The sequence below is a fragment of the Schistocerca gregaria genome, chromosome 10 (assembly GCF_023897955.1).
Source record: "Schistocerca gregaria isolate iqSchGreg1 chromosome 10, iqSchGreg1.2, whole genome shotgun sequence".
In the NCBI taxonomy this organism is placed as follows: domain Eukaryota; kingdom Metazoa; phylum Arthropoda; class Insecta; order Orthoptera; family Acrididae; genus Schistocerca; species Schistocerca gregaria.
The window spans coordinates 168,845,250-168,917,338 of record NC_064929.1 but is presented as its reverse complement, the minus strand read 5'-3'; the positions used below and the strand labels follow the sequence as shown (position 1 = coordinate 168,917,338).

The following is a 72,089-nucleotide window of genomic DNA, read 5'->3' as shown; positions in this document are numbered from 1 at the left end:
AAATGCGCTTCAGATCTAATGCGCAATTGTAAATATGTAAATATTACGTTGTTTAAGTCTTGAGTTGTAGTAGCTAGTAGTTGTAGTTACCTCAGTATGGTGGTGGGGGGGATAAAAGAGTAGCACAATGGAGTGGTTTCTTCTAGTAGTAGCGGCCCGCCTCCACGCGGCTAGTCACGGGCAACTCTCTGGCAAGATACCAGAGAGGCTAAGAGGCCGACTTTTCATAAAGTGTACAAAGTAGCGGAATAAACATACTGTTTGCATGCATTTATAAACCACTTCTGTAGCACTAATAGCAGAGATAGTTAGTCTTAATACACCCACTCAAAACTGTCAGAAAGTGGGTTACGTATGTTTCAAAAATTCTGGGAAAAAAAATTCTGTGCCTCGGGCGATGTTTAACAGTCAGGTAGCTACGAAATGCGCTTATGGTGAAAGTAGGAAGTGAACTAGTGAGGAATGTACACAGTCCGAGATCGTTCAGTTTTCATGGAAGGAACTGTCTGCGTACCACCCGTGATGTTAAGAAAACCACGTGGCAAGTAGCGAGATTGTTGTCCACTTTCAAGGTGAGCAATTAACTTTGATCAGAAGTCTGGACCATAGACCATTTCATTTGAAACTTCCTGTAGAGTTCACCTCTGAACAATTAATAGTGCTGTTTCCGACAGGACCACACGTAATAGCATTACGAATATTATTATATTTAGTGCATGTGAACTTTTCCTAGATACAGGATGTTTCAAAATGAATTTACGGGCTTCAAGGTTTGTGGCATTTATTACGTTCAACTTAAAATTGTAAATGATCACAAATTATAGTAACAACTCAAACAGTTTTGTTTGTGTACTCGTGCGCAAAAGGAAAAGTATGAAACGACCAAGAGTGACTGACGAACGTGTTGAAAGAGTGAGAGTCTTTCACGCGTAGCCCCAAGAAATCATTTCGGAAGTATAGTCGTGAACTATCCCCATTACGGTCAGAGGAAGGCAATGGCAAACCACTTCCGCTAGGACCTTGCCTATCCAGCGGTGCGGGTCTCCCCCATCGTCCCCTACGCTCCTCGTAGTATGGGACCTCATCATCATCGTCAGTCGTGAATTGACAGCTTCAGTGGAGTCTGTATGGAGACATTGAAGGAGACGCTTAAAACTACGTTCTTCCCGTTCGCAGTTGTTACAGGTTCTAATACCTACAAACAACGGTTTGCCTATCAACTTAGCAAAGGAAATGTTGCTGCATGACAACCAAGATTTTCTGGGTCGTGCGGTCTTCAGTGATGAATCGACGTTTCACGTTAGTGGAAGTGTCAACACACCGAATGTGGGCATCTGGTGATCTCATAATGCCCAGGAGATGATACAGTTGCAGATTGAATGTACTTTGTGCTGTATCATTGCGGAAAGTTTATGGGCCTTCCTTTTTCGCTGAAGTAACTGTAACAGGTATTTATTACCTTGATGTGCTACTACTATGACCCGTGTCTCAGTTGGAATGAGTTGAACAAAACAACTTTGACAGCAAAATGGTGCGCCGCCTCTCTGGTATAGCTCAGTACGCGACTGGTTAAATGACTTTTTACCCGATCGCATGGATTGGCCGCAATGGGCAAGATGACAGAGCATTTTATGCATGACCTCCACGTTCACCCACGAACTGACGCGATTGTGTGTGTCTCCGATACCAACTGATCTATCCGACTCTAGAAACAGTGTTACTGCAACAGTTACTCCTGACAATTGATCAAGGTGTAAGTGGGCTGCTTCTGTGTTGGCAGCGCTGTTTATCGCTTTGCATTGGATCTCTGACTGCGCTTTCTTTGCAAGAGACTCTGTGGCTGGTTGGAATCGTTATTGGAAATTAATCGCCAGTAGTGTTGGGCAGTTGGAAGTTAGTCGCCAGCAGTGATCGAAGTATTGTTGGGCAGTTGGAGGTGAACAGCCAGAAGTGATGGATGTTAGATGTGAGAAGTTAGCATTGATGGAGGGTAGAGGTTTGGAGAGTTAGCGAGGGCTAACGATCTGGAAGTATCTGACTTGGAGATTGAAAATTATTCATCATTAAAAATCTTTGTACAGGATGCCAATGACTATTTATATTCGTGTTTGAACTGTGTAAGGTGTCAGGCAAATCCAACACCTTCCATGAAAACCCTGACATGATAAGCAAATCCAGTAGTATGTCACATAGCTCCGAATAAATCGTGACATTAAATTAACCAAAGTATTACGAGTAACGAGTGAGCAAATGGAAGACCACAGACTAACACAAGAATGCCTAAATCATGTCATACCTTCCCACCGTAAGACAGACGCAGTTCCGAGGGGAGAAACGATAACAGAAGCCAAGAGCAGAACCGTGTTAAGCTGGAAGGCCCTACGATAAGGGATGGACACCCACGTCGCCAGCTAACCGCTAGGTGCACCCCCCAGCCCATGTTAAAAGCTAGAGCCCTCCAGAAGAACAGTATAGATATTACGATAACGCTAAAAGGACCACACCAGCTCCAAGTTTTAGTGTGAGACTTTCTTGTGTCTCTGTTACGTTGCAAACTTGAAAAAAAATTGCCCCACCACGAAAAGTATAACGTTTCTCACTGGATAGACAGAATTTTTGTGGGCGGAGCTTAAGGTTCACATTGAGACCCTGATTGGTCAGATGAAAACACAGCCACATAGTTTTTTTTAAACCAACTTTGGTAAATTGTAGTAAGGAGAAGTTAGGGGAGAGTTGCTTCCGAGACAGCGAGGTGAGCGGAGCTGTGCTGCCCGCCGCCCCCTGACGAACACCGACAAGGTAATGAATGCACGCGATGCCGCATAACAGCGCATTAAGCTTCACTCAGAACTGCAGAAGTCTCATATGTTACACCCTCTTTTTGCGTAATACTAGTGTCGATCGTCAATTAAAGCTCATGGTGTTCACATTTGCCACTTGAAGTAAAAATTCTGAAACGCTATGATTTTTCTGTTATATAGTTATTGAGAAGCCACATCAGCCACTGTAATTTACGACAAGTTAGATAAGTAATTAAAGATAATTGAGGGTCACTGTAGACCATTTTGATAGTTTTCTCTTTTGTGAAACTTAATTTAAACCTATGTTATAGATGTGATATGGCATAGGACATCCTTCAATCGATTTAGAACTTGGAAACCCATTCAGGGAATATTCGTTCACATTTTTGTTGCAGGCAGTGGTTTTTGCTATCCTGTATTAAAACATTTCCTTTTATCAATAGTGCAATTTATAAACAATGTTTTGTGAGTAGAATAAAATTTCCAATGGTAAACTTAACTGCTTTTTCGACGTTATTTTACCACCTAACTAAAAATAGGAAAGCCTTGAACCCTTTCCACTAAATTGAGTTAGTATTAAGATTCTTTTACAGGGAATGCAGTGGAGCTGACGCTGAGATCATTTAGTATTTGGTTATATCATCGCTAGTCTCACTGAAGTCTTCTGAATTCTACATGTCATGTGTGGCCTGGCGTCTCCTTACCAGCAACAGGTTCCAGGTTCAAACTAGTCAATTCCCTAAAAAACACGCTCAAAGCGTCGTTGTGCGAAAGTGGTAGGGAGACACGATATAGAACAAACAGACACCACGCAGAATGTTAGAACTGAACGCCAAATTGTTAAGATAAAAAATAGTTATTTTGTTTGCAACAAATACTTTCCTTTGCTAGACACATAACTGTCAGTGGTTAGTGCCCTTAATAGTTAGAATCTTTTATTTAGCTGGCAGTACTGACGCTCGCTGTATTGTAGTAGTTGGCGTAATGAATATTTTTGTGAGGTAAGCGCTTAACGAAATGTATGGGTTATTGTTAAGATTTTGTTTTAGTCAGGGTCATTCTTTTGAATTAAGTACTTGAAGTCAGGTTATAATATTTTTGAGCAGTCATATTGCGTTGCGCTAGAATATTGTGGATCAGTGGTGACATGATAAGAAAAAGCAAAGAGAGAGGAGGCTCAGTACGTTGAGTTTTACTCAGCTGTTTCAGAATCAAATGACGTAGAACTTCCATCTTGTGAGTCATTCTGCAATTTAAGTACACACACACTCATTTAAATAAAAAAGTTTCAAAGCTTTCGGAGCAACTCGCCTATCGACTCCATGTGTGTTCGGTATTGACACTGAATAATTGTAAGAAAAACGGTTTGTGTTTATCTTTCATTAGGTGTATTACTTACAAATATACTCATTTTGAAACACTCAGTATATTAATTAGTTACAACTAAATACTTTAATTTGTTGTCATTGTTCATGATCGCGATGAGTAAACAGCAAGTAGGAACATTTTCTTTCAGTGACTACGAAGAGTAATGTGGGCTTGCAGAATGGAAATTATGGTTAGTGTATTCTCCATCGTTTAGTTTTCAGGCTCATGTAATTGGCGAAGATCAGGTATTTTACCCTCTACCCCAAAAGATCTACGTTGCTTTTCCTGGGTGTCCGTAAGCCGACAGTTTTTATGAGAAAACAATTCATCTTCAGTCTGGCCAAAATAATTAAGTGATGCTGAAAATTTCCATGTTGTTGACAAGTGTGAAATACGAAACCAAGTTGTACGTAATGTGACTGCTTTGTCATTTAAATGTGACACACTCGCAGTTCCCCCTCTCCGTCTTTCTTGTTCACAGACGGCACTGAGTGGCGGTGGGGAAACTGTGCCAGACAGGCTTACCGCTATGGCACTCGTGCCGAGGCATGTCTCACGAGGGTAATTCTTGGCCTCCTCTGTGTTACCGCTACTGGCCAAATTACCGGCTATGACAATTAGGGGTGCTCGTGTTCTGTACCCGGAGGTACTGCTTAGCAAAACCGCCGATTGTAGGGCCCATATGACTAGCGCGAATGCAATGTGGCAACGCGTGTTCTTCTGAAAGGCTCCACATATTGTAAGTCACGGGTGCGCCAGTGTCACCAAGCCTCTCTTTGCTGCCGCCCCAAGAGCAGCCACAACAATAATAGCTGTGCTGAAATGCTTCAGATGTCATCGTACAGTCTCTATACTACTAATACATCTGTCCTCTCTCGTGCTAGTAGCTTAGGGCTCATACCTATTAGGTATATATTTTAGAGCCCCTGTTTACTAGACTTCATTTGTTGATTTTGTGTAAGGAATCTGTCGAAACGTTTGTAAAAGCGCACACACACACATACACACACATACACACACATACACACACATACACACACATACACACACACACACACACACACACACACACACACACACACACACACACACACACACACACAGACTCTCTCTCTCTCTCTCTCTCTCTCTCTCTCTCTCTCTCTCTCTCTCTGAAGCGCCAAAGCAACTGCTAAGGCATGGGCATTCAAATACAGATATATGTAAACAGGCACAATAAGGCACTGCGGTCGGCAACATCTGTATAATACAACAAGTGTGTGGCGCAGTTGTTAAACCGGTTTCTGCTGTTACATAAGCAGGTTATCATTGTTTATGTGAGTTTGACGTGGTGTTATTGTCGGCGCACGAGCGATGGGACACAGTATCTCCGAGGTAGCGATGAAGTGGGGATTTTTCCCCTATGATTATTTCACGAGGGTACCTTGAATATCACAACTTCGGTGAAGCATCAGATCTCCGACGTCGCTGTGGCCAGAAAAAAAAATCTAGCAAGAACGGGAGCAACGACGACTGAAGAGAATCGTTCAACGTGAGAAGAGCGCAACCCTTCCGCAAATTGCTGCAGATTTCAGTGCTGGGGAATCAAAAAGTGTCAGTATGCGTACCGTTCAATGAAACAACATCGATATGGGCTTTCGGAGCCGAAGGCCGCCTGGTGTACCCTTGATGACTGCACAACACGAAGCCATACGCCTCGTCTGGGCCCGTCAACACCAACATAGGATGACTGGAAACGTTGCCTGGTCGAAGGAGTCTTGTTTTAAATGGTATCGATTGGATGGACGTCTACGGTATGGAGACAACCTCAGGAATCCATAGACCGTGCATGTCAGCAGGGGACTGTTCAAGCTGGTGTACGCTCTGTAGTGGTGTGAGGCGTGTGCAGTTGGAGTTATAGAGGACTCATGGTACGTGTAGATACGACTGTGATAGGTGACACGTATGTAAGCATCCTGTCTGATCACCTGCATATATTAATGTCCATTATGTATTCCGACGGACTTCGGCAAATACAGCGGGACAATGCGGCACCCCAAAAGTCCAAAATTGCTACAGAGTGGCTCCAGGAACTCTCCTCCCAGTTTAAGCACTTCCGCTGGCCATCAAACTCCCGAAGACATGAACATTATTGAGAATTTGTGGGATGTCTTGCAACGTGAGGGTTCAGAAGATATGTCTTACTGATTTATGAACAGCCCTGGCGTCATTTCCTCCAGCACTACTTCAGACATTGAGTGAGTCCGTGCGACGTCATGTTGCGGCACTTCTGCGTGCTCGCGGGGGCCCTACACGATATTGGATATGTGTACCGGTATACGTATAGGGTGAATCTTATTAATGTTTAAAAGAAACCCTGAAGCTACTTACATGACACTGAGACAGATAACTTATTAACACAAGACGCATAGGGCCGCAAATTTCGGGAAACGTCGCAAAACTGGATGACAAATGTTGAAAATGTGACGTTACCAGAGGACGTATCTCGTCACACGTGCAGCGGTCGATGCTACCGGTCTGTCGAACTTGATCATTCCTGTACAAGTAAAGGATTCACGTCGGTGTGGCTCTGGGTCCACGAGGGCGACTTCGGGTCTTGGGGCGCAGGGTTTGAGTCTTAATTCTCGCTGGCAGTATCTGTCATTCAGTGAGACAATTATGTGTTAACACTGAGATAATATGTATTATTTTAGTTACCGATCCCATGGTCTCTGCTGATTTATTGCAGAGCACAGTACAACAAAAACTTCCCATTTTGCGTCAGAAGTGAATGAGTATACGAGTAATAATAATGATAATGGTGTATGCCGAGGGCCTCCCGTCGGGTAGACCGTTCGCCTGGTGCAAGTCTTTCGATTTGACGCCACTTCGGCGACCTGCGCGCCGATGGGGATGAAATGATGATGATTAGGACAACACAATACTCAGTCCCTGAGCGGAGAAAATCTCCGACCCAGCAGGGAATCGAACCCAGGCCCTTAGGATAGACAGTCTGTCGCGCTGACCACTCAGCTACCGGGGTCGGACAGTATACGAGTAAGTTTCTGAATAGCGCCGCTACCAATAAACAATCTAAGTTTTCTTTAGTAAATGAAGTCTGTAACCAAAAAAAAGAAGAGTCAAAAGGAAAGAAATGAAAAGCAAAGCTTATGGTTGGTTAGAGTAAGGACAATAATTTTGTAACTTTGAAGTTCACAATATATCACGTTGGCAAAAGTTGTACAAAAAATAATAAGTGGGTGGAGCGAAGTGCGGCACTGCCTTCTACCAGCGAGGATAGGATCGACAAGCCGAATTGCTGCACATGCGGCGACGTACGTCATCTGTGACGTCACAAGTACAGCTTTTCTCATCCACGTTTTAGTTATCTCTCCACATTTTCGGCCTTTTGTGTCTTTCATCAAATTACTTATCTTACTGACATGTACATTCGTTCGGGGTTGTTTTAAACGTTAATAAGAAATACCCTGTATATACAGGGAGATCGTTTTTACTGGAGGCAACTGAATATCACGAAAAGGACGAACAGTGCGAATAAAGTGTTGTAGGTAAATGATTATATGTTCGTCAGAGGGACATCTGTCGGTGCTACGTCTACCCACATCCTAAGCGCCCCCTCCTGCATAGTCTGTGTCAACATTATATTTTCTATTGGGAACTATCTATTGTAATTGTACATTCGGATTCTTCGCCAAAAAAAATCGTACGGTTCATTCAAAATATTGTTTGCCATAGTGGAAGATGGCGCTCTATGCAAAAAGTATCAAGTGTGTCTGCCTTTGCTATTAAGAACCGACGCTTTCGATTGTACATTTCGTTTACGGTGTAAATGTAAGCACTTGTATTCTAACGATTAACATTTATGTTCGAAATTTACTTTAGTGTTACATATTGGATTGTGCAGTACAATACTGTTAGCCATTTCAATGTCTGGTTAGAAGCTACGTTTAGAGTGATCCTGGAACAACTCCGTGGATGTAATGGTTACTTGATCCAGTCAGCATGCTTGATACCGGTGACTCCCCTTGTCTCTCCTCATTCGAGATATTGATGATGGCGAGTCCACTTGTCTCTCACTATAAACTGTAATTCACAATAAATTCTGATACTAACGGCGTTCCATCCCGATACACTTACTAACGCAAGTACACAGCTAAAAATCGTGGGATGTTTGAGCAAGCCTTTCTGATATGTTCTTTCGCGTTCGTTCGGGTACTTGTTAATTGCTCACACTTTTTCCCTGACGTAACTCCACAGGAAAAAAAATCCGGTGACGTAAAAACGTGTGATCTGGGACGTCACTTTACCGGACTACCTCTACCGATCTCGCGACCATTGAAACCGCGTTCCTGTGCTTCTCTGGCTCTTTTGGAGTAATTGTGCTGTATACACATATATTCGGATGGACATGGGCTACTTTGTTACGAGACAACAATGCATTTGTTTTCTGTTAAAGGCAGCTGGGGGGATGACGAACGCTGTTCTCTGTTGTGCTGTGTAGACGTCCGTTTTCGTTTGCTCTCTCGCGTTCACTTTTATCTACGATAGCAAGGAATTTTAAATCATTAGATAAGTATATATGTTCTTTCTTCTTACGGATATTTTTAAACCTTAATTGTAGACACAACTATGTGCTTTATTTTTCTTCCTCACAGTCGATTTTAAGACAAAAATGAAATTTGTACTTCGGGCTTATCGGCTTACGATTTTAACGCCACTACGGAATCTGGATCTTCCAAAACTTTCTAATCCCACTGCTTTTCGGTTTAAAACAATGCAAAATACAGTCATTGACTCTTCTATCCTTATAGGTTAGGGTGACCAAACGTCCCGGAAAACCGGGGTTGTCTCAGTTTTCATCCCTGTGTTCCATTGTCCCGAAAATTTGTGAAACTTTCTCAAATTTTTGGGATTTCGCTATATTAAAGAAAATACAACACAATAAATTAATATATTTTAGCTTATTTGTCTAAAACCTCCATTGTCCCATACTAGTAATCACAGTATCAGTATTGATACACTCAGGCAATAATTTACTTTGAGCGGTACTTTGGCCAACAAGTAGTTAAGTTGTATTATTTTAACAGAGCTATGAAACGTCCGATTGTCGCGCCGCTTACTCAGTTTATGTTAAATCTGACCTTAAAAGAGCAGAAATATCAGAAGAAGCGGAAAGGAGTTTTAGAGAAGAAATTTACACGTTTTATGACACTTGCGTAGAATATCTCAGCAAGTGGAGCGCCTCATATATTCCCTCATCGCTGGGGTTTGATTGGATGTAACTGAAGAGAGTGCCAAAATGGGAAAGTGTGAAAGAGACAGTTTCTTATTTGAAGAGTAAAGAGAATGTAATCGATGATTCCATTCTCTTTGATCAGTTCGGCATACTGACAAATTTTGTTGAAGAAAGTCTTCACAAGTGGAATGATGAAAAAAAAAAAAAAAAACACCATTCGAATGTCATAAGAAGTTGGTGAGTTTTTTTAAAAGATGTGACTGCCTTCAGCATTACTCTGAATTGGTAATAAATGCAAGGTACTTATTTGCAATCCCAGCCCATAATGCCAATGTGGAAAGAATATTTTCGTTCATAAATATCCAGTGGACTGATGAAAGAAACAGAATGGAGGTGGACTCTCTTGAAGCAATCCTGCAGATCCTGTACAAGTACAAAATGCCGAGTCTTATCACTGTGTCTCAAAGAACAAAGACATGGTTAAGAAGGCTGGAGGCAGTGAAAAATACCCATTTCTCCAAGGACAGTCAATTCCATCTACAAGTGCTCAGTAATATTAAAGCCGATGTTAATATTAATTGATTAAAAGTTGACTGGCTGTAAAATTTTGTAAAATCGTAATACATTTCTTTATTACTATATACGTTTATTAAACGTCATTAATTATGCAGATAATCTAGATTATTTCAATTTTATCAACAAAACATTAATATTTAAAATTAAGAAACCTGGGTACATGTGGAATGAGGTGTCGATTGGCACCGGGTGAATGTGTACCGGTTTTCACCGAAAATAATTTGGTCACCCTATTATCAGCAGTTGCTGAGGTCTCTCTTATACACCATATAACAATGATCCCAACCGAGTTAACCAATCATATTAAGTGACTGCAAATCCCAATAGAAGTTCCGGCTGCAACAATAATAAACAATGCTGAAGGACAGGGAGAAGGATAAGAAGTCAGAGAAGGTGAAGAAGATCTATAGAGAGAGGCAGGAGGAGGAGGCGGAGAGAAATGGAAGAGGGGGAGGAGAAGATGAACAAGGAAGAGGAGGCGGAGGAGGAGGAGGAGCAGGAGGAGGACGAGAAGGAGATGGGGGGCAAGGGACGAGGGCAGGGGAGAAAGTCTTCTATAATCAATATCTATCCTTATTTTACAACTGCATAGCGTTGCCGGGATCGCTGAAGCACCCAAAGACATAGTCGGATTACAATGTATTTGTAGCTTCGTACAAGTACACACTATCGGGGTATATGTAATCAATTACAGTTGCGATTCTATCTGACAGGTACAACAGCCAACAGAGTGCATTAGGGTTGTTAGAGATTAATACTGCCACCACTTGGGTGAGCGCTCTTAGGCCCTACAGTCTGGAACTGCGTGACTGCTACGGTCGCAGGTTCGAATCCTGCCTCGGGCATGGATGTGTGTGATGTCCTTAGGTTACTTAGGCTTAGATAGTTCTATGGGACTGATGACCTCAGATGTTAATTTGAATTTTTTTGTCACCGCTTCTGATAAGGTATAAGTCCTGGTGGGGTACAGGACTTGTGAACAACGTTAGATGTCGAGTGATCACTATGGACACGGAGATATCACATACGCATGAGAGACAGAGTTATCAGCACCAGATACTTTCAAAGAGGCCTCATTTTGGGTCTTCATTTGGCTGGCTGGTCGAATTACGCTGAATTCGGATTTGGAGAGCGTTCGGATGTGATACATGCTCGATTTTAGACTCCTGGCAATGTAGAGTGCAGACGTATTCGTCATTATTATTGCAAGCGATCACGTCTGTCCACCACGAGGGAGGCTTGTCGAATTCCGCACCGGGCACATCGACACGCCTTCATATCTGCACCTGACATCCAAGAACAAGTAATGGACTGCCTACAACTTTGTGTCATCCCGAACCATTGGCCAGCACTAGCTCCAGCAAGACTAAGGAATTACCTACCGTCCCTTGTAAAGGCTATCGTCCATAGGACAGCACACACAGCTGCCTTCCGGCTGGTGCCGTGAGCGGGAAGCGGGGACTGTTGATGAATGGATTCGCTTTGTATTCAGCGATGCATCACGGAGATTCAGTACCGCAAGTGACTATCGCCAGCGTGTATGATGGAGATGGCCGGAGTGGCCCAGCGGTTCTAGGTGATTCAGTCCGGAACCGCGCTGCTGCTACTGTCGCAGGTTCGAATCCTGCCTCGGACATGGATGTGTGTGATGTCCTTAGGTTAGTTAGGTTTAAGTAGTTCTAAGTCTAGGGGACTGATGACCTCAGAAGTTAAGTCCCATAGCGCTCAGACCCATCTGAACCATTTTTGAGTATGGTGGAGATCTCGGGAGTGGTCCCATTCTTCGAATGTTTCGAAGAGGCACAGCGGTGTTACTTCGAGAGACATGGTGCGGGCAGCTATTGTTATGACTTTAGATCACAGCTGGTAGCGAGTGAGGGAACTCTCCCGGCACGACGATAAGTTACAGACATCTTGCGTTCTCTCGTGAAAGTATCGTGATGCCATTTTTCAGCACGACAATACCTGACCACAAAAGGCACATGTCTCTATCAACTGCCTGCATTGTATTGAGTTGCTTCCGTGCCCAACAGTATCTACTGACCTGTCTCCGATAGGACACGTGTGGGACCAGATCAGATGTCAATTCCATCCCATCCAGGATATTAAGGGGTAGCTGCAGCAGTTGTGGGCCAGCTTGTCTCAGAATAACGTAGGACGGCTTCATGACAACCATCACAACAGGATCACTGCTTGCATGAATGGCATAGGGGGTGCAGCGTCCCACTGTTGACGGGGCTCATTGTGCAAAGCTGTCTGTAAATTTGACTCGATTTTGAGGTGCGTGAACATCTAATCGGAATGTCTTACAATGCTGAGTATTGCTATCCAGCCAGACGGAGATCCACGGTGAGGCCTCATCCAAACTGTCAGGTGCTGATACCGGTGTCTAGCACAATTACGCGGCATCTGTAGGCCTTGCACAGTGGTAACATCTGCTGCTGTTCTGTCCACGCTCTTTATATACCCTTCATGGTTTGGTGAAACCACTGAACACGAAAAATGCTAATGCAATATATTGGCTGGTCTACTTGCCACAGATAATGTCAACTGTAATTATTTACATACCCGCCAGTGTGGTGCACTTTTACGAAGTTACACTGATATCTGGGCATGTCATGTGCTTCTCTTTTTTACTGGTGGTGAACTTGCGAAGTATGTGGCAAGTCGCTTAGTGCCCTCATTCTGATTCGCACGCTTTGAGTTAAGACACACACACTCACTCTCACTCACTCTCACTCTCACACACACACACACACACACACACACACACACACACACACTCACTCACTCACTCACTCACTCACTCACTCACTCACTCAATCACACACACACACACACACACACACACACACACACACACACACACACACACATACTCAATCACACACACTTACTCAATCAATCACAATCACAAACACTCAATCAATCACAGCTTCTAATTGTAATATCTGTATCGTTGCTTTAATTCTCTAATTAAGGATAGTACTTTTTAATGAGGAAACAATGACAGCACTTCAAATTTTTAAAATTGGTCGATAATTATATGAATTACTGATAACCCTTTTTTTGCCTCCAGAGCTATCATATAGGGAACCCTCAAGTAGGAAGAGATGACTGTGTGACCTATTTGGGAATGTAGTAGTGTTATTTCTTTATTCAGTGTGACATTAGATGAGATTGGATTCAGTTTTCGTTCCATAGACCCAAAAAATGAGATGATTCTTGTGCGTGTGAAACATGTCAGAAAGTATGACATAAAAACATGCAATATTTGAATATAATACTTACTACCCGTATCATTTGTCAATAAGTTAATGCAAAGCAGTAAACCGCGGACAGGTAATATTTAAAGAATGAACACACTCTCAGAAGGAAACACTGTTATCCATTATTAATAAATTTATCATATGCAAAATACCTAATCTTAACTGTTGTGGCCAAGTGTTGTCAAAACTGAAATGTAACAGATATTTTTACTTAAGATGACTTAACAGTCTCTGTTAAGATACTCATCTATGGAGTAGAAATCCTAGATGAATATAACCTGGGTAACTCACACGCCGTGAGTTACGAGGCTCTAAGACACACACACACACACACACACACACACACACACACACACACACACACAGCGCTTCTAATTGTAATACCTGCCTCGTGCATGAGAAAAATGCTCTACAACATGCGATCAGAGTTGTCACAGGCAAGACATCGTTCATCACAAAGAACCTAATTAAAATCCAAAGAAACAAGACAGCATGGTTCACAGCATACTCTAGCATCGAAATAACGCAGAAAAATAGAATATTATGTGAAATTTCCCAGTAGATGTCACGAGAGAAAGACCCGCCAGTATAAAAGAAGGCGGGGAGCATTGTACTGTAAGTAGAAAAGCAATAACGGAACCATGGCCGCTTACCAGAGCTCAGTGATTAATATTTACTGAATAGAACGTTACTAATAAATATATTAGGGACATTCCAACCCACCTAAAGCCACCCCAGGACACTGATATGATTTTCAAGAAAAATTCAGAGGGACAACCGTAGCTAAACAGAGACCAGACAGACCTTACGTACTTACTGACAGGGATCATGGATCCAGAATGAGATTGTCAGTCTGCAGAAAAGTGTGCGCTAATATGAAACTTCCTGGCAGATTAAAACTGTGTTCCGGACCGATACTCGAACTCGGGACCTTTGCCTTACCCCGGTAAGTACACTACGATCTGAGCTGCTCAAGCTTGACTCACGACCCGTCCTCACAGCTTCAATTTTGCCAGTACCTCGTCTCCTACAGAAGAGTTTCTGTTAAGTCTGGAAGGTAGGAGACGAGGTACCGGCAGAATGGAAGCTGTGAGGACGGGTCGTGAGTCGTGCTTGGGTAGGTCAGATGGTACAGCACTTGCCCGCGAAAGGCGAAGGTCCCGAGTTCGAGTCTCGGTCCGGATCACAGTTTTAACCTGCCAGGAAGTTTCAGGGATCATGGAGTATTACGGAGAGTGGCTGTAAAGTGCGCACGCCATTAGCGAAAGCAGGAACTCGTGAGATCTGAAGTGCTGTCAATCCATGTAGTACAAGGACTGTGGATAATGGATGTAATGGTGGAGCAGCTCCCCATAGCCCACCCATTTCTGTGGTTAGTGCTGAACGACGCTTGGGGTGGTTTAAAGAAGACGCCAGCGGACATCAGATGACCGTAAACGAGTGATGAGTGACGAATCACTCTACACGCAGCGGCAATGCGACAGAAGTCTCTGGGGAAAGTCACCGGCCATCAGGTGTAGAGGCAAAAGCGAAATTGTGAAACTATGTTATAACCCAGGGGGAGGGGGGGGGGGGGGGGTAGTGATTCGGGTATGATCCCTTGATGTTCTAAAGGAAACGGTGAATATAGAAGTATATCAAACAATTTTGCGGCGTTGTGAACTGCGCAGTGTTGAGGATGAGTGACAATGCACCTCCACCAGTACTGAAAACGACTGCTCTGCCTAGACTCTAGACCTGATCCCAATTCAAAACATTTAGGAAGAGTTAGAACAAACGACTGGCTCCAGACCCCGGCGTCCTACATCGCCACCTTCTCTGGTTTCCAAGGAAAAATGGTCCACCTTTCCTCCAGACAGACGGACACCTCACTGAAAGATACCCAGTTGAGTTCAAGCCATCATTAAGTCGAAGTGTGTACGCACGCTATATTGTTGTTGTTGCTGTTATTATTGTCTTCAATCCTGCGACTGGTTTGATGCAGCTCTCCATGCTGCGCTATCCTGTGCAAGCTTCTTCGTCTCCCAGTACTTACTGTAACCTACATCTTTGTGAATCTGCTTAGTGTATTCATCTCTTGGTCTCCCTCTACGATTTCTACCCTCCACGCTGCCCTCCAATACTAAATTGGTGATCCCTTGATACCTCAGAATATGTCCTACCAACCGGTCCCTTCTTCTTGTCAAGTTGTGCCACAAACTCCTCTTCTCCCCAATCCTATTCAATACTTCCTCATTAGTTACGTGATCTACTCATCTAATTTTCAGCATTCTTCTGTAGCACCACATTTCGAAAGCTTCTATTCTCTTCTTGTCCAAACTATTAATCGTACATGTTTCACTTCCATACAAATACCTTCAGAAACGACTTCCTGACACTTAAATCTATACTCGATGTTAACAAATTTCTCTTCTTCAGAAACTCTTTCCTTGCCATTTCCAGTCTACATTTTATGTCCTCTCTACTTCGATCATCATCAGTTATTTTGCTCTCCAAATGGCAAAACTCCTTTACTACTTTAAGTGTCACAATTCCTAATCTAATTCCCTCAACATCACTCGACTCAATTTGACTACATTCCATTATCCTCGTTTTGCTATTGTTGATGTTCATCTTATATCCTCCTTTCAAGACACTGTCCATTCCGTTCAACTGCTCTTCCAGGTGCTTTGCTGTCTCTGACAGAATTACAAAGTCATCGGCGAACCTAAATGCTTTTATTTCTTCTCCATGGACTTAAATACCTACTCCGAATTTTTCTTTTGTTTCCTTTACTGCTTTCTCAATATACAGATTAAATAACATCAGGGACAGGCTACAACTCTGTCTCACTCCCTTCCCAACCGCTGCTTCCCTTCCATGCCCCTCGACTCTTATAACTACCATCTGGTTTCTGTACAGATTGTAAATAGCCTTTCGCTCCCTGTATTTTACCCGTGCCACCTTTACAATTTGAAAGAGAGTATTCCAGTCAACATTGTCAAAAGCTTTCTCTAAATCTACAAATGCTAGAAACGTAGCTTTGCCTTTCCTTAATCTATTTTCTAAGATAAGTCGCAGGGTCAGTATTGCCTCACGTGTTCCAAAATTTCTGCGGAATCCAAACTGATCTTCGCCGAGGTCGGCTTCTACTAGTTTTTCCATTCGTCTGTAAAGAATACGCGTTAGTATTTTGCAGCTGTGACTTATTAACCTGATAGTTCGGTAATTTTCACATCTGTCAACACCTGCTTTCTTTGGAATGGGAAGTACTTCTTGAAGTCAGAGGGTATTTCGCCTGTCTCATACATCTTGCTCACCAGATGGTAGAGTTTTGTCATGACTGGCTCTCCCATGGCCGTCAGTAGTTCCAGTGGAACGTTTTCTATTCCCGGGGCCTTGTTTCGAATCTGGTCTTTCAGTGCTCTGTCAAACTCTTCACGCAGTATCATATCTCCCATTTCATCTCCATCTACATCCTCCTCTATTTCCATAAGATTGTCCTCAAGTACATCGCCCTTGTATAGACCCTCTATATACTCCTTCCACCTTTCTGCTTTCCCTTCTTTGCTTAGAACTGGATTTCCATCTGAGCTCTTGGTATTCATACAAGTGGTTCTCTTTTCTCCAAAGGTCTCTTTAATTTTCCTGTAGGCAGTATCTGTCTTACCCCTATTGAGATAAGCCTCTGCAACCTTACATTTGTCCCCTAGCCATCGCTGCTTAGCCATTTAGCACTTCCTGTCGATCTCATTTTTGAGACGTCTGTATACCTTTTTGCCTGCTTCATTTACTGCATTTTTATATTTTCTCCTTTCATCAATTAAATTCAGTATTTCTTCAGTTACCCAAGGATTTCTACTAGCCCTCATCTTTTTACCTACTTAATCCTCTGCTGCCTTCACTACTTCATCCCTCAAAGCTACCCATTCTTAGTCTGTTGACTTCTGTCAATTGTTCCCTTATGCTCTCCCTGAAACTCTGTACAACCTCGGGTTCTTTCAGTTTATCCAGGTCCCATCTCCTTAAATTCCCACCTTTTTGCAGTTTCTTCAGTTTTAATCTACAGTTCATAACCAATAGATTGTGGTCAGAGTCCACATCTGCCCCTGGAAATGTCTTACAATTTAAAACCTGGTTCCTAAATCTCTGTCTTATCATTATATAATCTATCTGATACCTTTTAGTATCTCCAGGATTCTTCCATGTACACAACCTTCTTTCATGATTCTTCAACCAAGTGTTAGCCATGATTAAGTTATGCTCTGTGCAAAATTCTACCAGACGGCTTCCTCTTTCATTTCTCTCCTCCAATCCATATTCACCTACTATGTTTCCTTCTCTCTCTTTTGCTACTCTCGAATGCCAGTCACGCATGACTATTAAATTTTCGTCTCCCTTCACCACCTGATTAATTTCTTCCATCTCATCGTACATATAATCAATTTCTTCATCATCTGCAGAGCTAGTTGGCATATAAACTTGTACTACTGTAGTAGGCATGGACTTCTTGTCTATCTCGGCCACAATAATGCGTTCACTATGCTGGTTGTAGTAGCTTACCCTCACTCCTATTTTTTTATTCATTATTAAACCTACTCCTGCATTACCCCTATTTGATTTTGTATTTATAACCCTGTATTCACCTGACTAGAAGTCTTGTTCCTCCTACCACCGAACTTCACTAATTCCCACTATATCTAGCTGTAACCTATCCATTTCCCTTTTTAAAATTTCTAACCTACCTGCCCGATTAAGTGATCTGACATTCCACGCTCCGATCCGTAGAACGCCAGTTTTCTTTCTCTTGATAACGACGTCCTCCTGAGTAGCCCCCGCTCGGAGATCCGAATGAGGGACTATTTTACCTGCGGAATATTTTACCCAAGAGGACGCCATCATCATTTAACCATACAGTAAAGCTGCATGTCCTCGGAAAAAATTACGGCTTTAGTTTCCCCTTGCTTTTAGCTGTTCGCAGTACCAGCACAGCAAGGCTGTTTTGGTTAGTGTTGCAAGGCCAGATCAGTCAATCATCAACGGCTAGGTGCATGGTTCATGGGAGTAGGCACGCTACATTAATGTCCATTAATAGGAGTCTAGATGCCTTCGATGGAGGTGTATGGGCTCCTTCTACCATCTAAATCTCTCATTAAGGTTATGGTGATAAAATCAGAGAATTTGGGGTTCACGCGGAGACTTATTAGCGATCGTTCGACTCTCGGAACACTTCCGACTGGAACACGAAAAGGCGTATGTGGCAGTGGTACACAACGTACCCTCCTCCACACACCGTAAGCTGGCTTGCAGTGTATAGCTGTAGCTGTAAGAGCTCGGACTGAGTGAGGTGTAGGACTGGAATCAAAGGAACCATTCAGCCATTTGCCTTAAACGACTGAGAGGAATTACAGAAAAGCAAAATCTGGATTGCTGGACGGAGTTCTGAACTGCTTTCTATCTTGTTGTGAATCCTATGTCCTACCACTACAACACCTCATACAATAAAGAGATTGTATACAAAACACCTTTATCCAAATACTGCTAAAGTGTATGGGATACACATCAGGTCAGACCAACAGGGGACATAAAATACAAAGAAGGAATCTCGTCATAGGCTTGTTGGACTTGGAAGAGCCTTCCACCATCAGGTGGACTGGCAGCAACTCGCCATGCGTCCCTTGGCAACCAGGATTGTTATTGCCCACATAACATCGCCTAGCTGATGTTGCTTTATAACAGGGACATTCTCATCCTGATACAACCAGTCATTCTGAACGCAGAAGAAAACGCTGTAAAATGTGTTTATATCGTTCCGCTTATAGCCTTTTGTTAAGCCCATTAAGGGGAGTACACCCTAACCACCAAAACATCATCATGCTGTAGCAACACCAGTTCACTGTCGGTGCTACATAAGATGGCAGGTAATATTGTCCAGGTATTCATTAAACCCAAACCCTTTCATGGGATTTACCACAAGATCCAGCGCGATTGTTTTCTCCAGATCACTCGTTTCCAGTCTTCGCTGCCCAGTACCGTCTGTCCACACACCGCCTCCAGCGCCGCTTGGTATTAACTACAGATACGTATAGTTTGAGGAGCCCCTCGACCAGTGTACCCCATACTTTTAACTCCGTACGCTCAGTCCTTTTGCTAGCTACAGGGCTGTCCTGGTAGCAATCTCGAACTCACGAATGATTCCTGCCGCTGATTTCAGGAGATTTTTAACAGCTCCTAGGCAAAATTTATAGTTCGCGTGATGAATGACAGCTGCCTCTTAATGCAGAGAAACTTAGCTAATGTGGATGAGTTGGAAAAAGAAACTCGTAATGTTCGGATACAGCATTAGTAGCGTCCTCCTCGACACTGTCACTACTTTTAAATATCTGGGTGTGGCGGTGAGTGACCGAATGAGGTGGTCCAGTGATCAGCACACTGGACTCGCTTTCCGGAAGACGACGGTCCAAACTCGCGTCGGGCCATTCTCATTTAGGTTTTCCAACATTTCGCTAAATCGCTTCAGGTAAATGACGGGATGGCCCCTATGAAAGTGCACGGCCAACTTCCTTCCCCATCTTTCCTCATTCTTCGCTGATCCGATGGCACCGCCGCCCTCGCTGTTTGGTCCCCTCCCCCCCCCCCCCCCCCAGTCAACAAAAAAACCAACCTGCTTGTCCAGCAAGGCCGCCCGATCTCTCCTCTAGCATTATGGGTAGAACCCTCCAACCATCTTGGGATTTTGTCGATCTGACCCGCCAATTGGACGTAATTTGCCACGAGATCCTACATAAGTGAATCCAGGAACTCCTAAAATCAGTGTCAAGCCAAATCACTACTAGCGTAAGTCCCAGATGTGGACCATCGCGTTACTGACTTGCTCAGTTTGTGTCATGTTTGTCTTGACTGAATCGTCCAATTTTTCTGAAATTATAATCATTTTTTGTTAGTACATGTACGTCATATGTACTAATTTCCGTCCCATTCAGACAATTACTTCGTGGTGCATCATTCTTCCATGTTAGATTGTACCTAGGCGTAGCACTGCAAAGCAGTCTGAACGGTAACGTGTACGCATGGATGTTAGTAATTATGGCGAATGGTCGTTTTCGGTGTAATGGGAAACTTTTAGGTTAATGTAGCTTATCTATAAAGGAGGCAGCATATAGAACGATAGTACGACCTACTGTTAAGTACTGCTATAGTGTCTGGGATCCTGCCAGGTAGAGTTAAAGAAAGACATCGAATAAATACAGAGGCGATCCACTTCGTTTGTTATCGGCAGGTTAGATGAACACCCGAGCAGTACGGAGACGTTTCTTGAACTCAAAGAGAATCTTTGGAGGAAGGAAGACGTCCTCATCTCGAAACAATTTTTAAAAATGTAGAGAATCAGCATTTGAAGCTGACTGTGGAACGATTCTATCGCCGCCAGTGTGTGTTTCCCATAAGCATGACGAAGATAAGAGATATTAGGACTAGTTCGTAGTCACACAGACAGACGGTTTTCCCCTTGCTCTATTTGCGGAAGGAACACTAAAGGAAAGGACTAGTAGATGTACGAGGTATCCTCCGCCATGCACCATACGATGGCTTTTGGAGTATATACATAGATACAGAATTAGATACAATAGTGAGAAAGAGCCTTACAGTATCCGGCGACAAAGTTAGTGGTGAAGATCCTGAGTACGTGACATCGTATTAGTATTTCGGTGTGAGAGTAGACCTTGTGGAAGTATAACCCGAATCGAAATCCTTGGAAGAAAGACGACGTAATAGTTGTGAAACCCTCTTCGGTAAGTTTTAAGAACGTGTATTCGAAGGTTGCTGTGCTACCATTACACTGTTACCGATGTACGTAGATGACGTTTCCCATCAGCAGCAGTGTGTCGCTACCTCTTCGTGAATGTGCCACATCTATTACCACGGACTGTGGGCGACCTTTGAACTCAGTTAGAATGGTATTTGATCGAAGAGGTTACATTTTAAATATGTTTGTACTAACTTGGGCAATGTTTCGTACTAAGTTACCATTTTCGCAATAGGTCTCATTTTCTGACGCACGACTATTGTTGCGTCTCCACTTTCAAAATGCTATAGTACTTCTTCGTCCATTTCAAGGTGTGTGCGCTGCCAAGTGTAGGAACGAAAGGAGTTCTAGAAAACTGTGGTCTCGATCTCTTCATTGGTCATTCTACATCCCTTTTCAGAATTTTATCACAGTGTAATGCTTGCCATAGCAGGCTCCCAGGTAGCATTCTTTTGCTGTGGTCATGCCTCATTTTTTTTGGAGAGGTGGAGAAGTCTAATCTCTCCTGTCTTTCGACAATGTAGCTTTTACATAAGACAGATCTTACTTACCAATTTGCGTACTCTTAGTGTTATCTCGTTCCTCGTACTTCTACCATGAGAGCTCCTTATACTACCATATAGCTTATGCATTGAAGCAACAAAAGTCAGCCGGCCGCGGTTGCCGAGCGGTTCTAGGCGCTAGAGTCTGGAACCGCGCGACCGATACGGCCGCCGGTTCGAAATCCTGCCTCAGGCATGGATGTGTGTGGTGTCCTTAGGTTAGTTAGGTTTAAGTAGTTCTAAGCTCTAGGGGACTGATGACCTCAGATGTTGAGTCCCATAGTGCTCAGAGCCATTTGAACCATTTTTGAACAAAAGTCATGGGGTACCAGCTAATATCGTGGCATATCTCCTTTATCTCTGCGTACTGCGTCAACTCGACGTTACATGGACTCTAGAAGTTTTTGGAAGTGCCCTACAGAAATATTGGGCCATGCTGCCCCAGTAGCCGTCCATAATTGCAGAAGTGTTGGCGGTGTTTGATTTTGTGCACGAACTGACCTCTCGATTATGCCCCATAGATTTTCGATGAGATTCATGTCGGGCCAGCTGGGTGGCCAAATCATTCACCAGAACTGTCCGGAATGTTCTTCAAACCAGCTCAGGTACAATGGGGCATTGTAATCCACAAAAGTTCATCATTGTTCGGAAGTGTGAAGTCCTTGAATGGGTACAAATGGTCCGTAAATAGCCGAGCATACCCATTTGCAATTAATGATCGGTTCAGTTGGCTCAGAGGACGCAGTCCATTCCACGTAAACACAGGCCACACCACTATGGAGCCACCACTAGCTGGCACAGTGCCTCTTAGACCACTTGACTCCATAGATACGTCGGATCTGCGCTACACTCCAACCCTACATCAGCTGGACTAATCTGACCAGGTCACGGTTTTCCAGTTGTTTAGAACCCAACCGATGTGATAACGAATCCAGGAGAGACGCTATAGGCGATCTGCTGTTATCAAAGGCACTCGTGTCGGCCGTCTGCAGCCAGAGCGCGTTAACGCCAAATTTGGCCGAAGTGTCCTGACGCATATTTTCGTCGTACGTTCGACATTGATTTTTGCTGTTATTTCATGCAGTGTTGCCTGTCTGTTACCACTGACGCTTCAAAGCAAACGCAGCTGCTCTCGGACGGTAAGTGGAGGCCATCGCCCCCTGTGTTGTCCGTGGTGAGAGGTAACGCCCGAAACTTGGTATTCTCGCCACACTCACGACGCTGTGGATCTCAGATTATTGAAATCCCAAACTATTTCCGAAATGGAACGCCCCATGCATCTTTCTTCATGTACAATCCCACGTCCAAAGTCCGCGTCGTAGATGAGTACAAATGACAGCTCAGCCAATGTCGTGCCCCTTCGTACCTTGTGTACGCGATACTATCGCCATCTGTATACGTGGAGATAGCTATCGCATAGCTTTCGTCACCTCACGGTATTTCTACCTATTTTGAACTACGTCTTAATTTCTTTTGCATATTGAACATCTGTCCCGAGTTATTCAGACCTTTGTACTATTTTGTTGTTTTCTCTGTGACTTTTCCTTTCATTGCAAACACTTTTATTTTCAGATAAATCAGTAATCATTTGATAAGTTTGTAAGATATTACTCATAAATTTTCTTTCACAGCGCTATCACTATCTGATTTTAGTGTTATGGCATAGCGATTTAATGACAGACAACAAATTTATGAGTACGTTGTAGTCAGTGAGTAGTTCCCGGTGGCTTAACTGGGACATCTCGGCTAAGGGAGAAAAACGCGACAGAAATATCAGGCATGTCAGGAGAACTTAAGGTGGCGGCCCCATCACTATCCCAGCAAGAGACTGGTGTCTTCTTATTGGGGGAAAAGCAACTCACCCGAAAAACACAAGGACAAACTTTAACGGCGTATTTTTCCGCTGTGAGCCGTGATAAATCATGTTGACGAGAGAAATATACTGCAATATGAAAGACAGTGGAGAAACGACGCTTGTGCCAAGTGAAGAAGGCAGCAAGAATAGCCACACACACTGAAAACACTGAGCGTCCCTCCAGGCTGAAAGGCAGAAACCATGTGGCCGTCGTCTGTAGGGGATGGGGCCCATACGACTATGAATATGAAACGGAGGTGCCAGAGGTGAACGAATGGCTGAGAAGGTAGATTTCTGTCAATTGCGAAATAGGCGAGGATAAGTCTAGAGGACTGGGATAATTTGTTAAGTACATAAATGAAGGTGTTAAGGGAGATGAGATACACAAAAGATGGAGAGACGTGGTTCTTAGTAGTGCATATTAACTCTCATTTATAATAAAATAAAGATAATGATAAAAAGCAGGTGTTTCGCTAGGTGGTTACCCCTCCCGCCTCCTCGTCTGCTAGGAAGGGGTACTGGCCGTAATTCAATGGGATTGCAGAAAATGGTTCAAATGGCTTTAATCACTATGGGAATTAACATTTGAGGTCATCAGTCCCCTAGACTTAGAATTAATTAAACCTAACTCACCTAAGGACATCACACATACACATGCCCGAGGCAGGAAATTGTGCAAAGAAAACAGAAACAACAATCAAACTGTGAAAGTAAATCACTAGAAAGAATATAGTAATACCTAGTCGTACAGCATAGAAGTAGTAGGTTTGTTCGTAAAGTTCTAGAAAACAAACCATTACTGTAATAGATGACAGTAAAAAAATACACCTTCTGGATGTAAATGTATCGCGAATCAGTTATGCCTCCAACGTTATGGTTTAGCTATGGTGAAAAGGTAACACGTCAGGTGTTCGTGCGATCAGAGTTTTCGCAACCTTCAATCACCAGTATGGAGAATGTTAGGTACCATTAGACACGTATCCTTGATAGTTGCTATAACAGGAACTATACTGCATGGATATATATGAGGACTTCTATCGTAGAATACAGCGAAAGGAGTAGGAGAGAAAATCGCTAATATTGGCGCTCCACTGCAGACATCTTAAGGGATATCCGAGGATTAAGTTTGCAGAGGTGGGTCGAATACTTCTCAGCTAATAGAGCCCAGTACATTGTCCTCGACAGCGAGTGTTCATCAGAGACAAGATAACGTCAGGAGAGCGCAAGGGAAGTGTGGCTGGACTGCTGCTACTCTCCGTATACATAAACGTACTGACGGACAGTGTGGGCAGCAATTAGCGGCTGTTTGCTGATGACGTGCGTTGTATGGGACTGTGTTGTCGCCAAATGACTGTACGAGGATACAAGATGACTTGGACAGAGATTCCATCGTTGTGCCCCAGCCGGCCGATGTGGCCGTGCGGTTGTAGGCGTTTCAGTCCGGAACCGCGCGACTGCTACGGTCGCAGGTTCGTATCCTGCCTCGGGCATGGGTGTGTGTCATGTCCTTAGGTTAGTTAGGTTTAAGTAGTTCTAAGTTCTAGGGGACTGATGACCACAGATGTTAAGTCCCATACCCTTCAGAGCCATTTGAGTTGTGCTCAAAATGTAGAGAAACGTAACTCCATACAGATGAGTAGGAAAAACAATCCTCTAACGTTCGAACACAGAGTCACCAGGCGAGGCACGACGCTGGGGTCACAAATTTACTTCAAACTTTGTACGCCTTTAGTAGGCTATTAAAACATCACAATGTGCATGTAGTAAGGTGCAGTTCTCTGGATATTGCAAGGAAATCGCGCATACATAGGAAAAGAAATCCACTACTGTACAGCTACACTGTTGATGACAAAGAGCTGGAAACAGCGTCTGTCGTAATATTTCTAGGTTAACTATCCATAGCGACCTTAAGTGGAACGAGCATATAAAGCAGATAGTGGGAAAATCAGACACCAGACTCAGATTCATTGAAAGAATCTTAAGGAAATGAAGTAGCTGATAAGGCGGTTGTTTGCGCGATTCGTGAGCGTTGTTCACCTATCTTCCCATTTTGAGGTGGATAATGCACCGTAATAAGCCGATTGCTGTTGAGCAGGAGCACCGGGCCACATAAGCAACATTCACAGTTCATAACAACAACACTTTTATTAACTTATCTTTAGCCAAACAAAATTTTATCTTTAAAATTCAAAATCCTTACAAGCACGGGCAACCGCCCTATTCAAACAGCAACATTCATCTTTAACCAAGCATTAAGTGACTTGCAAGTTAGACGCTCGGGATTTGCCGACCGGTCTCGAGCGCTGCAGTCATGGACTGCGCGGCTGGTCCCAGCGGAGGATCGAGTCCTCCCTCGGGCATGGGTGTGTGTGTTTGTCCTTAGGATAATTTAGGTTAAGTAGTGTGTAAGCTTAGGAACCGATGACCTTAGCAGTTAAGTCCCATAAGATTTCAAACACAGTTTTTGACTTGCAAGTTAATTAAAGTCTATACACAGTAAAGCTTCCATAAGGAGACTACAATAATGAGATAAACTTTAACCAATAATGGTTACTCAAATTTTTTAACACAAAATAAAATACAAACAGATACACCCCTTCGTGACAGATTTTCAAAACAGGTGACGTCGCATAGGCACGGGCTAATTCAAGTAGCAGACCAGAGGCGGCTGGACCCAGAACCCACAGCAAGCGGGCGAGCTGGACAGGGTGCCGCACACAGTGCACTGTAACACACACATATTTTGTGAAATCCTTTACAGATACAAATCAGGGCCGCACTACTCTATTCGGGTAGTGTGGCCGAGTCCGGTTCCCACAGTACAAGCCAGGTCCGCTCCTGCAAACGTGTCAAACAGACCACCACCTCCGCGCCGTACCCCGGCCGGCTCAACGACGCTCCCCCTGGTTCCCCAGCACCGCGCCGTCTCCTTTCTAGCGCCACACGACCGTCTCGGCCAAAAGCCACGTCAAACGGCCGAGCCCAAAGATCACACCATGCCGACCCGACCGATCAATCGATACGTGCCGGCACGCTCATCTATCAGGTATTACTGATAGAGGAGATAAACAAGATCCAAAGAAGAAATGCGCGTTCCGTTACGGGATCGTTTAGCTGGCGAAGAGCGTGTTACGGAGATGTTAAACAAGCTCCACTGGCAGACGCTACAAGGGAGGCGTTTTGCGTCACGGAGAGATTTACTATTGAAATTTCTGGACAGCACTCTTCAGGAGGAGTCGGGGTAACATATTATTTCCCCCCAAATACATTTCGCATATTGATCACGAGGAGAAAATTCGAGACATTGGAGCCAGTACAGGAGCTCACCGGTAATCATTCTTCCCACACACTGTTCGCGAGTGGAACAGGGGTGGAGGGACCAGATAGTGATTCCGAAAGTACCGTCTGCTACACACCATTAGGTGGCTTGCGGAGTACGATGTGGATGTAGAAATATTACTTGTCTGTTACCTAAATGATGTATGTGAGTTTAGGTGGCAGACTTGAGAGTTCGTGATGGTCAGGTAGTTAGCGATAGAGCTGTGTAAGACGAACGTGTATGAGGCGACGTTTCGATCCCCGCTCAAACTTAATTTTTAATCTGTAATTTTTTTTTCATCACTGGTCATCACTGGCACCTTCCCCCCCCCCCCCCCCACACACACACACACATATACACACCAGTTATATTACAGACACGTAAAACTTCTCTTATGATTTTCTCGGAACCATCAGAGCAGTGCACCTTACTGCGTGCACATTATGTTGTTTTAATGATTTGCTGAAGGTGTACTAAGCTAGAAGTAAGTCTGTGATGCCAACGTCGTGGCCTCCCGTTGTTGGTAGTGAGCTGCTTGAGACAGTCACGTTGATTGAATAGCTAGGTGTAACGTCGTAGAGTGGAATAGAATGAGTCCGTATTCGCTTTAGTAGAGCAGGCGACTCGCAGACTTCGTTTTAATGGGAGAATTCTCGGTAACTGTAGCTCATATATAAAATAATCCACGTATGGAACACTACTGGCCGGCCGGGGTGGCCGAGCGGTTCTAGGCGCTACAGTCTGGAGCCGCGCGACCGCTAGGGTCGCAGGTTCGAATCTTGCCTCGGGCATGGATGTGTGTGAAGTCCTTAGGTTGGTTATGTTTAAGTAGTTCTAAGCTCTAGGGGACTGATGACCACAGCAGTTAAGTCCCATAGTGCTCAGAGCCATTTGAACCATATGAACCCTACTGCTACCCGTTCGTGAGTACTGCTAAAGTGCGTCGGATCCGCTCTAGGTGGGACTAGAGAGAGACTTTGAAGCAGTTCAGAGAGGGTGCTGCTATATTCGTTACCAGTAGGTTCGATCAGCACCCATGTATTACGTAGGTGCTCCGGAAACTCAAATGGGAAATACTGGAGGGAAGATGAGTCCCTATTGGGCGATGTTGAGAACCGGCATTTGAGGCTCACTGAAGAACGATTACATCGCAACTGATGTACATTTCACGTAAAGACCACGGAGATAAGAAAAATTAGGACTCGTACATAGTCATACAGTCAGTCTTTTTTCCTCGTTCCATTTGTGAACAGAACGGAAAAGGAAATGACTGACAGTGTTGCAAGGTAGCCTTCTCTACGCAGCATGCAGTGGCTTGAGGAGTATGCATACAGATAGAGATATGGATTTAGAATTACCATCTGCCAGTCACTGTATACTAACTTGCCAACCAGTTGTAATAAAGCTTTATTCATCAGTTGACCACTTTTACAAGGGCGTCTGACTTGTCTTGGTATTGCAATTTAAGGACAACGAAGTTAATGTAATTCATATATACAGACTGTTCGATACTTACAGGTGTATAGTTTGACAAGGATGGGGCAAGCAGTCTGCCATGGCTAATAATAGAAACGACGTCTGCAATAAGTAATTCAGGAAAACTACGGACAACATAAATCAGAATGGGTATATGAAGACTGGAACTTAAACCTTCCAGTATACGACGCCACTTCGTTTGAAACAGCACTAAATCTCTCCGTATATCCCTAGCGTACTACAGTGTTTTGCAAAGAATTCATTTAATAACGTAAAAGGCTGCTGCTCCACTGTTCATTCATTTCTCACTCGCAGTGAATAGACACGCTACTCTCTCACTACATACACACACATTTCATAAGGCAACAGTACACACACTGCCAGCTGGCGTTAGGTCCATAGAAATCATATTATTTCCATTTGGTGTACCGATAATTCCCATTTGCTAGCCTGAAAACATATTCATCACTCTTCTATATCTAGAGGAATGCTGAGCTCAGAAAGAGAATTGATATTAGTATTACTTTGCATAGCTTCGTGAGTAGGCTGTTCCAGAAAACAAAATAAATAAAAGGACAACAATAGAAAACACATAATGTGAAAGCGTCATGTGAAATGATAGCTGTATTTTTAGCTTTATTATTAGTTACTTGTTAAACTTTTTACAAAAATTCTCCCATGTTTACAATCCTTCATTGTATAGAATGTATGTAATAACGTTTTTATCATTTCTTGGTAAATATAAGTTGAGTCTAAATCTTATACCACGGTCCTGGAAGTGCTATTCGTGCAGTAATTATCACTGTTATTTTTGGTATGTGTTCCTAGTCGGTTATTATTCTTATGATCATTGTACGTCCTTTGGAAATTATGTTCCCATTCTGCGCAGCTGTTCACCAAAAAAGAACTCCACAGTTACGAAATGAGTGTATACACGAACAGAATGCAACTAAAAGACCCTGACCTATACACTCATGACAGGACATCCTGTTTGCATGTATATTACTTTGTGTGTTCCGATTACTTCATCTGTTCGTGAGAGTCGATATACATTCCTAGAAATTTTGTGTTTGTTGCGCAATCTGGAGAGGTTCCACCCAAAATTAATATTCCAATATCATTTTCACTCTTCAAACTGAAATTAGTGGCATTTGTTTACTTTAGCTTGAATGGTACTTTATTCAAAAAATGGTTCAAATGGCTCTGAGCACTTTGGGACTTAGCATCTGAGGTCATCAGTCCGCTAGAACTTAGAACTACTTAAACCTAACTAACCTAAGTACATCACACACATCCATGCCCGAGGCAGAATTCGAACCTGCGACCGTAGCGGTTGCGCGGTTCCAGACTGTAGCGCCTAGAACCGCTCGGCCACTCCGGCCGGCTGGTACTTTATTCCATATGACCTATAAGTGACTACAAAAATATTGTTATCAGCAAAGAGAGATTATCGTCCGTAACGAACACTATTGGGAAAGTCACTGAAGTACAGCAGCAACAGTCTTTTTTTTTCACGACTGGCGTTAAAATTCAGTATGAAAGATATCAGTGATGAAGATTCACTGGTGACATTGCTCTCATCAGTGAAAGCGTGGAACAATTACAGGATACACCGAATGGAATGATTGGTCTACTGAGTACCGAAAATGGATTCCGAGTAAGCCAGAGAAAGGCGAAAGAAATGAGGAGTAACAGAAATGAGACAATTGAGATACGTAACACATAAATTGGTCACCTTGGAGTAGACGAAGTTGAGCAATTTGCTACCTTGGAAGCATGACAACAAATGATGGACGTAGCAAGGACATAAAAAGCAGACTTCCATAGGAGAGGAAGGCATTCCTGGCCATAAAAAGAGTGTTAGTATCCCATCGGCCTTGATTTTAGGAAGATACGCACTTCTAGTGATGTATGTCTGGAACAGTGCACTGAATAGAAGATAATTATAGACTATCACAAAACAGAGTACGCGAAAGAACTTGCCCCCCTTCTAACAGCCGTGTACCGCAAGTCTCTAGAGGAACGGAAGGTTCCAAATGATTGGAAAAGAGCACAGGTTGTCCCAGTCTTCAAAAAGGGTCGTCGAGCAGATGCGAAAAACTATAGACCTATATCTCTGAAGTCGATCTGTTGTAGAATTTTAGAGCATGTTTTTTGCTCGAGTATCATGTCATTTCTGGAAACCCAGAATCTACTCTGTAGGAATCAACATGGATTCCGGAAACAGCGATCGTGTGAGACCCAACTCGCTTTATTTGTTCATGAGATCCAGAAAATATTAGATACAGGCTCCCAGGTAGATGCTATTTTTCTTGACTTCCGGAAGGCGTTCGATACAGTTCCGCACTGTCGCCTGATAAACAAAGTGAGAGCCTACGGAATATCAGACCAGCTGTGAGGTTGGATTGAAGAGTTTTTAGCAAACAGAACACAGCATGTTGTTCTCAATGAAGAGACGTCTACAGACGTTAAGGTAACCTCTGGCGTGCCACAGGGGAGTGTTATGGGACCATTGCTATTCACATTATATATACATGACTTAGTAGATAGTGTCGGAAGTTCCATGCGGCTTTTCGCGGATGATGCTGTAGTATACAGAGAAGTTGCAGCATTAGAAAATTGTGGCGAAATGGAGGAAGATCTACAACGGATAGGCACTTGGTGCAGGGAGTGGCAACTGACCCTTAACATAGACAAATGTAATGTATTCCGAATACATAGAAAGAAGGATCCTTTATTGTATGATTACATGATAGCGCAACAAACACTGGTAGCAGTTACTTCTGTAAAATATCTGAGAGTATGCGTGCGGAACGATTTGAAGTGGAATGATCATATAAAATTAATTGTTGGTAAGGCGGGTACCAGGTTGAGATTCATTGGGAGAGTCCTTAGAAAATATAGTCCATCAACAAAGGAGGTGGCTTACAAAACACTAGTTCGACCTATACTTGAGTATTGCTCATCCCTTTGGGATCCGTACCAGATCGGGTTGACGGAGGAGATAGAGAAGATCCAAAGAAGAGCAGCGCGTTTCGTCACAGGGTTATTTGGTAACCGTGAGAGCGTTACGGATATGTTTAGCAAACTCAAGTGGCAGACTGTGCAAGAGAGGCGCTCTGCATCGCGGTGTAGCTTGCTCGCCAGGTTTCGAGACGTTGCGTTTCTGGATGTGAGGTATCGAATATATTGCTTCCCCTTACTTATACCTTCCGAGGAGATCACGAATGTAAAATTAGAGAGATTCGAGCGTGCATGGAGGCTTTCAGACAGTCGTTCTTCCCGCGAACCATACGCGACTGGAACAGAAAAGAGAGGTAATGACAGTGGCACGTAAAGTGCCCTCCGCCACACACCGTTGGGTGGCTTGCGGAGTATGAATGTAGATGTAGATGTAGGAAAAGAAGAGAATCTGAGCGTGTGGAATGCAGCAGTGTAGAAGGGTGATGAAAGTGAAGTGTGTAATGGTACTTGAATTGCGTAACCATTACGACACCTCACCTGAACCTCTCGATACCAGTAATATTCTATTGTGTTTCTGTTAACTACTTAACATATTTTTGAGACAACATTCAGATTTCATTTCATTAGTGATACATCGATATGTTTATATTGCAACGATATTATTCTTACGTGTCTTCTTTCTTTTGTCACGATGATCTTTGACGTACTTGTAACTCTGATTTTTGGGCGCATAAGCGATTATTAGTTTGTTGTTGAGTTGTTAGAGGGTCTGACCTTGGGAAGGTCAAGTCGTGGACGTCATGTTGGAAAGACGAATATTGTCGTCAGCTTATAAAATGTGAACTTTAACAGAGACTGTGAGGAAGATGTTTTCAAGTATGTTTTGTATTGTGAAGTGATGTTTAGTGTGTCGTGTGATACTGTAATAAAAGCAATTATAAGGAAGTGTAACTTACTTTCGGAGTGCTGATCATTTTTTTACATCACTATTGTCCAGCAAAAGTGTAATCTCCAAGAATGTTTGAGAAGCGCATCTACAAAACGTTTGAATATAACAGAATAAAACATAGACCTCTTTGCATCCGAGCTTGGAATGATTACCACCTAGGTTTTCTTCGATTGAGCCATGATTCTACGAAGAGACCAGCGTGGGAAACACAAAAAGATGAGTGCCTAGTTTTTTATTATTACGTGAAATGACTTTATTAAGTGTGCTCTAATGACACTTGCCACATAATATGACTGTTGTTGTCCGAAAATGCAGTATTTAGCAGCGTGAGCAACACCACAATCGTTATTAAATGCTAACCTTTGTTGTGGTAGGGATGTTGGACAGATAAGGAATGAGCTACCTCGGTGAGGAGAGAGAAATCTGTAAGAACACTGAGAAGAAGATGGGACACGATGATAGGACATGTATGAAGAAACGAAGGAATAACTACCGTGCTGATGGAGAGAGGTGTAGATGATATGAACTGTAAGGAAAGGCAGGGACTGGAATATGTTCAACAAATTATGGATGAAGTTGGGTGCAAGTGTGGTATGAAGAGGTAGTCCCAGGAGATTGGTGAGAAAGGTCAAATCAGTTAGAAGAGTAGCGGGTCAAAGAAAATATAAATAAATTAATGAAATTGGTCCTAGTATGTTACCCTGAGGAAATCCTATATTATTGTATTGTTATGTCTGTAGATTATGACGAAGAGATTTTACGGTAACATTTTAGCCGTATGTATGGCCAAGCTTTTGCATTCTTCCGTCAGCATCCTCGGGAATATTAAATACCGATTGACATACACTTAATAACGGCTGCCGTGCGGGGGTGTATAGAAGGCGCTCTACCGTAGGAGGTAGCGGACCCTGGCGGCGTTGGTGGGGGCATGCCAGGAGGGCAGCGGAGGGGAGGTACGGCGGGGCAGGGCGGGAACTACACTGTGCGAAGTGTCCTTTAAAAGTTTTACATCAGATGTTTGATGGCCCCTCTTCCAATGTGGCAGGCCCATAACAGACGCGGGGCTTCCCCTCCCACCGTCGCCTTCCCCCACCCCCCGCTGTTCGGGCTCGCGGCCGTTCTTCCCGCCCTCCGTCTCTCTCTCTGCTGCTCTCCCTCTCTGTCTCCCTCTTCCGTCGCTCGTTCCTCGCTCGTTACCGTATTCGTGCCGTCGCTCGCTAGCGCGCGAGCGCGCTTCGCTTTTTCGCCTTTCTTTCTAAGAGCGCACCGGGCGCGGGAACAGCTCTCTGCAACCCCACAGCGCGGTGGTATTGTTTTGGCAGTGCCGTCCGGTTGCGAGGCAGGAGGACGGAAAAAAACTGAGGATTTTACTAACGAGTCCAGATGTTTATCGAGAGTGGTGCGGCGTAGTAGTGGTGAAGGAGTAGAGGTGAGTTTGGACTGTCTGCTGAGATGAACGGCGCGTCGCCAGGGGAAGTTTGTGGGACGAGGCGGTGATGAATGGCGCGACAGACGAGCGGCGATGAGCGCCGGGATATGAGGTTAACGAGGGGGGGGGGGGGGGGGGGGAGGCCTCGTGCGTGGAAGAGGGACAGGTCTGCGACGGGAGAGCAGGAAGCGAGAGGAGCGGCAGGAGGGACGGAGAGAGGAAGAGGAGAGACAGGGGGCGCAAGCGGGGAGGCTGACAGCTTTTCTTGGGCGCCTGCAGCGAGGTGGGGGAGGGGGGGCAGTTTTAGTACATTTAGTGTATAGCTGCGCGTTTCCGTCGGACGACCGTCTCGTCCCGTCGGCTAGTACACGGGGCACGACGCTCGGGGTTGGTACCGGGAGCTAAGCTCCAGACGCGCCGTCCGCATCCGAAGGATTCTAATTGGCGACGGACTTTGTTTCTCAGGGCGGAGGGGGGCGGGGGAGGGGGGACCGGCTGGGTAAGACCCGGGAGCACACGCACTATAGACTGGAAGAGGCGGGCAGGGCCGTAAAAATGTACGCAATAAAAAAAACGGGGAGGTGGGGTTGTGGGAGTCCAGGGAGGCAGAGGAGAAAGGCAGGCGAGGCGGAAGGAAAAACGGCGAGGCTGCGACCTGCCACGGGGCGCTCAGTGCCGCCTCCGGCAGAAACTGTTGCGCCGCGTGCCCGCGCGGCCTCCTCCGCCCCCGGCGCCGCCGCCGCCGCCGCCGCCGCTGCCGCCTCCGCCGCCTCCAGTTCCGCCCCCCTCGGCCGCCGGTGCGCCGCCGCCTGTCACTTGTTCCGGGGTGCAGCCGACCGACGGGCCGCCAATATGGCCGCCGCGACGTCGCGAGGAACCACGCGTTCTGCTCCGCTGCCGCTCTTCCTGCCGGCGGGTTTCGAACCCGGGACCGCGCGCCGCCCGGGCACTGTCGGCGCCTCCCGGTTCCGCCCCCGCCGCCCCCGGTGAGTACCCACAGCCGCAGCCGTCCCCCAGCGTTGCGGTGCGGTGCGTTTTGTGTTTGTTTTCCTTTCGCGTCTTCTGCTCGCCGGCTTCAGAGGCCGCATCTACGCTGTCGCTTCCTTTCATGTTGAAAGGGGTCGACTCTGGTGACCCAGTTTCAACAACACCGTTCGTCGCTGTATCGCTGCTCTTATGGTGTGCATTGATTCCACCATTACAAGGACGAATTGTAGCAGCAAAACGTACCCAGTGCCTGTTTCACACACACACACACATGATGGATCTCCTACTCCATACACACAAACACACACACACACACACACACACACACACACACACATTCTGATTATGTCTTCCGTGGTTTTCCTAATTCACTTCAAGCAAATGCCGGAATATTTCCATCTACGAGGTGCAGCTGACTACCTACCGATCATTGTCAAACTTGACCAGCAAGTAAATAATTGGTTGTGTATACGAGCTATGATTTTTTCTTCTTAATCTATAATGGCATGTCATATCCAGTATACAACGGATGAGTAAAGCCACTATGATCTCTACGGTTAGTGTACCACAAATTCACAAAATACTTGTCTCTCCTACAGTGGAATACAACTGCGGCATGTGGGATCCATATTTGTTGGACTAACAGCACTGGGATGGTTCATTGTCTCGTAGGAGAGCATAATAGAAATTAAATTAAATTTGGGGCAATAAGTTCCAGCGGAATCCTGTAAAACCTATTCGGAAAAATTTCGAGGAAAGACCTCTTTCTGAATCCACATATATTCCTTTTCCTTAATTAGGCAACTGCAGTTTCGTTTCAGCAGAAATATAGCGAAATCTCGAGCACTAGACCACGGAAGAAAACACACAGTATGTAGCGAAATCCATGAACATTCTTTTTTCAGTATATTTTATTAGGAAACTATAGTTTCATTATCAATTCGTGAACCGTTGTGCACGGTCCGAAATATCTTCAATGTTTATGTGTACTTTTCTAGTTGTAATGATACGTCTTTGATCGTTGGGTCTTCACTTACGAGACATATCCCTAAAATTGCTACGTGCCAGCCCCTGAAGGTAAAAATGTAAATTACTAAAGCTTTTCGCAGGCTTCATCTCCACGCGGACTGAGAAGATATCTTAGGATGTGGGACAACAAAATAAGATTCCTCTGATGCCCCCATTACTACGAACTGTTGAGAATAGAGTGGTCGATAGACATACACAGATACATGAGAACTGATGTTTCTCGTACTTCAGTGTAGTCTCTCCTGTAGTCGTTAGATGATTGACTGTACACAATATCAGTGACTTCTGATGGAGGGAAGATTACAAAGCTATCAGTTTGGGAAAAAACCTTTCCGTTCTTCAGCAGGGAAGAAACTCAAGATAAAGGCATTTTCGTTCCGTAACAAAAGGTATCAACATATGCACCACGAAATTATGAGAAATTTCGCCGTTCAGTAGCGCCTAGCTCGAATCCACCTAAAGTATTAAAATTAATGCCAAATAATAAGGAGAGCCAGGATATTTCTTTTCGATGCAACACCTTATTCGGGTCTCGTATTAATCATGTACCTATCTTCGCTACTGCCTATCAGTCAGATTCTTTGCAGCTCTTACATTATCAGCCAGGTTTTTACAGTAATTTTAGCATTGAACAATCTCTTCCTACTGTTCTCGAAACACGCTGATTGCAGATGTGGACTATTGCTAATAATGTCAAATACCGAGTTCGTTAGGTTAAGGAGATTTTGTCTAGTATCATTTGCAGTGGGTTTGTACCGCTTCGCGTCAGCAGCTGCGAGTTACAGAATCATTTACTAAGCACTGGGATGAGAAACTGCACGGTACGTGATGACAGGTTCCACAGGGCTTAAACGGTTCACCTACGAGAGCCAGGGAAGGAGAAGAAAAAAAGATAAAGTGATTAGACGGGAGAGTGAAAATTAGCAAGCGTGCTTCGCTTTCTCCTCGATTCTCGCCTTCCTCTTCGTTCGTCGCGCTTCTTTCCACCTCGTCCTTCGCTTCATCCTCTTCCGGCCATCTGCTCGGGGTCACAATTATCTGTAATTTGGTCTGCCCTCCCCCTTCCCCCCTCCACCCACCCCAATTGCTTCCACCACTCCATCGGCAAATCCTTTACTCTCTTCTCGACCATTCCAACAACTGCGTTATCGATTGCACCACATCGACTTTAGAAACTTCTAGACTGTCACGTTGTACACCCTCGAGGGAGGACATAGGTCTACATTCTGCACTTCGCAGTAATTTTCTCTCTCTCTCTCTCTCTCTCTCTCTCTCTCTCCTTCAGTTAACTCTTCCATTTTTCTTTTCCCGTCTTTCAGATACCAGTTATACATGTTATTCCGTCACACCTCCGCGGGTTTCTTGTGGTACAAGATAAAGTTCTGGACCTGCACCTTACTTTGTTATTTAATACACGAATTAAGTTTTTTAAACTTGTTATATGTTTAACGACTTTGTTTTAACGTATTTAGTTTTTGTATTTAGGAGCATAAGATTTTTCTTCTTTGAAGTCCAAGTGTTTTCTGGGATATAGGGTAATTAAAACTTTTCGCCCAGTGTCTGTTAAATATAACCCGGAACGTGTAGGTTATTTAGGTCCAAGTTTGGTATCTAAGTGTTTCCGATTGCTATATTTTGTACCATAACATCGGACTACTAACAAAAAGCTTTCAGGTATCGATTTTATTATAAAACGATTGTTATGACTTCTTCATTAATATATTGGAGTATTTCCAGAAAATTCTGCAATTATCGAAAGTATAATTTATTTAAAAATTGTTACCGCTGTACCAGGAATGCGTTATGTTGACTTTCCTCTGAGGAAACTAATTGCGTAGACAGTTACAGAATTTTCGTGTGTGGAAATGAAGTATTCAGTATTGTCGTATCAAATGAAATTAAATGTCGTAAACGAAAAGACATGATATATTCTACAATATTAATTCATTTGGAGCCTGACTAATTGTTTTTGCCTGTAAAAAAAAAAAAAAAAAAAAAAAAAGAGAGAGAGATAACGTTGTGAGCAGCCGTAATTAGCAGAGGTCGGTATTCGAGAGACACGGTTATCTACCCCAAAATCAACATTATATGGTGGAAGCAGAAAATTTTACACTGGAGCATAATAACAAAACAAACTGTACTGGCTTTCATGGTGGTTGTAACCATAGATCTTTATTAAAGTTCAGAGTTCAATACAGGAGAACGTTAAAGGAACACTAGTTACTGCTTCCTGGAGGATAGAGACACGTGATGACAAATTCGTTATATTGAATTGCAGATGAGAAACAGTGTTTATAGATTGAGAGTATGTTCGTTTCAACCTTACATAAGTTTACAACAAAGTAGTAATACTATAACACGTCTGCGTGAACGACCTCGCAGGACCAAACAAGTACGCAACAATAATCTACATCAGCTTTCTTCATGTCCTTTCAGTATGTGTAATTCGTCTGCCATTTACATTTTCATTTATATGGCTCTATAAAAATCTTACTTGCTTTCTCGGTCTCCTTTGCATTGCATATTGAAAACATTTACGTATGTTCACTTTTAATTTAATATTCTACGAACTCTCATTTTTTGTTCCTATATGCCATAATCTTTTCGTTAATGCTTTTTTTAACTTCTAATCCATTTTTCGTGTCCGATATTCTTAAGTCAACTAACGTTTCGAAAATATCGTCACAGTTGAAATCCTGAACTGATCTCCCGCTTCAGTTGTTCATAACGCTTTGTCATAATCTAGTCACTGCACTGTTGTTGCTGCTTTCCCGCCAAGATTTATTAGTTTCTATTACAGGCTTGCTAATGGGTGACTGAAGGGTCCGTTGACGTATGTTGATCCTTGTACATACGGTATTGTGATAGATCAGCACTGTTTGTAATAATGATAGTATTGACTAAAAACAGTCGTTAGGCATTCATATTCTACACTTACTTGATGTAATAGTCATAAGTTAGTCACGTGTCCTTTACAAGTGATAATTTTGTTTTCCATACGAAATATTTCAGATCGTCCATATTGGTAGATATATTTATTAATAATTTTGTATCAGAATGCCGAATCTAATCTGAAATTAAACTCCATATTCTGTTACGGCGTTTTTGCTAACTCAGCTTGTATAGCGGGGCAAGTAGGCACATAGTCGGAAATATGACATAGTAACCAATATACTCTTTTTTTTCTATTAGACGCACAGAGTTCAGCTTTTATGAAATGGACTAACATAAAGGTAGATTCTAACATTCTGTGCTTTGTTAATACATCTGAACTCAATTTTCGCTTCAAATTAACTATTGTCAATAAGACATAACTACATTTCGAATCCAATCAGTCCATCTTAAGCTGCTGCGGTGTCTGTATAATTCACGTACAGTCTTTCACGAAATATCCAACAGTTTATATTGAAAAAAAAGTGCACCTAATTGTAAGAAAGATATAAAGGAAACAAGTTTCAACCAAGGGTGATATGATTAAGCTGTAGTTACAGAAGAAGTGCCACATTTGCTGATATGTCATTTTTCCGATGATACCACTTAAAAGACGGATATCGGCGTATGAACACAGTGGAAGAATGAGCCATAGTTCACGTCCTACGTATGTAGGTACGTCAGTGACCGTATTTGTGAACAATGCAGTACAAATCAAAGCTTTGCACAATTGGGCGGGAATTTCTTGCATTCTTCTGAGGCTAAATGTACTCTTGCATAGAAGTATCTTGACTGTATTCATTAAAACACCAGTTGAGTTACATACACAGCCATGCAAGAATAGATACATTCCATAATGTGAGTGGTTTTATGTTTCTCCTGCAATGTCCAGAACTCCAAGTAGTTTGATTGCGTTAAATCTCCACGAGCCGGTCTAACTTTAAATGTTTCCCTCTGTTTTATTTGTCATTTATGATCCTCAGTTTGCGATCAGTAAAACACTGATCTCTTTCGGGAGTTGCCACTCCCAATTACATACATAAATTCATACAGCACGTCACTGATAACCACCATTCCATGATTCGGGGGTTTTATATTAGATAATTGCATACAAATTTTGAATAATACGGTTCTATTAGTATAAATTTAAGATAATCTTGTGATAGAAAACACGTACGTTCTACAGATACGCCAAAATACGTATACGCGGAGTCAACAAAGAAGGAAATGACATTATGCGTGATAGAAAATCATTTCCCTCGTACCACATCCAAATTGAGGACGATATGAGAATAAGCGCAGAATGATAATGAACTAAAATTAGATGTTGGTGGACTTATATATTTCATGCCCGCTACTGACTTCTTTAGTAAACATTTCGGTACCAGTCTAAAGCTTCGTATGTTTTGGGAAGATATACTTGCACTTTTCAACAACTAAAAACACGTCTACGTGGAGCCAGCTTCGCCTTTTGTATTCATTATACCTATTAAATTAACAGTAGCGCGTCAGTGAAGCTGCTGGAAAGTCATGCAACGTAATATACTATCCGCAAAGCGAAACATTTTACTTTTCTCCTTAAAAATTTATCAGTACGTTTGTTAATAGCTCTCTGTGCTCCATTATAATTTTAGCTAGTTCCCAACATGTGTTCAGGTAGTTCAGTGAGTTTCGATTAAGTATTGTCACTTCAGAAACAATATGATTCCATTCATCAGTCGGTATCCTCGCTGCATTCAAAGTTTCATCACAATGCCCCACTGGCCAGCAATCATCCTGATTCTTTTGTTTTGTTCTGTGTACCTGCCTAGATATTTAGTATAATACTGTTCAGGTAATACATTTTCCGGAGAGTTTGTGGGAGGACACATGTACTGTATCCTCTTAAGCCAAAGCGGTTGTACCTGTCCACTAATGAAAATGAAGTTTTTATATTTATTTGTTGGTGTTTGGTTTAGAGACCATGTCTCTAGCACCATGTTACGTAATCATTACGAGTGACAAAAAAAGAACTTTGTGCAAATTCCCACAGAGCACATAGTAACTGCATACATAACTTACTCCCACACTATTTTTTTAAAAGTTAGTCATGCGTATACAAAATTCGGTTAAAATTTCTCATGGTGTTCCTGAGTTCGGCTTTTATCACCCTTTTTTTACCGCCACACTCAGCCATAGGGGTCCTGAGGGTGTCGTTCTGTGCAGGTAATTTTTTTCCCTAATTGCAAGCGGCACGTTGGCTGGGTATGGTAGGAATTCCTTCAAGGGTAGAGAGATATGCAAATGGTTCAAATGGCTCTGAGCACTATGGGACTTAACTTCTGAGGTCATCAGTCCTCTAGAACTTAGAACTACTTAAACCTAACTAACCTAAGGACATCACAGACATCCATGCCCGTGGCAGGATTAGAACCTGCGACCGTAGCGGACGCGCGGTTCCAGACTGAAGCGCCTAGAACCGCTCGGCTACGCCGGCCGGCAGATATCCAGATGCATCATGGTGTTTACATCACCACACCCACAACCCTAAGGGTGGCAGCTCATCGCGAGTATCACCAACGAGTCTAGAGGTCCCGGAAACTAAGCACTTCATGTTATTGTCGATCGTGATCGGATACATTTATACGTGACGGCATCTCACTCCCAACCATACCCCCAAGGATGGTAGGGGTAAATTATCCTCACAGTATTTTTAAACAAATAATTATGAATACGAATAATACAAACCATGAAATACGTATATAGAAAATTAGACTGGAATTGCTAAAGACGTTCTTGAGTTACAGGCCTATGTCAGCCTGTTTCCACCCCGATCCCCTAGAGACGGAAAACAAAGATTGATTTAAACTGATACCGGTATTTTAGTTACGAATAACCAGCAATTGTTGGTATTTGTCTCTCTTAGAGCTAGAATTTCTATTTTTTGCTAATAACCGAGTATAAAACCGTTACATCAATTTGCTGTAGAAGTTGCGCTAAAATTTCTGATTTTTAAATAAAACTTTTTAAAAAAAAGTGAGATTGATAGGAAGTTTTGTGGCTTCTGAAATACTGGTACCGATGAAAGGAGCCAATTTACACATCGTCATATTATATAACTAGCATTTTTGAATAAATTGGACCGTAGGTATTGGCCAATTGATTCATTCATTACTGGAATTTTAACTGTTGTCATGTAATTGTTTGTGGTAAATGCTGTGTTTTGTTTACTACCTAAGTCACTCGTTTGAATTTTCTGAAAGAGCAGTTTTTGCTTTATTATTAAAAGTCTGATGTTTTCGAATTCTCCTTAAAATGTAAACATATATATTTGACCAAAAACGGGTTTTCCTTTCCCAATAATAAAAGAAAAAGGAAGCTACAAGTTTTAGACGAAAGCTTGTTGTTTGCCTGTTATTTCTGTGAAATAATATAACATAAAAGAAACTATGACAACAGAAATAAATTGCAAGCTTCACAATTCATTCACAGTTCACAATAAAAATACAAAGCAGCTAATGTGCTGTCTGTGTCGACGCAGTATGCCTCTCTCTGCTAGTAACGATTGGAAACGGCAAACTTAGCGATAAACACAGACGGTTCCAACCTCAGTTTTGGCTTTTTAGCAAAGCCTATTCGCTAAGCCCAAACTGAAGTATGATCCCCGATTGCAGCATGTTTTTGCAGCAAAAACTGAAAATTTTTTTATTGCTACGAGAATACTGGAGAACTTTGTGCAGTATTCGAGCCTTCATTACCTACCGAGAAAAAGAGCGAACGGTAGACTGGCTGATTTTTCTTTTATTTATCTGCTAATTTCATATTTTCATTCTGTATGTCTTGGAACATATAATGCAAAAAGTCTGAAGGACTCTTAGAATTTTTCAAGCTTTGTTCGACGTCTACGTTTTTTTTTGGGAATAATAGCGACAAAAATAAAAAAAATAGGTTGTTTTAGAAACCGGTGATTTTAGCGGTTTAAACAGTTACGTTAAATAGGAAATGGGAAAACCGCAAAACCTAAAACCAGTTGTTTCAGCGATAACTGCCATCCCTTCTGTCCCCATCCCAGTGGAAGGTAAGTGCTCTTCACCCCAACATTGCTTCTTTCCAGACAGTACGTGGTGTGTGTACTAAGCTTGTCTGAAATTGCTCCAGTGGTTTTGGTGGAGATGTGGAGCGTACATACATAAATGCTCATAAATACATACCAATATAGTTAACACAGCGACATCCCAAAGGCAGAGATATCCGGTGATAGATAGGTAGAGGTATGGAACGTAAGTTGACTCTGTTGTATGAGCAGGTCACAATCTCTTCAGAAGTCCTCGATGACTCCATGAGTTTTTACCTCTTTTAAGATGCCAGGATTGTGGGGATACTAGTGGGAAGGAAGAAAGGAAGGAGAACTAGGTTTCAACGAACCGTCTACGTGAAGTCACTATAGATGGAGAACAGCCTCTGATAAGATTAATCTGGGAGAGAAAGTTGGCCGTGTCATTGTCACAGGAACCTTACCGGATTTTATCTTAAGCAGCTTAGGAAACCACGTTTAATGTAAATCTGGGTGGCCGGGCGAAATTTCGAACCGCCGCTCTCCCGAGTGCGTGTCCAATGTCTTGCTTCCGGGCCACCTTGCTAGGTGACAAGCAGGTTTTTGATTCACTTAATCTAATCCAGTTGCTGATCGCGGTACCACGTTCACTAATGGAATACATGAAATGTTTTCACCGGAGCACGCCAATCTTTTATCTCAAATCTTTCCTAGGTATACGCAAAAAAATGTAGATTTGTACACTTGGACGTGGCGCTAACCTATCGCCCTTCGCTGTCAGGAACTTGATTTCGGAACAATCTCACTCAGAATATTCCTTTCAAGCTTCAGTTGGTAGGTAATGTTCACCTTGTATCACAAAATTTCCTCCTCGATAAACTGGTCTGCAGCTCGCTCTTGTCAACCTCTCCCACTTCTTCTATCTCCCCCCCCCCCCCTTGTCTACAGAGACTTCTATAGAAAGCCTGTACCTTATTAACAAGGACTCTCGCTGTCATTTTAATCTTCCCCTCTTCCACTAGCCTTTCCCATTATGACGATGCTAGACATGCCCCAAAACGTATTAAACTAATCAATATTATTATTGTTAATTCCATTTGTTATTATTTTTTTCTTTATTCGTTTGACCTGCTGAGGACCACATGAAATAATTTCTCTTTCTTCTTTTCTCCGCAAATTTTTTCCAGTCTTTTTGTTTCTTCTGTTTGTGTTGTTCTCTTCCTTCTTCTGTCCGTATAGCCCCTGTCTATTTCTTTATTTTCTCGCAGAAGTCCCGGAAACGTAGAAATTTTGCTCTGAACATTCTCTCTTTCGTAATTTTTTCCTCACTTATTTCCATTTCCGTCAGCCCTACATTACCTTCTTTGATCCCAATCGTTCTGGTTTTGGGTTTTTGTCAAAGAAGTTAAAATATTTTTTGTTATTCTATTTCCTTCTAGCGTTAGTAGCTGCCATAGCACAAAACCCTTCCCTTCCTCATTGTGTGTAATATTTGTTCTATTTTTTTCACAAACTTCATTATAACTTCTTAGTTCCATTTCCCATTGTTATATTTTGCCACAAGATTTTTAAGGACTTTTATCTTTTCGTATTTTTCTATTTTCTGTATTTAAATAAAGCCATTCTTAAGCATAAAGACATTCGGTGTGATGAGAATGTTATATTGCCCCAGTTTTTCAATTGAAGATAAAGGTTTCTTGTTAGACAAATTTCTTGTCAACTGAAAGTCATTTATAGTTTCCTTGCCCTTACTGAGTGGACTTCCTTGTCCCAAGCTGCTGTATTATTTCACCTATATATTTAAATTCTGTATCCTTTTTTCATTCTCTCATAACCAGTTCCCCCTTATTTTGGTGTTCTTTTCGCGTCTGCGGTGCATTTTTAAAAAGATTTTAAGTGGGCCTGATGGCTCTTGTCGGAGGTATTATGCATTGTTCCATCTTCTATAGATTCTGCTACGAGGGAGAGCCAGTCGGAAAAATCAATCAATCAATTACCAGAAAATCCCTTCTGTCCCAGTTTTTAATTCCTTCTCGTCACGCCCTTCTCCTCCGTTTCCTGATTGCCTTTTCTAGTACACTATTAAAATTCGGGGAGTAAGATCCATCTTCCTGTTTTACATTAGTTCTCATCTCAAAACGTGTAGAGAATTCGCCTAAAAACTCAGTTTTCCATATTGCTTATGTTGGTGTGTTTTTGATTGCAACTATCTATTTTCAATTCCAAACTCAGTGTTGCTATCTGCGTTACAAATTATGCAATTTGTACATTATGCAACAAATTAATTTTTTTAACATGCCTCATATTGACTGATGTGTAAAAGACATATTCCATTCCTTACTTCGCACTCTGAGGGGTCGCTTTTCTTTTGGTTACTAACCTCTCTCGTTCGCTTGGTCCACACTTCCTTCATAATATTTTTCCTGCTCATGCAGGAGTATTCTTAAATTTACAAACCGATGGTCGGCTAGTGTGGCCCTTATAATTCTCAGTTTTAAAACTAGGGATCGACATCTTGCAACGAACGATTCGTGTGGCTGCTTACAGCCGGTCGTACACAGAAAATTGTTACTGTTACAAATCTAAAACGTATGTAAGTAATTACAGTGTCTAAATATCAAACTGAGAACGTGTGTTTTTTCTGGAATGTTTGCCAACTATTCTATATATTGCTAATTACGTCGGATTTCCATAAATTTTGTTACTTAATGTGAAATTTTCCACAGTCATCTGTATACGCTAACACACACAGAAAACAGAATGCTCAATGTTAATATTTCCGAAATATATGAATTACAACACAGGTTTTCTGAATGTCCTCATTGTGGACCTAAGGTCTCGACAGATATTTGCTAGCTTCGGTTCGGTCTTCGATAATGGAGTATCGGAATAAATATTATCTCTGCTCTCTGCAGCACTGCATGTAATATGAAGTGATGAGCAATTATGCCGTCTTAGTATTGGCAGCAAAGCCTCGTTATCTGATTGGGAAGACGACGAATTCTCTTTTTTTTTTACTGAAGATGGTCCTGCTGAGCTTGATGAAATTGAGTGATAAGCAATGAAAACGTTAAGATGTGCCAGTAGGTAAGAGAAGAGGACGTCCTTGTACAGTTGATTCCTATGGCAGTGAAGAGTTAAATGAGGCAGAAAATGTGAAAGAAAAGACAAGAAGAGCTGTGTTGCCATTTTTAATTTCAGAAGATTGATCTTACAATAATGGATAGATAACTACCAAAATTTGTTGAGGCAACGAGTGCCTCAAAATGCAGGAAATTTGGCTGCAGATCCAAGCTAAGAGACATGCGCGTAAAATGTAGACTGTCTTTATAGTATTCTGAAAGATAAATGTTTTGAAATTTGTTATAAGACGTAAAGATTTATTTACTGGAGATAGGACGTTATTGCTTACCAGGAGTTACTGTAAGCCTATTATTTTCTTTAATTTACTAAGCTGGTTTAGGGGCATCGACAAAAATCTGTATTCTAATTCATATACTTCGGAAATATTAACATTAAGCGTTTTGTTTTCTGTGTGTGTTAGCGTGTAAAGTTCACTGCAGAAAACAAAAAATTATTTTGCTGAATAAAATGTTGTTACAGAAGGAAAAGGAAAGAAAACGCAAAGCAAATCCTTCCACGTTTTTACGATAAATCTGACTTGAGGTCCACCTATGTGGTCCTCCATTTACGCTTCACTCAATCATCGAAATTTTTTTTCATTTGCACGTTTATCGTAATTGCTTATTAGTTAACTGAAAAATTTGAAAAAAATTTACAGCGTTTTTTTTTCCAACTCAGCAGCCCACTTAATTCCTCAGGGTTCAAACTGTTTCCAAACAACTTCGTCGAAATGGTTCAAATGGCTCTGAGCACTATGGGACTTAACTGCTGAGGTCATCAGTCCCCTAGAACTTTGAACTACTTAAACCCAACTAACCTTGGACATCACACACATCCATGCCCGAGGCTGGATTCGAACCTGCGACCGTAGCAGTCGCGCGGTTCCGGACTGAGCCCCTAGAACCGCTAGAACACCGCGGCCGGCTTTCGTCGAAATCAATTCAGTGGTTTAGTCGTGGAAACCTAACTGACGAAGCTACTTCAGCGTTGAATAATGTTAAGTGGAAATATGGATAAACACGTAGAGAATGGAATAAGCATTACATTCATGCTGATAAGTGTAGCTGTGCTCGCATGTCAGTAAACTGAAAAGGAATGTACGTATGGCGGTCTGGAGACCCCATTCAGGATGTTCGGTCACTTGGTGTTAGATTTTTGTTTGACGTCAATTTGGCGAGTTGCACGTCAGTGATGGTGAGGTCAACACAGGGAAAAATTCGGCACTGCCAAGAATCGAATCCAGGACCTCTTGATTGTGGATCCGCAACACTAACCACAATACCGCAACTTGTTGACATGTGTCATCTTTTGTTATAATGAATGATGGTGATGGTACTGAACTAAAATGTGGCCTTCCTAAAATTATTAAACAGCGAAGAAAGAAAATAAATAATTTGTGATTCGGTGAGCTCAGATTTTATATGGTATGTACAGGCGGTAGCGTCAGCTGCCCTCACTTGTTTACCGGTCACCCACGAGTATGCATTCGCACTTCGTAATCAAATGCTGCGTCACTAAACGTCTCTTGCGTTCCACATTTAAAGGGACGTCTCTCTGTTTTTGTTGTGTAACATTTACGTGAAATCATCGTTGTGAGTTTTCAAGCGTCTCAGAAGTTGTAAGACACGTGTGGCGCTCAGCAGCTAAAATGCGACGCACTTGTGAATGATATTAGTGTGGAAGTGCGTATTAAACAGGTTGAGGTTTGTATAATTATTTTATATGCGAAACTAACATCGTATTATGTAGAATACGTCAAACAATAAAACATTGTCACAAACGCAATGAAGTTAAAAAGTCGAAGATTAAATATATCTCTCCAGGAGTAATTATTGTTCCATATTTCGAGTTATATTCTTCTAATCAATAAAGATCTTGTACTACACACTTTTCCGAGTAGCCTGTATTCTTTCTCAATGTTCAAGCTGTTCCTATACCTGATTTAATCAACTGTTCAGTCTTGAAAGCGTAAAAGACGATGTTACTTTCGCATATATTGCTATTATTATTATTATTATTATTATTATTATTATTATTATTATCACTATTTTTCGCATAGCGCCCGGAGTGGTTCATTTTCTGTTATTCTTCTTCTTCTTTTCTGGTTCTTTTTACTTGCACAGCAGTTCTTCATTGTTTGTGAGAATTTAGCTCTTCTTTCTTCGCTCCATTTTGTACCGGTTCTTCAAACTTCTGTCTCTGGTTTAACCTCCCATCTTTCTACTTTTATTCTAAAATTGTTCCTTAAGTCTATTTCTTGTTTGGTGATTTTGGCTAATTCTAAGTCACTTTTAACATTTTTGATCCACTCTCCTATATTAGTGAGGGAATCTACGTATTTTACTATTTTTTTTCCAGTCTGTGTTCGGGAAGTCTCATTATGTGACCATAGAATTTGAGGCGCCTTTTCCTCATGTCTGGCTCTGTTAGTATATTTTTAGATTTTCGGCGTTTTCTGTAGTGAATATCCATTCTCCGTCCATCTTGGTCCCAAAACTTTCCTGATCATTTTTCTTTCTTCTTTCTTCAGGTTTTCGGTATCAGTTTTTCTATTTAGTACCAAGGTTTCGCTGGCATATAACATTGATGGTTTAATTACTGTTTTGTAGTGTCTAATTTTCGCATTTAAAGATAAGCATTTTTTATTACAGAAGTTTTGCACTAATCCTAAATCTTTACGAGCTTTTTGTTTTCTTTCTGGGTGTGCATATTTTTCAGAGATTATTTCTCCTAGATATTTAAAGTGTGGTACTCCATTAATTTCTCCATATCTGGTTGGCAATTTTAAATTTCTAAATTTGTTGTTGTAAAAACTGTCTTTTCAAATGATTTCTGCAGGCCTACTTTCTCTGCGCATTCTTTGAGAGTTACTATCAGTTTTATAGCAATCTCACAAGAATCCGCCATTATTCTGAGATCGTCCGCAAAGGCAAAGTAGGGGAGTCGGTTTTTTTTGTTTTTTTTGGTTCCTAGTGAAACGGGTTTCCAGCAATTTTCTTCCTCAAGTTTCTTTTCCCATTCTTCCAGGACTCTATCTAGAACTACATTGAAGAACAAAGGCGATAAACCGTCATCTTGTCTAACCCCAGTTTTTATGTCGAATGGTTTTGAAGGTTTCCCCATAAATTTCACTTCGGGTGTTGCGTTTGTTAGTGTCGCTGAAAGATTTTCTGTATTTTCCGAATCAATTCTTTTCCTTCAAGAATGGCGGCCAGAGTGGCCGAACGGTTCTATGCGCTACAGTCTGGAACCGCGCGACACGCTACGGTCACAGGTTCGAATCCTGCCTCGGGCATGGATGAGTGTGATGTCCTTATGTTAGTTAGGTTTAAGTAGTTCTAAGTTCTAGGGAACTGATGACCACAGATGTTACGTCCCATAGTGCTCAGCGCAATTTGAATCATTTGGAACCTTCAAGAATCCTAACTAGATTGGGTCTGTTGATTCAGTCATAGGCGTATTTGAAGTCTATAATGCCATATACAGTAGGCTTGCCTCGCATCTTCCTGATTCTTGTGATAAATTTTAGGTTTAAAATTTGCTCTGGGCATGTATGTTCTTAGTATGGATATTAACAGATTTCTCTTTTTCAGAAAGGCTTCTCTTGGTATCGACAGTCTGCATTTTGTATCCTGTCCACTTCGGCCATATTCAGTTATTTTAATGCCGAAGTATTACAGAAACTCATCTCTACCAAATAAAGCAATAAATTACAAAAACTGTTGAAGTTGAAATACTAATTTTCTTTATTGATGACTCAATTTGAGCCCTAAGCTCATCATCAGATGACCCACTAAGGTATACAATATCATCCATTAGGGCTTGAAACTAGTCATCAATAAAGAAAATTAGTACAGCAACTTCGATGATTTCTTTTATAATTTATTGCATAATTTGCTAAATAATACAGTTGCTGATGTCATGCCTTCCAGAATCCTGGAAATTAGTAAAGGAACTCATCTATTAAGTTCAGTGTCTGATTGCCTAGTCTGACTTTCACAATATGGCATGATCCAATTCGAATACATTCCATTATCATTGTTATCCGTCTGTTCACATTCGTCTTGCAATCTGTTTTTAACAAATACATATTTTTCGTATATTGGATTTTTGGTGAGTGGTCTAAGAGTGCCGTATCGATTGGTTCAGTATTTTGGCCCCTATATGAGCATGTGGTTCAGTCACTAGTGGCCACATTGTGTACGGTACGTTACAACTCAATCTCCTTTCCGTTCTTTTGTAGAAATTGTAGCTACAGTGGCGTAGCATTAGCAGTAGCGGTCATATTACTCTTTACGTGAGGAGCACGCGCTGAGCAACGTTACGTCCGGGCGTGGGAGACGATACATGGGCGTGGTGCTCCCAAGGTACCTGGTAAGCTTCCAAGGCAGGGGATTAATGTCCGCCGTTTTACTGAGCACTTCCACAGTGGCCGATGCTTTACAAGTAGTATTCCTCCCGTAGGAACGTCGCCGTGTTCTGCTCTTCAATTAGCATATCGTAAACACCTTTCCCGAAGAGATCAACCCTCTTTGGTGAGAAATAATAGCGGGCACCGGCTAACAGAACGACGAACCCTGCTCTTTGCGTCTTACCACTACAGCAGAGCATCGACTACCCGAATACCGATGAGCTGAAACATCGGTTAACAGACAGCTTTCCAATCATCAAACAAAAACTTTAATGGTGTCGTGTAACACTGTATTTATCCTCAACATGAAAAAAAAGCAACTGCTAAGTTTTCACTTGAAATACAAAAAGTGCAAGTTGAACTTTTTTCCCCCCAACGTTAATTCAGTTATGCAAGCAAGGATCAGTGCGTCATTAAAAGCTTCGAACACCATTACAGAAATGCAATGCTGCGTGCGCTACCGATGAGAGAACAATATAAAAGAAATACTTAAGCAGGTGTACAAAGATATTGACAGGAATGGTGCTTTGTATATGGTAACAGAGGGTTGCGCTACTGCAGTGGTTAGCACACTGGACTCGCATTCGGGAGGACGACGGTTCAATCCCGCGCTCGGCCATTCTGATTTAGGTTTTCCTTGATTTCCCTCAATCGCTCCAGGGGAATGCCGGGACGGTCCCTTTGAAAGGGCACGACCGACTTCCTTCCCAATCCTTCCCTAATCCGATGAGGCCGATGACCTCACTGTTTGGTCACTTCCCGCAAGCAACAAACCCAAGCTTGTGATACAGTCAAAGAATGAGCCGTTTTCTTCACGTATATCCATCACATCACCTTCAGAACCACCATGATCGAAGAATCTTCAGAAATTGGAAAACGTGATCGTGATAATACTCAGTGCTGTTTGGAATATGGCGTTACTAAACCTGCTTATCATGCTTTGAGGGACGCTGAGATAATTGCAAGTGTCGTCGATGACTAAGATCCACAAGACGCTGAAGAAGACACTAGTGACAACAAATGTCTGAATAGGACGATCTACTTTGAAAGCTATTTACTGCCTTGAAGTGGCTAAAACGAAAAAAGCATGTGAAGATGTCCATTCGCAGTCTTCAAAACGTTTCCAAGAGGGGAAAAAATAACTGGTGGCACCTCTGACACGAAAACAAATTGTAGACTTATTTTCCTAAGCTGTGGGCCTATTTGAGTGACTAGTGTGACTTTTTGAAACTGGGCTATGTTATCAGTTGTTTACGTCCGTGAGATGTGTGGTAAAAAACATACATGTACACTTCATGGTTAATTCAGCGTTTCTTTGATTTGTATCTTTATGAACAAGAATTTAACGTGTTTTCGTAAATAATCAGTTCTAAAAAAAATCTGTTATCCTAATACCCTCATCTTCAGTTGTTTCGGCTAATCGTTGCTCTACTGTAAATAGAAATATAAGACGTTTACGACCACGGCTATTTTGTGCAATAACGTTTCTCGGAATTTCGAAATAACAGTCAACGCAGTTGATTTCATTGTCAAAGAACCACTGTGTTTCACAGTTTGGTCCAAAAGCGTAGCGAATAGTTAGCTGAACTCTCTGTAGAACAGGCCGGTCAATAAAGACATCAGATTTATCTGTTATTCGAATAAAAACTCTATCTTTTCGGACGATTTATACGACAACAGTAGGATAGATCTAGTAATATGATTTTCATTTATGACCAAGTAATTAGCTTGTAATTGAGCGACATATGTCGTCGTGCTGTTATTATGGACACCGACCGCTAAGAGCAAATTAACCGACACTATTTCGTCGACGTGTAGGAAATCAATAATACATGAAAGCAGGTTTTCGATTTTGGATTGCTACACAAAAATAAAGCAAGTAGTTTGCATTCTTATCGGGAAACGTTCGTCTTTTAGTGTTGTACCGTTTCAGACGTTGTGTAATCTAGGAATTTTTGTTAAAGTTTGAAGAAGTAATAATTTTCGTACAACAATGAAAGAAGACAGAATTTTCTCAAACTACGGCTAAACATTTTGAGATGAAGAACGAAATTTTTTCCACTGTTAAAGCGTACTCAGTGTTACCAAACGGAATTTTCACAGTTGGACTCCTATTTTCTCACATGTTTTCTGAATACATCGTTTGTGGTCACTGTAAGACACTATTCAGTTGCCACGCGTACATCTCTACAATTTTCGCATAACGTATCTCCATAAGGCACTTTTAGAACTGATATATTTTTTAGAACTTACTGCCAACAAAGCTTTGCAATATTGGTGTCTAACACAGCTTCCTCGAGCGTTTCAGTAATACACTATTCTTTTTTGTACGCGTACAAAATTATAGCAGTTGTTGAAATAGAAATTAGTGTGATCTGAAATTAACTAGTTTGTAGCATGTGTCCGTAACACTTGGATGGGACTAGAGCGAACGATGAGATACCGTGAAGGCTGGAATAGAGCATCAGCGAAGTTTTCTCAAATACGACTGCACGAAGATGGTGGTCCTGAACAAAATTTCTGCTTCTTCAGCGAGGTACTATTCGTGGTATTAAGTAAACAAAATATTCCATAATTCATTGTTATATCTGCTGTTATAACGCAAAAAAGAACAAGGTAGCCATATCGGTAAACCTCCTGGTTTTCCCGTAGTATACCTGACTCGACAAACATCTGAAAGCGGATATCTTCATATAAGATTTGACACTGTGCCAACTACTTCATGAATATTTTGCATGCTATTTTATGAACATGTAAGCTGAATTTACTACCTCAGCTGTCGAGATACGATCATCGCAAACCAGTCGCAGTAGTACACTGTTGTTGCAAGGTTGATACAAAATCCGGTAAGGACTGTGCATGGCTACAAAATATTACTGTGTGTTCTCCTTTAACGTTACAAAGTTTACAGTGTTGAAGAACCTCGAGTTCCAGCTTCTGGTTGTGTTACTAACTGCAACATATACCACATTCGTTACTGTTAACTTCAGTGAAGTATATAAATTTCCGTGTTTATTGTCCTACTTCTTTTGGATGTCATTTATGTTTCGTAAGCAATGCAAGATATTGAAACCATGTTTTCGACAGGTAATAATTTGTAGAAGGCCAAGCAATATGTCATTCCGGTTTCGTATTTTTACGTTTTTCTTAAAGGAACAAAACATTCTTTAAAAAGGGGTGTGGAGGTACCAACGGCTATTACAGTTTCTAGTGAAATTTTGTTGAGAAATCCAGGAAGGAGAAATTGGTAGACATGACGCCTATATCACGAATGCCCTTAACGTCTGTATACGTCTGTATCTACGTCTGTATCCAAACGAAAACTTTTTGAATTCTGTGAAGGTTTTCAGAGGCTGAATTTTTTTTCCTCAGTTTCCACGAAGGCCTCACTTGATACCCATCGTTTATAACGACCTTCGGAAATGACTGTTTACAATCGGTTTACATAATACAAAATTTCGTCGTTGTCGTGCTTCTGTCAACGAAGATATTTGTAAAATATCGATCAAAATTGGTGCTCTTTCATACGGCACAGGTGCTGCGCGTAAAACGATTAAAGAGAATCGACATGTGACTTATCCTGAAACGAAGGCAATTTCAGACATGTTGAAGACCGTCGTACATTTGATTTTGCATGGATCATTTAGCTATTATAAAAATTTATTCCCGGTGGATTCCAAATAATCTGACCAAAGCTCAAAAACACGACTGTGTCAGGTGGTGTTAACGAAACGCTCAAAAAACTCGACCAGGAAAATTCAAGAACGGGACACGGAATTCAGATTCATTCGTACGAGCCGGAAACTAAGGGGCTATGATACGTTCTAAAAAAACCTACCAACTACCAATTTGATGACATTTTTCTTAACATAAGTTTCTGCATCTTGTCATTATTTCGAAAATATTGTTCATCATAAGAATTGTTAATCAAACCACCCTGTGAAAACAGTAAAGCAATCTGATACTGAACAAAATGTTGGAAACTGGTAATGGCAAGAAGCAATAACATGTGTTAAAACTTTCACCAGTTTACTTGTTGGTACCTGTTTTTATAGTATGTAATACAATCACGGAAACCTCATAATGTTCTCTATTGATGAAATACCTAAGGAGTAATGAAATATGAGTGTGTTCCAAGATAAACCGAAACGAACAAATGTTGTTCATTGACGAAGCATTTGGAAGGAAATAGTGGCTTTTTCTTTTGGTTGCACTGAGGTCAACGCGGCCACTGAATCAGAAAAGTCGAAGAAAGTTAACGCTGACTGGTACACAACAATTTTTGGACATAACTCACCGATTAAATCAAGAACAACAATGGAAAACGTTGTACCATTCTTCAGCATGGCAATACGTATTGTCACAGAACGCCAAGCAAATGATTAGTCGTCGGATAGAAACTTCGATCATGTCTCATTGCCTGTATTCGCCTGATCTATCGCATAACGACTTTTTTATGTCAAACAAAAAATGCCTCGATAGCGATTTTCATCACCTCTAGCAGCTGTTTGATTCTCCGAAAACCATATTTTTTGTTAACGAACATTAGAGCGGAAAAAATTTCTAGAACTGATTGTAACGCTTGCAAGAGAGCGTAATGTTGATTGCGAATATTTTGAGAAACAATAAAATGATTCGTACAAAACTACATTTTTCCTTGAATGACTTTGTATAAACTTCGAAAGCGGTCTTCGTGGTATTACCTAAACTTGGGGTTGGATAAAAATATGTTATCCTCAATGAAGTATAGTAGAAGTACTCCACAAATCGAGCTTACGCGTATCATCAATGTAATTTGACAGATTTGATGCCTGCAGTCGATTCTAGGCCTCTCATATCGAAGTTCACTTCCGCCGTCACGTCTTGTAACGATGTGCGACGTAAACATCGATAAATCAAAGCAGGTATTCAGACCTCACTATTTGTGTATTAAACAACTTACAGAAGTCACTCATGACTGACACCGGGTCACAGTTTACAACTGTCGCCAACCCACACTAAAGGCTGCTCTCTCATAGATTAATACTGTTGCAAATCTACGCGACACGAGACAACATCGATTCACTTTCAAAGTGACACTTGGCTCCTACACAAATGTAGTTAAAGACATCCCCCTACCCACCATTTTAAGGGATTTCCTGTCACAAAATGAAGTCTAAAAATATTTATAATAATACAACTAAGCTGGGTGACGGCTAGCTCTCCTTTCATTTGTTGTAGTTGTAGCTGTATTCTTCAGTGCGAAGACTGGTTTGATACAGCTCTCCATGCTACTCTATCCCGTGCAAGCCCCTTCATCTCCCAGTAACTACTGCAACATATATCCCTCTGAATCTGCTTATTGTATTCATCTCTTGGTCGCCCTCAGAGATTTTAACCCACACGCTTCCCTCCAGTACCAAACTAGTGATCACTTTATGCCTCAGAATGTGTCCTGCTAACCGATGCCTTCTTTTGGTCAAGTTGTACCACACATTTCCCTACTTCCCAGTTCTATCCAGTATCTGCTCATTAGTTACGTGATCTACCCATCTAATTTTCAGCATTCTTCTGTAGCACCACATTTTGATTTATATTAATTTAATATTAAAAAACTTTTTTGTCTCATATTAAATATATTTGAATATGCATCAATGTTGTAGCAACCACACTTGTGTCAACCGTTACATCCTGAAAGCATCTCAGAAGGCTACGGTAAGTGCAGTTGTGATTTAAATAACAGTGACTGTTACATGTTGAAGGAATTTTTGAACTCATTCCGAAACTGCCCATAGATTTTGTGAATGCGTAATATTTCCGAAGTTGAATAGAATTTTATACTGACATTTAAATTTCAGTGATACCCACTCAGATAACATGTGGATGAAAGTTGTAAGAGTAAATCATGATATTTTGTGCTCCAACATCTGCTGAATAGATGTTACTGTCTTTCAATTGAATTTGAAAATCACGCAGCAGCTCCATTTGATCTTATGAGGTGATGAATTGAACTGGTTGCAACATTCGGAATATCGACTTCGTACGGGAATCCTAAAATGCAGCATCGAAAAGACTGTATTGTTTAAATGGAACAAGCGAGCAGTTAGTAATATTGTGCTGTTACCGCAAGTAAATCTTACGTATGAGAAATGTAATTGATTTGATATAACCACTCCGATATTCTGGCTGCCTGCCCTGAGACGCATTTCGTAACCTAGCCTCAGAAGAAATAATAATTTTCTTAGGGATCATAAGAAACTCTGCAAGAACCAAGCACTGTCAGTTCACTGGGACATATACGCCGTTCCAATCAAAGCAGTCCTTTCTAGACATCCCCCCTCAGAAGAGCTAATGACCTAGAGGATATTAGCGTCAGTCTCCACGAAGTTTTGGACGCAGAGCTCCAGACGTTTCTCCAGGCAAATAACAAGCCACTGGAACTCTTTCTGCCCCCAGAGGGCATGGAGTACATTTCACAGGTTCCGAACCAAAAATAGATGTGGTGACCTGCTATACAGATGGGGAAATACCGTCACCGTACAATACTTCTGTGACTTTCCAAGGGTGACTGCCAGACACGTTGTGGAAGAGTGCACTGGAAGCCCCTCGCACTTCTTGGCCAGTACAGCAGATACGATAAAGTACATAAATAATATTTCTGTAAGTTTTTCAATCATGTACATATTGTATTCGTATTTCTAAAGTGATCTGCTAGAAGATTAATAGTAATTTGATACAAATTTTTGGATTCGATGATCGATTACAAAGTTATACCACACCCTCGGGAGACACAGCCAGCCTCATAAGTTAAATACTAAACACAGAGACGGGAATGATTACCGTTCTGCAGCAAGAGGCCCACCAGCGGTTTAAAACAGGGCACATTCTGAGACAACATGCGACATTTGTAATGAATTCGGTACCTTCTGTTTTCTTTTTACTTTGAGGAAGTACGCCCATGCTTTCGTTTCTTTAAAAGACACCGTATCGTCACTTACGGAGTACTTACAGGTAATGTATGTTACTAAAAAGATTTGAATTTCTCGCGTAAGTAAAGTTATGCTAGCGACTAAAGTCGCATAAACTGTCAAAAGGAAATATTTGTACGGAGACGTAACACAAGGTGAAACCTTTGAAGTACTAACACAACAGTACTCTGATCATTGCCAAGGCACGTTGCATGTACACGCTTGTTTCGTAGCCACACTACATGTGAAGTACCACGACAATAGCATATATTCAAAAAGTACCTCGTGTCCGACAATTGTTTTCGTGCACAAAGCACGGACAACATTGATATCAACCACAAAAGCTCTGTTCTACCTCCAGGGGAAATCCTAAGACCTGGTTTTACGAGTGGTAGAGGAGACGGTAGTTACATCGGAGAAGAGATTCCCCCGACTTGTCTCGCCTGACATTTGCGGCCTGGCTACACCCGTGGCAGCTGAATACATTTGTTTGCAACGTGGTAACTGATGAAGCTTTCGTGAAGTGCTAGTACTGGGTACAGAAGACCAGATTTCCATATTTTGGCGACGTGTTCTGTGCGCGGTGGTGCATCGGGATAATCGTGCAGTGTAATGTCCGAGAGATTAAGGCTCGCTTCAACGTAGAGCAATTTTTCCCGCTTTCGATTCGTAACTATTTATTTATTTATCGTATGGAAACAACATCAAACATTGATAGTTACATAAAATTTAATTTTACGTGTATATCTAGCTAACTATTTAGTTATACTCTAGTTTTACTTATAGTTTAGTTTTACTTCCTGGCACAAATTTTATACAGCTTTTTAAATTGTGAAAGTTACTAACTTATTATTAATGACTACTTTGTCTGATGTAATTGCAAGCTATAAAAGGCAGTTACACTTCATTATAGATCAGTAACAACAGAGGGAGTAGCATTAATAAAGTCACTGTATGGTCCAGGATACTTCCTCTGAGGACAGTCTCTAACAATATGTTGAACAGTTTGTTCTTGGGCTCCACCTTCAGAGGCTGGAGAATCCCAACTTGTGCATCATAGCGTTGCACCTGGCATGGCGAGTTCTCAATCAACTCAGCCTTGTCCACTAACTTCTCTGCAGATGAAATCCTGGTGGGCTGGCAGTTGGGTCTTGGATACCTTGATGTGCTATTATTGCAGCATTCCACATCTTTTTTAATGTCGATCTGCTTATCTTTCCTTCCATTATGCCACAGTGGATTGCGAGATTTTGAGTTGTCTGAGGTAGGGTTGTTGAAGACTGTATGAATTGGGAGGTCTTGTGGGTAGTCCGGCTGGTGTAGTTTCCTACATTCTCGATTGATTGCTTCTTGGCGTCGTAATTCTGGTGGTGGAGTGTTGCTGATGGTGTGCAGCCAGGAGATCGGGGTGGATTTTAATGTGGCCATAATCCTCAGCCAGGCGCGGTGGACGAGTGGTTCTAGGCGCTTCAGTCCGGAACCACGTGGCTGCTACTGTCGCAGATTCGAATCCTGCCTCGGGCATGGGTGTGTGTGATGTCCTTAGGTTAGTTAGGTTGAACTAGTTCTAAGTTCTAGTGGAGTGATGACCTCAGATGTTAAGTCCCATAGTGCTCAGAGCCATTTAAACCATTTTGAATAATCCTCTTTGACTCGTTCAGGTGTACGTCTAGCTTCCTCGTGTGGGCACTGTGTTGCCACACTGGACCACAGTATTCGGCAACTGGGTAGACCAGCGAAAGTACTGTACTACGTAGATTCGATGGGTCTGCACATCATGTTGTACAAGCTAGTTTCTTTACGATGTTGTTTCGGGTTTTTAGTTTTTGGCTTGTTTTCTTCCAAGTGTTTTTTATACGTCAGAGACCGACCTAGTGTGACACCAAGGTATTTAGGCTTGAAATTATGTCTAACCTTTTGTTGGCAGACGCTCACATTCAGATGAATGTTTGCAATTTTGTTGTTTATATGAAATGCACGAACTTCTGCTTTTGCTCCATTTGGATGAACTCTCAATGCATTGTAGTTTCTGTTGAGAGTTTGTAAGTCTCTAGACAACATAGCTTCTCCTTCCTCAAGTGTGCTGATTTGTACCGCTATGGCAATGTCGTTACTGGAACCGCCATACGAGAGATATATTAAGATTCGAAATACCCTCTACTACGAAATATTTAGAGGCTTTAGGAAGTTTGTGGTAAGGCCTTATGGCATGAAACTGCTGAGGTCATCGGTCCCTAAGCTTACAGTCTACTTAATTTAACTTGAGCTAAGTTAGGCTAAGGACAACACACACGCCCAAGTCCGAAGGAGGACTCGAACTTCCGTGGGGGAGAGCCGCGCGAACCGTGATAAGGCGCCCAAGACCGCTCGGCTAGCCCGCGATGCTTTAACAGGCTTTATGACTGGTTAGACGCAGACGTAAAATCCAACATAATTGATAGCATTTTACTCGTAAATGCTACGTTCAGAATTTTCGATTACTGTACGATATTACAGCGTGTTAAATGTACTCTCCGTGGTAAGAAGCAGACGGAAAAACCATTTGTACTGCTAGATCCTAAGCATTTCGTTATTTCTGTCCAAATCAAGGACACACTACAATACAGTTAACAATATGCGTCCAGCTTTGTGATTTGTGTTGAAGAGTTCCTATCAAACAGAAATTTGCAGATGCAAAAGTGGCTTTGGTTACACTTAGGAGTGTTACAGGGCGATCACTGTTCACAATTCATAGAAACGGCCAGTCATAAAGCCTGAAATTCCATGACAACATGCACACAAGATGCCATTGTGTACAGGTATGTCCAGACTATATAAAATTATGGCAAAATGCAGGAAGACGAGAAGAGTATCATGCTTGATGTAAGAACTGGCACTTCAAAACACAGACAAGCATAATATACTGTGCACAAATAGGTGTAAAAACCCTCTATAGTTTGATTACACGAAGCCGAATAAAACAGTAACGTCCATACAAAGCTAACTGTAGAGAAGGCAGAATCCAGACAGCGTCATTTGAAGAATCGTCAGGGAGTGTACTCTATCCGCGAAAGAAGCAGCTTGCAAAACTCTTTGGGCGTACTCGTATGCCTGAATACTGCTTGGCGGTCTTCGAGCCTTACTTAGTATGATTTATTGGGGAAAGAGAGGAGATCCAAATAAGAGCAACACATTTCGTCACGGTTGTGTTTAGTAAACGCGAAACCAAGTCGGGGATGCTTATTCAGTTCCAGACACTACAAAAGATGTGTAGGGCATCACAGTGGGCTTTGCGGTTAAAATTCCTAGAACGTACGTTGCTGTAAGTGTCAATCAGAATATTGCTATCTCCTGAATAAAATTTACCTCGCGAAGAAAATCAAAAGCTAAAATCAGGGAAATCGAACTCGAGCGGGCCTACCAACAATAGTGCCTCCCGCACATCATGTATGACTGTGTCACGAAATGTGGGGAAGTACCAGGAATACAGAAGCACCCACCACCACACGGCGTAAGGTAGAATGCGCATATTGGGTGAAGATGTAAATACAAATATTGAGAACGGTACTTGCAGCAAATAGTAACTGTGGCAGCCGAAAGTAAAGTGGCTTCTAAATACAGGACACGTTTCTCAATAAATTGTGATATATAAATCGATATTAACTTAAACCGTAGCAAACTATTATCAAAGTCTATGATTTAAATAAAATTCCTTCCTTACTATCACAAGCAAATAAAATGTGCAGAACACAAAATTACGTTGTTATCGGCACTCAAGTTATCTTTAGAAGTATGTGAACAAGAGCTGAAAAATTTGCAACAGTGTAGAAACAGAAACATCATAGGTACACTACAACGCCAGGGGAACAAAGATGGCCACAGCATTTACCAGTACTACAGAAAAAAAACTTTAATATCAATGCGCATTTGCGTTCAATGCTATTTGTGCTGGCGCTGTAGCCTCATCATAAGGTCTAACTTCGAAACATGTTGTTAATTAAATATATGAAGTGGTCAACAGATTTTGTGATCGGTAAATATTTATAAAATCTTTTTGTTTAATGTAAACGGCTTCGTAGTATCATAAAGCCCTGAAAAAAATTGTGAGAACAATGTGAAACACAAGTTTTCTAAAGCTTGCGCCAATTCAACATATGAACTTTCGAGCACGAGAATGTATTATAGGATGATATTCTCTCGTAATCAGTCATTTACATAAAACGGTACGTTGCGAAACAGCGTGAAAGGGGATTGTTGCGATACATTTAATGAAGCACGTAAACATTATTTTCATAACGCATTTTCTTCGGCATTAAATTATAAATTTTCCTTAGAAAATTCTTTACAATAAAGCAAAAAATTGTAGCTAATGCATTTCAAGTTTATGCGGAACTGCTTACTAAATGTACGTTTGGCTTACAAAATCATGACATACTGTCGCCAAACGTTTTGCTAGCCCACTAAAAATGATATTTTATCATGTGGCTACTGTACTTAAACCCTACACTAATTACAAAATACTATCTCTAAATTTAAAGATAATAGTGTATTTGCTTCCATTAATAAAGTTATATATCCTTTATTGCTTTGTAAATACTAATGCGAATAGTTTAGCCTACTGAAATACGTATGAACCAGGCATAAAAGTTAACTTTCAAAGAATAACAGTCGCTAATATGTTTCATCGTTCCATATTGCGTGCTCAGACTTTTAGTCGCAGCTCTTTCGTTCGCAATACCCGGAAGATATTTTCTTTCTCTCAGAAACTTAACTGGGTGTGTTACCTTCTTGAAACCTATATATAGGCTTCCACACAGTGTAAATTTAAGATAAAATAGCTTACATATGAAACAAGGTGAGACTCGCACAAGATGGTCCGTAGTTGTGGAAACATACCTGGGTAACGAAAGGCTGAAATATTTTTTTTTACTTTAAGTAGATCGGATTTATAAAAATCGAAATATATATCGTGGATATTTAAAGATCTTGTCGGCAGTAGCTCGTCCGTCATATCAAAACGGGGAAACATGTTGCTTACACAAACTGATAGTACCATTAGATTACTTTTCTATTATTATCTGAATTTACTTATTCAGATTCTCTCTCCAGATGCTGAGATAAAGTTTGCTTTTGTCGCTTCATGATTAATTTCGCAAAATTATTAGCAAACAATAGGCAGGTTCTTCACAATGCTCTCGGTTAAGATATATTTCTGTATCGACAGCAGATACACTCGGTGAGTCAGACAGATACGTTCTACTCTGTGAAAATATACTACAATGCTTGCGACAATCTGAACACCCTTTTAAGATTAACACATTGGAGACAATGCGAGGTTCTGAGCTGAATGTTTTGGGTCCGGAGAAGACAAAACACTGCTTACGATAACTGGTTGATAATGCTAGCGGCTATCGCTCACTAGAAATACAGTATGTTACGTAATCTTGTGCTGGAAGGCATTACGGTGAAATACAATCTGTAGAACACTACTAGTCTGAGCTGACTCTGTAATTACAGTTAAAATAAGACATGGATATGGTTTTCGTGAGTTTTAAAGATCCTGCGTCATTCACATCAGTACATAAGTCAAAGAAGCTATCCGTCAAATCAGTTTCTCTAAAGTTTCTTTGCACAGCCAAAACACTGAAGGGAAGTTGTTAATCGAATCATTCTAGCTTTCTAGTTAATAATGTACACTCTTGATTTCAATGGCAAGGATTACTGTGAAGTTCAAAGGTGGACTAACAAATGTATAATGAAACGTGTTTAGGAAGCTTGGGTCATCTCATTAGCTGCGTTCTCTTTTAGTGTCTAATGTGCAGTACAGTCACACAAGTAAGAGAGATGCGACATTAACTAATAGAAAAACATTTCAAAATTTTGTTCTAAGAACAATTTTAAAGTGTAGGGTCTAGCAGTTTTCTGTAAACGGTCATGAGTTTTATCGTCACAGCTTTTGGGACTGCTGCAATATTTTACTTCGACTCAGGCTTTATAAAAACTGTATTGTGTGTGATGTGTGCGTCGACGGACTTTTTGCACAAAACGTGTATGTAAAAATTTAGCTGCAGCAGTTGTAAAAGATACAATAAACATGTTGTCCATTTATGCTGCGACTGAGTAAGTAAAACAACAAAATTTAACGAATAAATACAAACAACAGTTGGAGTAAAGATGCCTTAAATCTGCGGAGATAAATTTATGGTGATTACTGACAACTACTGAATCAGTTATGCGCTCTCGTCAATGTAATCACACAAAATAATTGAAGTTTAAAAGCAGAGAAGAACAGTATTCGCAAGATCATTGTTTACTGCTAACAAACATTCTTACAAGTAAACACTTTCGTCTAAATGTGCGGAACACGTTCACTAAATACTTATGGCAAAACTCTCGCACATTTTAGAACTGATTTTCTGCGATTTTATTAAACTGCAGATTTTCAGGAATTATGAATATGACATTTGTTGCAAAAGGGCACATTTACTATTAAGGATAAAATTTTTGGGTCATATTTTACTGAAAAATTTAAAACAGTTAAGGAATTTGCAGGGATTAAAGTTATTTTGTTTCTCCATTTTAAGCAGTACTAATTTGGCATGTCTTTCTTATAGTTTTCGTTGTTATTCAAGAGCATTTTCTCAGATTTCCTCCCTTTTTTGTATTTCAGATTTTTAACTCTCGGTGAACACCTAACATTACTGTCATATGAATAAAAAATATTACTTGTGAGGATATTGTTCAATATCGTGGATTTAGTCATACGAAGTATGTACTCCAGATTGTTAAATAAAAGCGGTGGCATTCCTATTAACATTGGTAACATATAAATGCGTACCTGGCTTATACTAATGAATTGTGTTGGTCATTTCGGTAGCAAAATTATGAACCAAAAAGAAAATGACGAAATTACCTTAGACACTAGCTCTCATCAACTATCTTCATACTTAGACAACCCGAAAGATACATTTTCTAAAAGCAGTTCGACTAAAAAAAAACACCTTTTAAGAACATTTACGAACACTATTAAGTGTAATACATTCCCAGTTTATTACTATACGCGTCTGTAGCTGAGTGCGTAGCGTAATAGCTACGAAATTGTGAAGTTTCTTGTTCGAAGCTCGTCGCTAACAGCCTTTTACTTTTATTTAAGCTCTACATTTATTATTACCAAATGGAAATGCTAATTTACGAGCACTTCCTATATTCTTAATAAAGAAACCCAGTTTTATTTTTAATTGCTGGTTGTATGAAAACACGTTGGAATTTGATACTGACAGATGAAATGCGTGTTCGTTAATTGAAGGAAAAATGCATCAATATCGTGTTCAGTCTCTAGAAATGATGTGTTTTGGCTTCTATTTGTTGTTTCGCATTTTTGTATCAAATTTTAATTTATAGTGAATATTAAAACGTTTTTGTGCAGATGTAGGGATAGTTGGGATAAATGGTAATCCTAAGCGAAAACGAATATTAACTAAATCATGGTTATTGGCAGAAGCTTGCCACTTACAAATTTTGAATCTGCCTATTATAAGGTACTAAAGTAAATATTTTTAGTGTTGATGAAAATAATACATAGAATCTATATGCATTTTTATGAAGTCTTGTATAGTGATCACCTTCCCTTACCTAAATTGTTAATGTGGTCAGTGCCATCGCAATAGGATCCCATGTTCTGATATTTGAACATAATTTCCAAGGATCTTGTCGCCCTAATGTGTGAAACATTACCAAGCGGCTAGAACAGACAGTTTTCAATGGGATATGTGCATTCGGCCAGGTATGAGAGACTTTCCAATAACATAAATTATTAATTAATTCAAAATCGTCCCAAAGAGACTGACTGTCAGATGACGGATTCGTATATAACAGGGTTTATAAGTCAGTGTGATTTGTAGTGTTATGCTTTATGTCTGGAATCAACTTACAATTTTTGGGGTAAACACCTTGTCTACTTCTTCCGACGCCTAGTGTGAACAGTTTCGTGTATCGGCGCATGAGTGGTTCACAGATGAAACTGTCCGATCGAGTGAGACGACAAGGAACTACATCTGTGGCCCAAAGGTGTTCTTTAAACACTGATGTGGTAAAAAAGGATTACTCTACGTACATGTGAGATTACAAGAATAAAATAAATGGCTTACCTTACATAAGGTAACTGAAAATCAGACTTTTTACACAAAAAAAGGAAGAAGCTTCCTCTGTGAAACTTGCTGACACCAGTGACGATATATCTTAGGAACAGTCTGAGCATTGGTCGATAGGCGGCAGCACTATTCGGGGCAAAGAATATACAGCGAGAACTTTTCCTACACAGGCTGCTTTAGCCACCGTCCCCTGATTAAAAGTAAAGAGATATGAAGTGTGTTACAACTGTCATTTAATACTTGTCAACTAACATTTCCATTTGTTAAAGATAGAATTAATATATATGTAAACGAAATACGCAAATAACGACATTTGAACTAGCGACTAGATTATTATAATAGCATTACGCTTCACTTTCCACATGTCGGCGAACAAGTACGCCAAAAATGCCTTGTACTTAATATAGCTCTGAAATGGTTCAGATGCTTTTTCCTAGAATTGCCTAGTAATGCTTTAAGAGATTGTGACCCACAAATGTTGTATGTGCACTGCCTAAGTGAATAACGCCCCCTTCTGAGTGGATATGCATCACTTCTTTGAGACACGACAAGTTTTCTGTAGCGTTTGTCAAATCTAGTTCTTGGATAAGTAGCTGTTCTCAAACTCACCAAATTATTTACTTACATGACAATTTCAGAATCTTGAACCGCTACTGCATTTTTTGCTGACGCACGTTGCAAGGATGCAGCTAGATTCCGATGAAGTCCCACTATGCCACCGAAACTTCTACTACGGCAAGCGTGTGACCCCTGCATTTCCTCGCTCATTTTGACGTTGTGGTCTACAAACGTAATGACTGTGAGTTATTTGATACTTTAACCATGCTGCGAAGTGCAGTATAACAACGGGAGGCAATTACACGTCGTGTTTCCGCTTCCAGCACTCTGTGAACACCATCTGATAACATCAGTTCGCTCTGTGTTCTGTGCCATGTTCTGTGACAATACGGAGGCTCGGGAAAACGGACGGATGTTTGTGGTACGAGCTAATGTGCTAAAGTGTTCACAACTTCGCTGGAGATCTTACTACACCAGTGTGGCATAAATAAGAGGAAATGAAACATTACACAAACTTATGATACAGCTAAATAATTAATAACAAAAAACGAGTATGTTGTCGTACAAAACTGTGCACTGCCACACGACAAACATGTTGGTATAGTTTTTATGTAGTCGGCGCTTAACGACACGATTTGGGACGGAGCAAAGTACTTTATGCACCCGATAACTGATCAGCTCAGGCTATCTCCCCTTCACAATCGCTAAATATTCATAGGCGTATGGAATTTTTATGCCTAAACGTGCCACGCCAACGTATAGTACTGAACATGATTTTCTGAGCGGAACTTACTCGGAGCTTATCGTGAATGCAACAAAACGAGAAAAAAGAAAATGAACGTCGCAGCAGCCGGAGAATTTAATGCAACTGTTTTCAAGCGGCTTAAGGTAGGGGTACTGAGTGCTAATTAGGAGCAATTTCCGTCAGGTAAATCAAAACTGTAATGACTGCATCGCAGGCAATTGTTGTTAAAAGTGCTGTTCTGCTGTAATTGTTTGTTACTTAGTACCAGATCTCGGAGATACTATGTAATATTTATCTTCCTTTTTACGTTTTATGTTATGCTGTCTGGGCCGAGCTGCTCTTATTATGAAGCATATTATAAGGGGAAAATTTTCTTGAAACATACTTCTTACAATCACTCAAAAAAATAATCGACAAAAGAGTGTTCTTAAAAGTGCGTCGTTTGTACATGAGCACAGTAAATCCATAATTTGAGTGCTGATGTTAACAATTAAACCAATAAAAGCATTCTTTTACTTCCGTAAAACACTTTCTCGTATGAAACAAACTTTGATTACTGTTTGATCTTCAGAGGGAAATAAAAACTTTTGTCCAATAAATAGTGACTTACCTACAATGACGTAAATTCGTTCTCACTGACTGTTTAATGAAATGAACAAATAACTACGGTCAACCCTGGAAGTCATGCGTTACAAATCCACTATGTAGGAGCAATACTAGTGGATCGTTTATTTTTTATTATATTTATTTATCCTCTAGACGTCCAGCTGTTCAGCCCACTACAATGTTACTTAATATGTTTACCGTTTATGCATTAATTTAATGTTTGTAGTGAAGTTTTGATACTTCCCCCTCCCCCCCCCCCCCCCTCTCTCTCTCTCTCTCTCTCTCTCTCTCTCTCTCTCTCTCTCTCTCTCTCTCTCTCTCTCTCTCTCTCTCTCTCTCTGAAGGAAGTGGTAACGAAATCGTTAAAAATGCTGTTCAGACAGAAGAAACTGTTTTTTGAACAACATATATTTTCTTAAATTAATGATGTGGAGCCTTTGAAGTTTCCGTGTGAAACTGTGAAACTACAGTTGTATTTTACGGAAATCGTACAGGAATAAAACATACACTCAAAAATCATGTACAGTTGCTGAAGGTAAATGCTTTACTGTTAAATCATACATTATGAGTAGATGGACTGAAATATTTATTTTTCGCTTGAGACGTTGGCGTATTCTAAATTTTCATATCCATCATACTTATATATGAAAATAGCTGTTATTTCAAAGATACGCTCTTTTTTATACATCTGTCCCTATTACAACTGGGCTCTGCGAATGTCCAAACGCTTGGTGACATCGTGACAACTACTGCCATCAGACAATTGACATCTTTACAGATGCTTTTAAATACCACAGGACTTGAAGTACATAGTTTGCGAGAAAGAACTGAAGATTATGTAAAATTCCAAGCAAATAACATTTTTCCAACACAACAGCCGTTTTAATTTCTCATTTCGGTACAGCCCATTTCATGCGTTCCCAAAACTCAGCGTTTTTATCCATTTATTTTAAAGCTATGAATATCTGTAGTAATTCAATCAAGTTTTCCCTGTGAGCATCCGTTAAATGAACGTACGTTCATATACTAAATCATACACACAAATCTTTTTTTATAGATTGACAGTCTTCAGTGTGTGTATTACCACCATGTTAATTTTTAAAAAGAAGTTCCCTAATTATATTACGGCAGATATCTAACACATGTTGTTTGTATATTTCTACCAAAAAGCCATGCGGCAACGTTGTTAAATAAGTGCGTGTGTCTAACACACAGCCAACGAAATTGTAGGAACTATTCACATGTCTTGGAAAAATGTAAATAGCTTCAAGCGTATTTCACTGTGACGAGTAAAATATGGAGAGCAACAAAAAAAAAAAAAAAAAAAAAAAAATCAGTAAACCGCGTGCATACTTTTGTATCTCCTGTGGAGCGTACCACTTTTGTTTTGGTAGTGAAAAGCATCTGCGGCACGTATCACACATTCTGAGATGACAAATCACGGTAGCGTTTCAATTGTTAAAAAATGCAATTGTGGTTCCAGGCCCCAAATTAAACGCGCAAAACCAGTTTTGTTGACTTACCGAGCCAAAATTGAGTAGAACTCATGTTTTGTGGCATGTTGCCGCACTTTTTCGCTCGGATCAGCAGTGCTACGCTCTTCTATCAGTTGAACGGCCCGAAGAACTGCCACTAACTTCTTTGAATTTTTCGCGTACGCGAGTGAGGAGAAGAAAATACGACAAAGGTAAAACAAACATTGTTCCTTTTTATTTTTCTGTTACTTATAATTGTATGCCATATGTCGTATACAACAAGTACTCCATCTCAGAGAAGAGATTGAGCCTCGTAATTAAAAGCAGTCAAAATTACCAAAAATGTCGACTAATCGAAATCTCTGCAATGTTTACTTTTTATTCATTCTACGTCTTTATCAGCTTTTTTATTTCACTATATTGCAAACGAAAAAAAAAATGAAACGAAAATTCGAAATTTTATAGGAAACACTCGTGTAAAAAGCTTAACGCGCTCACTTGGATTACGCCATAGTTTAATCGCCTAAGGAAAAAAAAATGTTTTTAATGCGTACGAATGCATTTAACTAGTTAATAGAACCGACAAAATTATGTGATGATCTTCAGTTTCAAAAGTACGGAATTATATTCGATGACAGTATTTAGACGTCTACCTTAAATTAAACTTATTTTTGTCGGATCACTTACGAGAATTTTTGTTACTAACAAATCAAAAAACCAATTCTTTTAAATTTTGAACGTTAAAAATCAGGCTTCATGCGGTTGGTTTTTGGTGCGATGTGTGCGATATCGAGTTATATGTGGGAATGGATCCTTAAATTATTTTGTATCGCGAGTACTTCGTAACATATCTTTGTTTAATCGTTAAAAAACGTTCAGGCATAAGTGTTCCGACACTGACTTGAGTGGTTCTCGAAATATTTAAACGCCATGTTGTGTTTCCGTTTTTAATGGTAAATGAAACAAGCTTGTTACAGTTAGCCCTTGCTATTGCGTAATAAAAATGCAGGTATGTTATGATCGCAGAACACATTTGTTTATCTGTTTGACTTATTATGAGAGAAACAATGAGAACATTAGACAGTTACAATCAACATTACGACTACTTTAATTCTGTGTGATAACCAGCGGTCGAAGTCAACAAAGAAATCCGTTGTATCTGGAAACAGAACGAAAGTAGGGGCGAAATAACGAGAAGGCTTAAGGCACAAATGTCAGTTACGTGAATGGAACGGTGCTTCCAACAATGAAAGGAAGATGAAGGTTTAACATCCCATCGACATCGAGGACGTTAGAGATGGCGCACAAGCTCAGAATGTTTCAAGGATGGGGAAGGAAATTGGCCACGATCTATTAAAGGAACCATCCCGGAATTTCCTTGGAGCGATTGAATGAAATCACGAAAACTTAAATCTGCTCTGAAACAGAAACATGCAATACGTTACGTGCTAGTATCAGAGAAAAGACCATTTTAATTTCTCAATATTAATTTAAATTTTAATAAGTACATTGTTCCGTTTAAAAAGCTAGTTGTTGCATATTCCCTAGTGACAAACAAGTTATTGAGGTGGCCGGTATCATTGCAATAGGATTACTTTGTTTGTTTTTCTAATGTTTCTCAGACATCTTGATGCCGTAGCACTTGAAAAAAAAAAAAAAAAAAGAAACCAAGCGGCCCCTGTATCCCATTTGTAATCGGAGCCTGGTATTAGACCAAGTATAACAGATCGGAGACACCTCTAAGTAATACAAATGAATTAATTTAAAACGGTCAGAGAGAGATGGAATGATGGAGTGACAGATGATAGCTTTGCGTATAATAGGGTCTAGAAGGCAGTCTGATCTATTGAATTGTGCATGATATTTTGAAGGAACTCCTATTGACGTAAACATCTTGGCCACTTTTCCCGAAGAGTACTGCGATCATTCTTTCCAATCGGATTTTATGTCGGTATTATTGGTTCAGAGAGGAAACTATCAAATCGAAAGAAACAACAAAGAGCTAAATTTTCAGGCCAGAAGACGATATTTAGCCACTCATATGGTATAAAAATACTGCTCTCCATATGATTGAGGTAATCAAAGTAACATAAATTACTTACCTTACATAGCTCTTTATATTCATGAAGTAATAAGTGCTATCGACAGGGGATATCAAATTGATTCCATATTTTTAGATTTCCAGAAGGCTTTCATCACCGTTCCTCACAAGCGTCTTCTAACCAAACTGTGTGCCGATGGAATATCGACTCAGTTGTGGGACTGGATTCGTAATTTCCTGTCAGAAAGGTCACAGTTCGTATTAATAGACGGAAAGTCACCGAGTAAAAGAGAAGTAATATTCGGGTTCCCCAAGGAAGTGTTACACGCCCTCTATTGTTCCTGATCTGTATTGACGACATAGGAGAAAATCTCAGTAGCCGTTTTAGACTGTTTGCAGATGATGCTGTCATTTACCGTCTTGTGAAGTCATCAGATGACCAAGACGACTTGCTAAATGATTTAGATAAGTTATCTGTATGGTAATTGACCCTAAGCAAGTGGCAATTGACCCTAAATAAATAAAAATGTGAAGTTATTCGCATGCGCACTGAAATAAATCCGCTAAATTTCGATTACGCGATAAGTCACACAAATCTGAAGTCTGTAAATTCAACTAAATACATAAAGATTACAATTACAAATACCCTAAACAGGAACGATTACGTAGATAATATTGTGGGTAGAGCACATCAAAGACTGCTATTCATTGGCAGAGCACTTAGAATGTGCAACACGTATACTAGAGAGACTGCTTACACCATGCTTGTCCGCCCTGTTCTGGAGTATTGCTGTGCGGTGTGGGATCCGTATCAGTTGGGACTGACAGATGACATCGAAAAAGTACAAAGAAGGGTAGCTCGTTTTATGTTATCCCGAAGTAGGGGAGATAGTGCCACAGACATGATACGTGAATTGGAGTGGCAATCATTAAGACAAAGCCGTTTTTCGCTGCGACGGGATCTTCTCATGAAATTTCAATCACCAATTTTCTCCTCAGATTGCGAAAACATTCTGTTGGCACCCACCTACACAGAGGAAAATGTTCATAACGATAAAATAAGAGAAGTCAGGGCTCCAACAGAAAAATTTTAGTGCTCGTTTTTCCAACGCGCCTTTCGAGAGTGGAACGGTAGAGAGACAGCTTGAAGGTGGTTCATTGAACCCTCTGCCAGGAACTTTACTGTGAATAGCATAGTAATCACGCAGATGTAGATGTGTTACATTAGGCGGTTGAAAATCTGAAGAGTTTTTACTAAAAATAACGGTCCAGTCTTCCTTTGTCGAACTCACTGACAACAAAGATGGTGTGTATAGGAACTAGTGTGACCGTTTCTCCAAAGGCAGCAGCACTTTTCAGCACAAAAAGTAGGCAACAGACACTTTTAGCGCCTTGCCCCTTCGTCACTTTACCCCACCTTCCCTTATAGTGATCCAGCGAGAGAACAGACCATCTAAAAATTACGTTGCCTGTCTGGTCAGCATTCAACACAACGCAGCTTCCCAAA

The 72,089-nt window shown here is 41.2% G+C and overlaps 1 protein-coding gene across 1 annotated transcript; it reads right to left on the bottom strand.

Moving 5' to 3' along the window:
• Window positions 1-34,236: 34,236 nt before the first annotated feature.
• LOC126293226 (uncharacterized) lies at window positions 34,237-34,677 on the bottom strand. The gene has a single exon (XM_049986347.1). The coding sequence runs from the start codon at window positions 34,675-34,677 to the stop codon at window positions 34,237-34,239; it is 441 nt and encodes a 146-aa protein (XP_049842304.1).
• Window positions 34,678-72,089: the final 37,412 nt, after the last annotated feature.

What these genes read in the sequence shown, in the direction of transcription:
- LOC126293226 (XM_049986347.1), bottom strand. Translation starts at nt 34,677, where the DNA reads ATGAAAGGAAGCGACAGCGTAGATGCGGCCTCTGAAGCCGGCGAGCAG.